Source organism: Andrographis paniculata, unplaced genomic scaffold (assembly GCF_009805555.1).
Source record: "Andrographis paniculata isolate CXL003 unplaced genomic scaffold, ASM980555v1 Contig12END, whole genome shotgun sequence".
NCBI lineage: Eukaryota > Viridiplantae > Streptophyta > Magnoliopsida > Lamiales > Acanthaceae > Andrographis > Andrographis paniculata.
This window is the reverse complement of record NW_026137402.1, coordinates 5,942,272-6,013,308: the sequence shown is the minus strand read 5'-3', so window position 1 is coordinate 6,013,308 and position 71,037 is coordinate 5,942,272. Positions and strand designations below refer to the sequence as shown.

At 31.9% G+C, this 71,037-nt stretch overlaps 10 protein-coding genes and 1 non-coding gene across 15 annotated transcripts; 6 read left to right on the top strand and 5 right to left on the bottom strand.

Moving 5' to 3' along the window:
* Positions 1-12,511: 12,511 nt before the first annotated feature.
* LOC127257173 (nicotianamine synthase) lies at positions 12,512-13,968 on the bottom strand. The gene is made up of 2 exons (XM_051283537.1): positions 13,265-13,968; positions 12,512-13,155 (listed from the first exon to the last, which is right to left on the bottom strand). Exons 1-2 carry the CDS (start codon positions 13,895-13,897, stop codon positions 12,832-12,834), a joined length of 957 nt encoding a protein of 318 aa, XP_051139494.1. The 5' UTR covers positions 13,898-13,968; the 3' UTR covers positions 12,512-12,831.
* Positions 13,969-19,284: 5,316 nt separating this feature from the next.
* LOC127254694 (uncharacterized) lies at positions 19,285-26,555 on the top strand. Of its 5 annotated transcripts, none has more exons than XM_051279957.1 (14): positions 19,285-19,431; positions 19,879-19,977; positions 20,632-20,838; positions 20,929-21,053; positions 21,130-21,251; positions 21,336-21,418; positions 22,704-22,823; positions 23,118-23,222; positions 23,647-23,829; positions 23,956-24,050; positions 24,122-24,219; positions 24,334-24,484; positions 25,730-25,791; positions 25,922-26,328. In XM_051279957.1, the coding sequence occupies exons 1-12, from the start codon at positions 19,390-19,392 to the stop codon at positions 24,429-24,431; spliced, it is 1,377 nt and encodes a 458-aa protein (XP_051135914.1). In that variant the 5' UTR covers positions 19,285-19,389; the 3' UTR covers positions 24,432-24,484; positions 25,730-25,791; positions 25,922-26,328. The 5 variants fall into 5 exon arrangements, with proteins under 5 accessions (XP_051135914.1, XP_051135908.1, XP_051135921.1 ...); XM_051279951.1 differs by having other exon boundaries at positions 25,725-25,791; XM_051279964.1 differs by lacking the exons at positions 25,730-25,791; positions 25,922-26,328 and adding an exon at positions 26,374-26,555.
* Positions 26,556-28,635: 2,080 nt separating this feature from the next.
* LOC127253206 (homeobox protein liguleless 3-like) lies at positions 28,636-29,846 on the top strand. The gene is made up of 2 exons (XM_051277658.1): positions 28,636-28,860; positions 29,649-29,846. Exons 1-2 carry the CDS (start codon positions 28,636-28,638, stop codon positions 29,844-29,846), a joined length of 423 nt encoding a protein of 140 aa, XP_051133615.1.
* Positions 29,847-35,833: 5,987 nt separating this feature from the next.
* Positions 35,834-36,975, top strand: LOC127254507 (transcription factor bHLH149-like). Its single transcript, XM_051279641.1, has 2 exons — positions 35,834-35,981; positions 36,080-36,975. The coding sequence occupies exon 2, from the start codon at positions 36,147-36,149 to the stop codon at positions 36,750-36,752; it is 606 nt and encodes a 201-aa protein (XP_051135598.1). The 5' UTR covers positions 35,834-35,981; positions 36,080-36,146; the 3' UTR covers positions 36,753-36,975.
* Positions 36,976-44,581: 7,606 nt separating this feature from the next.
* Positions 44,582-47,125, bottom strand: LOC127252162 (uncharacterized). Its single transcript, XM_051276225.1, has 3 exons — positions 46,912-47,125; positions 46,639-46,787; positions 44,582-44,836 (listed from the first exon to the last, which is right to left on the bottom strand). The coding sequence occupies exons 1-3, from the start codon at positions 47,015-47,017 to the stop codon at positions 44,759-44,761; spliced, it is 333 nt and encodes a 110-aa protein (XP_051132182.1). The 5' UTR covers positions 47,018-47,125; the 3' UTR covers positions 44,582-44,758.
* Positions 47,126-49,490: 2,365 nt separating this feature from the next.
* LOC127257220 (U1 spliceosomal RNA) lies at positions 49,491-49,652 on the bottom strand. Its single transcript, XR_007839949.1, has one exon. It is a non-coding gene; the product is annotated as a U1 spliceosomal RNA (small nuclear RNA).
* Positions 49,653-49,700: 48 nt separating this feature from the next.
* LOC127255605 (intermediate cleaving peptidase 55, mitochondrial) lies at positions 49,701-57,156 on the top strand. The gene is made up of 14 exons (XM_051281234.1): positions 49,701-49,892; positions 50,273-50,347; positions 50,453-50,716; positions 51,194-51,286; positions 52,354-52,560; positions 52,836-52,939; positions 53,264-53,330; positions 53,405-53,512; positions 53,929-54,021; positions 54,710-54,800; positions 54,922-54,992; positions 55,385-55,440; positions 55,605-55,665; positions 55,792-57,156. The coding sequence occupies exons 1-14, from the start codon at positions 49,833-49,835 to the stop codon at positions 55,906-55,908; spliced, it is 1,467 nt and encodes a 488-aa protein (XP_051137191.1). The 5' UTR covers positions 49,701-49,832; the 3' UTR covers positions 55,909-57,156.
* Positions 57,157-59,306: 2,150 nt separating this feature from the next.
* LOC127254958 (uncharacterized) lies at positions 59,307-60,085 on the top strand. Its single transcript, XM_051280331.1, has one exon. The coding sequence runs from the start codon at positions 59,392-59,394 to the stop codon at positions 59,902-59,904; it is 513 nt and encodes a 170-aa protein (XP_051136288.1). The 5' UTR covers positions 59,307-59,391; the 3' UTR covers positions 59,905-60,085.
* Positions 60,086-60,835: 750 nt separating this feature from the next.
* On the bottom strand, positions 60,836-63,400 carry LOC127253701 (putative pentatricopeptide repeat-containing protein At1g56570). The gene is made up of 3 exons (XM_051278418.1): positions 63,291-63,400; positions 62,585-63,192; positions 60,836-62,496 (listed from the first exon to the last, which is right to left on the bottom strand). Exons 1-3 carry the CDS (start codon positions 63,352-63,354, stop codon positions 61,318-61,320), a joined length of 1,851 nt encoding a protein of 616 aa, XP_051134375.1. The 5' UTR covers positions 63,355-63,400; the 3' UTR covers positions 60,836-61,317.
* LOC127253712 (Golgi apparatus membrane protein-like protein ECHIDNA) lies at positions 63,296-67,018 on the top strand. The gene is made up of 6 exons (XM_051278436.1): positions 63,296-63,442; positions 65,282-65,338; positions 65,432-65,635; positions 65,718-65,777; positions 66,024-66,150; positions 66,653-67,018. Exons 1-6 carry the CDS (start codon positions 63,428-63,430, stop codon positions 66,739-66,741), a joined length of 552 nt encoding a protein of 183 aa, XP_051134393.1. The 5' UTR covers positions 63,296-63,427; the 3' UTR covers positions 66,742-67,018.
* LOC127253708 (galactinol synthase 2-like) lies at positions 66,939-68,861 on the bottom strand. The gene is made up of 3 exons (XM_051278427.1): positions 68,450-68,861; positions 68,009-68,338; positions 66,939-67,615 (listed from the first exon to the last, which is right to left on the bottom strand). Exons 1-3 carry the CDS (start codon positions 68,780-68,782, stop codon positions 67,256-67,258), a joined length of 1,023 nt encoding a protein of 340 aa, XP_051134384.1. The 5' UTR covers positions 68,783-68,861; the 3' UTR covers positions 66,939-67,255.
* Positions 68,862-71,037: the final 2,176 nt, after the last annotated feature.

The following is a 71,037-nucleotide window of genomic DNA, read 5'->3' as shown; positions in this document are numbered from 1 at the left end:
TGTCCGCCTTAGACCGAGCCGTCGTCCAGCCGTATATAGCGAACAAGGATTCACGTATAGGCGCCGACGAACCCGCGTCATCGCGAGAAGTCTAATGAGCCTTATCGTTTAGAGAAAAAAGAACTCGTAATAAAGATTCTGTAGGTGAACCTGCGAAAAGATAATTGTCAATGTCTGCCCCGACAGACAACAGTGAACTCGTGCACGGAGCCAGGAATCGCGAATGACGACCCTGTCATCCACGCACGGAGCCGTCGTCCAGCCGTATTTTTTGAACGGAGATCTGCACATAGGAGCCGGCGAACCTGCATCATCGCGAGAAGTCCAATAAGACCTATCGTTTAGAGAAAAATGAGAACTCGTAATAAGAATTCTATAGGTGAACCTTCGAAAGGAACATTGTTGATGTCTGCCCCGGCAGACAATAGCGAACTCGTGTCCGACGTACGAATACCGCACAGGCTGTCCATCGAGACAGAGTGGGCATCCCAAAAAACTCATGAACGGATTTTTGTGAATATGTAGTCATCAAAAAGGAATTTCCTGCGATGCACATCGCGGCCAAAAATCGCGAACGACGACCATGTCCGCCGTTCACGGACCCGTCGTCCAACCGTATATTCCGAACGAGGATTTGTGCACGGGCGCCGACGGACCCGCGTCATCGCGAGAAGTCCAATAAGCCTTATTATTTAGAGAAAAGAGAACTCGTAACAAGGATTCTATATGTGAATCTGCGAAAAGATCATTGTTGATGTCTGCCCTGGCAAACAACAGCGAACTCGTGACCTCACTTACGAATGCCGCTCAGGCCGTGCACCGAGACAGAGTGGGCTCCATGCGTTTAAAAAAACTCCTGCACGGATTTTCGTGAATATTTAGGCAGCAAAAAGGGATTTCCTCCGATGCACGTCGTGGCCAAAAATTGCGAACAACGACCTTGTCCGCCGTTCACGGACCCGTCGTCCAGCCATATATTGCGAACGAGGATTCTCGCACAGGCGCCGACGAACCCGCATCATTGCAAGAAGTCCAATAAGCCTTATTGTCTAGAGAAAAGAGAACTCGTAACAAGGATTCTATAGGTGAACCTGCGAAAGGATCATTGTCGATGTCTGCCCCTATAAATAAAAGCGAACTCGAGACTCGATGTATGAATGCCGCTCAGGCCGTCCATCGAGACAGAGTTGGCGTCACGCTTCCCAACAAACTCCTACACGGATTTTCAGGAATATGTAGGCAGCAAAAAGGGATTCCCTACGATGCACGTCGTGACCAAAAATCACGAACGACGACCTTGTCCGCCGTTCATGGACCCATCGTCCAGCCGTATATTACGAACAAGGATTCGGGCACGGGCACCAACGAACCCGCGTCATCACTAGAAGTACAATAAGCCTTATCATTTAGAGAAAAGAGAACTTGTAACAAGGATTCTATAGGTGAACCTGCAAAAGGATCATTGTCGATGTCTGCCCCTACAGACAAAAGCGAACTCGTGACTCGATGTACGAATGCCGCTCAGACCGTCCATCGAGACAGAGTTGGCGCCACGCTTCCCAACAAACTCCTACACGGATTTTCGGAAATATGTAGGCAGCAAAAAGGGGATTCCCTGCGATGCACGTCGCGGCCAAAAATCACGAACGACGACCTTGTCTGCCGTTCACGGACCCATCGTCCCGCCGTATATTGCGAACAAGGATTCGGACACGGGCACCGACAAACCCGCGTCATCACGAGAAGTACAATAAGCCTTATCATTTAGAGAAAAGAGAACTCGTAACAAGGATTCTATAGGTGAACTTGCAAAAGGATCATTGTCGATGTCTGCCCCTACAGACAAAAGCGAACTCGTGACTCGATGTACGAATGTCGCTCAGGCCGTCCATCGAGACAGAGTTTGCGCCACGCTTCCCAACAAACTCCTACACGGATTTTTGGGAATATGTAGGTAGCAAAAAGGGATTCCCTGCGATGCACATCGCGGCCAAAAATCGTAAACAACGACCTTGTCCGTTGTTCAAGGACCCGTCGTCCAGCCATATACTGCGAACGAGGATTCGCGCACGGACGCCGACGAACCCGCGTCATTGCGAAAAGTCCAATAAGTCTTATCATTTAGAGAAAAAAGAACTTGTAACTAGGATTCTATAGGTGAACCTGCGAAAGGATCATTGTCGATGTCTGCCCCGGCAGACAACAGCGAACTCGTGACCCGACGTACGAATGCCGCTCAGGCCGTCCATTGAGACAGAGTGGGCGCCACGCATCCCAAAAAAATCTTGCACGGATCTTCACGCACATGTAGGCAGAAATAATGGAATTCTCTGTGATGCACGTTGCAGCAATAAATTGTGAACGACGATCCTATCAGCCGCGCACGGAGCCGTCGTCCAGCCGTATTTTGCGAACGGAAATTCACAAACGGGTGGCGACGATCCCGCGTCATCGCGAGAAGTCCTATAAGCCTTATAATTTAAACAAAGGAGAATGTGTAACATGCATTCTATAGGTGAACCTGCAAAAAGATCATTGTCGATATCTGCTCGGGTAGACAACAGCGAACTCGTGACCTGACGTACGAATGTCGCTCAGGCTGTCCATCGAGACAGAGTGGGTGCCACGCATCCCAACAAACTCCTGCACGGATCTCTGTGTACATGTAGGCAGCAAAAATTTATTCCCTGCGATGCACGTTGCGGCCAGGAATAACGAACGACGACCCTGTTAGCCACGCACAAAACCGTCGTTTGCGAACAGGGATTCGTGCATGGGTGCCGACGAACCTGCGTCATTGCAGGAAATCTAAAAAGACTTATCTTTTAGATAAAAAGAAGAACTCGTAACAAGGTCTATAGGTGAACCTGCGAAAGGATAATTGTCGATGTCTGCTCCGGTAGACAACAACGAACTTGTGACCCGACGTACGAATGCCGCTCAGGCCGTCCATCGAGACAAAGTTGGCACCACACGTCCCAACAAACTTCTGCATGGATCTGTGCACATGTAGACAGCAAAAAATGATTCCATGCGATGCACGTCGCGGCCAAGAATAGCGAACGACGACCCTGTCAGCCGTGCACGGAACTGTCGTCCAGCCGTATATTGCGAACGGAGATTTGCACACGGGCGCCGACGAACCCGCGCGATCAGGAGAAGTTTAATAATTTTATCGTTTATATAAAAAGGAGAACTCGTATCAAGGATTCTATAGGTGAACCTGCGTAAAAGACATTGTCGATAACTGCCCCGGTAGACAACAGCGAACTCGTGACCCGACGTACGAATGCCGCTCAGGCCGTCCATCGACACAGAGTGGGCGCTACGGGTCCCAAAAAACTCTTGCACGGATCTTCGTACACATGTTGGCAGAAAAAATAGGATTCCCTGCGATGCACGTCGCAGCAAGGAATCGCAAACGACACCCCTGTCAGATGCACGGAACCGTCCTCCAGCCATATATTATGAACGGTAATTCGCGCACGGGTGCCGACGAACCCGTGTCATCCTGAGAAGTTTAATAATTTTATCGTTTAGATAAAAAGGAGCACTCGTATCAAGGATTTTATAGGTGAACCTGCGAAAGAATCATTGTCGATGTCTGCCCCGGAAAACAACAGCGAACTCATGATTGGACGTTCGAATGCCGCTCAGGCCGTCCATCAGACAGAGTGGGCACCACGTGTCCCAACAAACTCATGCACGGATCGCCGTGCATATGTAGGCAGCAAAAATAGGATTCCCTGAGATGCACGTCGCGGCCAGGAATCGCGAACCACGACCCTGTCAGCCGCGCACGGAATCGTCGTCCAGCCGTATATTGTGAACGGGGATTTGCGCACGGGTGCCGACGAACCTTCGTCATCGCGAGAATTCTAATAAGTTGGGTTGTTCGCGGTTACTTGGGAAATCCTCGTAAGTTTTGTTTGCTCAGCTTATTGATATGCTTAAACCAGCGTGTGATCCCGCGTTACCTGGGGTCGCGGTCGGAAGCGCCATATTAGATATACACTGGAGTGTGCTTGCAGCTACAATTACTGATGAATGTTGGCTTGTTTCATGGCTGCAGTTGTTTGCTTTCCAATGTTATAGTACTGACAAAGGAAGTTCAGCAACCAAGTTCTTGGGTTGGTGCAGCAACTTTGCCGTATATATTCTGCAGATGCTCAGTTGATGAATGTGGCTAGGCAGGTGTTTATACATAATGTAGTAACTTTTGTTATATCCATTCATTCCTACAATGCTTTTCTGCCACTGCTTTCTTATATTACTAGTGCTCCCAAGATGTCAATAATTTCATACTCCCGACCCGAGCCTAACCCAATCCAGAATCTGGCGATATGCGCCAAAATGAGGCGTATGCTTTTCAACATGACACCAAGTTGCATGCGGATAAGGCCAAATATTTGTGAGCGAGTTGAGCCAACTAGCGCACATTGAAAGCTCGACTTGATTATTAAAGGTACGCAAAAGGAAGGTTTGAGCTTTTCGAATTTCTTTATATTAACTCACCTTCTTATTCACTATAGTATCTTTCACCTTCTTATTCACTGTGGCTGGCTTGGTTTGGTTTGATTCATGACTATATTTTGGTACTCACTGTTTAAAATTTCTTTTACACTTGTTGGCCATCTTCACATTCTTGTCATCCTTTTTCCAAAGGTTGCTTAGCGGTGAGCATTGGTTGGTCGGTTCAAATCGAAAAAATAAAAAAAAATTTAGTTCGAACTGTTTAGTTTTGGATTGTTTGATTAATTGGTTCGGTTCGGTCCAAAACCGAATTTATAAATTTCGGTTTCAATTCGGTTATGATTTTTAATTTTTAATATTGCTTAACAGAAAAAATCAAATTTTTTAAAGTAAAAATAAAGTATATATTAATAAATAATATGTTAGAATATGAAACTGAAATTCTCTATTCAATCGTAAGATTACGTACATATTTATAGTCATATATAAACTATTTAAATAAGACAAGAATCCTACGAATCTCTTAAATAAGATAACTACCATAAATATAATATATTATTCCTAAATATATGTTAACACCCCTCCTCAAACTCAAGACATGATCGAACAAACTTGAGTTTATCAGAAGTGACCGAAAAAGATATAGCTGAGATCTTCCACGTATAAATCTGAATTTGCCAAGATTGATGACGTCCACCGGATCAGAGTCAGAAGCAGAACTCTCAACACCGTTAGAGTTGGAAACAGGACTCGCTCGCTCACAACGGAACTAGAGTCGGAAACAGAACTCGCTCACTCTATAGAGCTAGAGACGGAAACAGGACTCGCTCGCTCACAACAGAGCTAGAGTCGGAAACAGGACTCTCTCGCTCTCAATAGAGTTAGAGTCGAAAACATGACTCTCAACAGTGTTATAGTCGAAAGTAGACTCTGTCAGTGGAGTAGTAGAGACAGAGACGACATAAAAATAACACCATGATCGTGGATATAAACAATTACATTAATAAAAATAAAAATATATACGGAATATAACGGGTCATGGAGGTACCCAGAGAGAATTTGGCTCTGATACCATATTAAAATATGAAACTGAAATTCTCTATTCAATCATAAGATTATGTACATATTTATAGTCATATATAAACTATTTAAATAAGACAAGAATCCTACGAATCTCTTAAATAAGATAACTACCATAAATATAATATATTATTTCTAAATACGTGTTAACATAATATATATTATAATTTTAAATATTTATAATTAATTGTATATTAAAAATATATATTAATAAACAAAATTTCAGTTTATTCAATTTTAAATCGAATTGAACCGAACTAATTTGATTTGATTTATTTAATTTAAAAAATTTTAGTTCGATTTTTATTTCAATTTTTATAAATTAAAAATCCATCAAAATTGAAAGTTTGGTTCAGTTTGAACCACACCTTGTTGCCATATTTTGCTTTTGACAGTTGATTCTTTTGTTTTCAATTAAATATGCATTCTTGCAATGTTTTTAAAACCCGAGTGGATCACGTACAGACAGGAGCAAATCTAACATTGTATTGATTTGATTTTGTTGACATATTTAATTAAAGATAAGCTGTATATGATAATATAATATATATCATGTACATTTTAATAGCACATAATATAATTTAATATATCGTCGTATATTATTGACTTCATTGTAATAATATATTTATAAAAAAATTTATTATTTTTTATGAAATTCATTTTTACAAAATATGGCGTGAAATCATTATACAAACACAAAGTACAAGTAGATAAATTTTAATTTAAATAATATTTTCATATGATATTTTGTGATGTTAATTAATATTGTTTATATCAATAATAATTAGAAATTAAAATCAAACATATTAGGACATAATATATCTTCAGGATATTCCATATTAAAACAAACCAAGAATTGTTATTGGAATAAGCCAAGTTTATATGGATATTTATTCGTTAATTTAATATTATTTCAATTCTATTTGAAATATTAAAAAAATAATAATAATCATTTTAGTAATATTTTATGAAGCATATACAAAAATGAATACAATTGAGAATAAATCCGATGGACTTTGGAAATATCATTGTTGCACTTTGGAAAGCAACAGTAATAAAGACCCCACTTCTATGACTTTTATTTTCTAGTCTCATTATCAATTTTTGTTTTTATTATTACTATTTATATTTTTATAAAGTTATATTCTCAACGGTCTGAAGAGACCAAAGATATAAATTAATTATAAAGTGCGTGCTGTGTCGAGTAGTCGCATTATTTCTCCTTTATTATTTGTATATATGTATATGTACATATATTGCTATCATTATTATTTGTATGTATTATTTGAATAATAACATATTATTTGGTTGTGTTTTGTATCATTATTTTTTTTTAGTAGTTTGAACTGAAATAATTATCTAATATAGAGTGAATTATAATTTTTTTATATAATAGGATTATATTAAATAAAAAATAAGTATTTAAAATTATTATTATTATTATTATTATCATTATTATAATCAATGTAAGCGACTTGACACAAATTAATATATATAGGCTATGTTTCTTTATCCCAAATTAATATATATATTATTATCTTTATGTCTCTATCTTTATACTATATGAACACTTGTTTTTTAACCTTAGAATATAATTTACATTCTTAGTAAATTTAATTTTATTTGTAGTGAGTGAGAAACTAAATTATGGTCGATAGAGGAGAGACAAATGTAAGATAGAAAAATAAAGATGGATGAAGGAAGGAAGGAAGGAAGGAATTAATGATTAAGAAATGGATGAAGAGCACTAGCACAAAAGGGGGAATAATGATCTAACATAGCTTTCTTGCATTGTATCGACCATCCAATTTGCCTAAAGAATACTACAATTATATACCACAAAATTATTTTATTTTATTTTATATCTTACATAATAATTAAATTACACATTTCAAAAAAGGTGTTGTAGTGAAATGTCAACATAGTATGTAGTAGTGTAGTGTGCAATTATGGTTTTATGTAGGTGGCCATTCAAATTACTTAATAGCCAACAATACATATTAATAATAAATTACTTCTTGTTCATCCTATATGGGACCTATTGATTTTATCGATCTCAATTTTAATTTAATATTTAGTAATGTTGAATAAATAGTTATATATATATATATATATTTCAATGATTTTCTTGTAGAATTCAATGCATTTACCTCTTAGTTCAACATTATTTGTTATTCAATATATTATTATTTTGCATGACTCAACATAGTTAAGGAGTGATAGTTCAATACTATGCTGATATTTTTATATGATTTCAGTGTATTTTGTACATTTTTTTTTATTATTATTATATGATATATATATATATACACTTTTAACATAAATTAAACCATTCAAGAATATAGAATTATTAGGGTTTTCTATAATCACGATTGGATTAAAAAAATAATTCAAATGCATAAACCTTAGGCCTTTTCTTCAAATTTAGATACGGCCAAGTTTTCTTTTTTCTTCTATTAATAGATGGAATGAAAGTATGACATAAATTTAAAGGATAACATTATTTTATTTAAAAAAACTAATTGTTCGTAAGATTTTCTTTTTTTATATATATACATATATTTTACACAACTGTGAACAAACAATTTCGATTGTTATAGCAAAAGAGTGGTTTGATTTATATGGTTAGTGTCACCATGTGACACTTAGTACAGAATATACATCCGTGTGGTAATTAAGAAATAAATCGAATTTTTTGTTTTTAACTAATTATTCATGTACAGTATATACATACAAACATATAAAAATAATAATCTTTATACCATGATACATTATTATATTTAATTACTTTAACGTAAAAGTTGGAAATAAATTAATTACGACAAATTAAAATCTTAAGCCTTTCAAATATTGACTCATACAGCAAAGGTAAAAGCAAACTCTAATTAATATATATGAGTGTGTAAATAATGTTGTGAGGATGTCAACATTATAATGAAACCATGCACTGAATAATAAATAGTTTTAATTAATTACAGATAAAATCAAATTACACAAATTAAATTAATTAGTCTAAAGTGCGTGCGTGCCAGAAGTAAATTCAATTTTATATTTATATATTCTTATTCTTCCACTCATTTTATTACAATTAATAATACAACTAATTAATGCAAATTGTAAAAAATATATTATATCTTCACTCCATTTCTATTCCATTTTCTTCCCATTGGTTTGTTTGGTAAAAAGAAATACATTTGCAAGGACAATTAATACTAGAAATTACGAAGAAAAGGGTACACTATTTTTCAAGTATGATATCTTACTTTTTTTTATTATTATTTTACAACTTTAAATAAACTTTGTGCGAAAATAGTTTCGTAAATAAAAAATTTCGCTAAAATAGTCAATTCGGTGTCGGATTCGCTATGTTGATCTGCCGTTGCTGTGATATAAATAAGTGTTGATGTGATGTTTTGAATGTAAAATTGATTTTTAGTATAATATAAAAAATAAAAAATAAGTGTTTGATTTGATGTTTTTAGGGGGAAAAAATAGAATGAATAGTGGAAATCCAAACAAATCCCTCAAACAAACACACCCTAAGAGAACTATTTTTCAGACTTAGTCTATTTAAAATTATAAAATGATAAAAGGTGGTCAAATATTAAACTAAAAAATAATTTACCCTAAACAAAAATTAATTAGTATGGAGTATGATAATTGATTTTTTAGTAGAGCAAAATTTTAATAGATAAATAGAATTATAATTTATTCAAACAAAACATATAGTACAACTTATGTATTTTTATTTTTAAGAAGAAAAAAACATTGTGATACTTATATAATAAAGAGTGATTTCTTTTTTTATTTTATTTAAGAGAATATATATGTATATATATATATATATTTTCACTAATACAAGCAATGATCATTCAAAAAAAATTCATGATGCAAGTTTGAATTATAGATTTAATTTCTAAGAGTTCCTTTCGTTGTACATGTTTTCCACTCTCTATTTTCATTATTTATTTACAGTAATTTAATTTATTTTTCATTCAAAAATATTATGTCATATATATTCTTTGTTTAATATATTAATTAAAAAAAAGTTTATTTCAAATAATCACATAATTATCTATTAATAATGACACGTCAAACAATTGCTATAATTAAAATGTATATTACTCCAAGACAAAACCAAACAAACATATTTCATCTTATCAATCAAAATATGTATATGAGAATTGATATATATATATATACACATATATATAAGACAAAAAATACTATTTCCCCCGCAAATTAGATAGGAATAATATTATTGGAATATTGTCAGTGATATTGATGTGTTTTAAAAATTTTAGATTTTTTTTTTATATCGAGTGAATCTGCAATCGCTATTCGACATGTGCATTTTGGATAAATTTTCAGTCAAATCTGATAGCCTGCAAGCTAGATCAAGTTATACTAGAAGAACCTGGATGCGTTAATAGTTTGAACCTATATATGATAACTTCTTTTTATAAGATATCACATAAAGTATACTCCTTATGTCAACATAAATTGTACGTATTATTGTAGATATAGAAATCTAGATAAAATATAATTATGAATTAATTAATAAATGTATTAGTAAAAATAATTATTTTATAATAAAAATATAAAGATTAATATTAAAATAACTAAATAATTAAATTAAACTTAAAAAATTATAAAATATAAAAATAATTAAATTGTATAAAAAATAAATTATATATGATAGATCGAAATAAAAATATATAGACATTTTATTTGGGCGGAGGAAATATATATTATAAAATATCACATCAAATAATTAGATAGGATTCAATTTTAATTATTTTTCAAAATTTCCAAACCTACAAAACTATATAGGATTTGCTTGTTTGTTGTTTTTTTAAACTAATTTGAAATCATATATTAGATTTAATTTTTTATTTAAATAATTTTAATATGATATTCAATAAGGAAAAAAAAAAGTAACATAATATATTTTTATTAAAAATCATATGAAATAAATAATACTATTTCTGTCCGGCTCTAAGAGTCATATTTACTCTTTGGTGTATTGATTTTTGAATATTAATTATAATATCAAATATAGTATAAATTAAGAAAAAATGACAAAAATACGTGTAAATACAATGAGATAGTATCGAGTTCAACTTAAAAAAAAAAAAAAAAAAAAAAAAAATCCCTTTAAACATAGCCTAACTTTGTACCTCAATCCATTGATGTATTGAACAAGCAACTCATCTTATCCATTCACTTGATCATTTCAATAATTATATTTTTATATATAATATTTAATATATCTATGTGATGAGTATTTTAAAGCACAAATAAATAAAAACCTTTTTTTTTTTTTTTTTTTTTTTTAGAGGTGATATAAGTAAGTTTGCTTGTTTCAGAAATACACTCATCAGATAGACAAGGCATTAAATAAATTAAAAGCACAAATTTATCATCTAGAAGTAACCAAATACGACAATATTAAGGTAAGCTAGGTTTATCATATACTCCTCATTTACTGTCACAAATTATTTCAAATAAAAAATAAATAAAACTTCATATTCTGGATTTGTTTATATGTGTATGTGTTTTATACATGTTATTTTTTCTGCTTTTTTAGGGTAAAAATAATTATTATATTTTATATATTTAAAATGCAAAAATAATGTTAAATGCAGTATTAAAAACAAACAAACAAACAAACCATACACAAATAAGGAGACTCTTATTTTAGTGAACATGAGACATGTATATTATTGTGGAAACTTACTTGGCTTAGAATATAACAACAAATAATTATCCGATCCACTTAAATAAACAAATTTGAATTTGATTGTAACTGAAAATTAATTTAAAATGATAGATATGTTAAAAATATATATATTTTTAAAAAGAACTTCATAGCCTGCAAATTACTTGTTTAATAATCACATAGATATAATTTAACATATTTTTATTTTTTAAAAGATTAATATAAAGTTTTAGATAAAACAAATGGAGTATTAAATAGACTATTTCTTAAATATACATCACATTCAATTACTATCTAATATAAATACAAATGTAGAGTTCAATTAAACAAAGTATAATGAATTAGCAAAATAGACTTTGTTATATCTTCTGTAGCCAAATGTCCTTCTCTAGTAAATACAAAAAAACTCAATTATAATATATATGTGTTTTTAACTATTTGCTATGTAATGTCAATTTATATATTATGTTTTTATTATAATAATATTTATTAAATGTATTTTTATTTTTTTTTTATAATATGAAAATTCGCAACCGCTACTAGAAAGTATGCAATAGTAAACTTCGATCGAATCTAATACCTTACAAATTAGGTCAAACAAGCCAATAAATGTACTTTATTTATACTTTATGTATTTTCAGTATCAACATTGGGTGTATTTATTTTATGTATTGGGTGATTTTTTTATTTTTTATTTTTTATGTTGGATATAGAAAATTATATTGGCAACATATAAAATAATATTTTATATTGAATGGTATCGTAAAAAAAAAAACTGGCTTAAGTATTTCAGATAAATAAATAAAAAATTAAAAAATAAAAAAAAAAAAAAAAAACCATAAAAAATACATCTGCATTGTACTAATAAACGCAACACATACTTTTGTTGGCAGTTAGAGTGATGCTTGGGTCAAATAACCACATATATAATCAAGTGGACAGTAAATACTTCGATATAGTACAATTTATTATTGTATCGTATACAAATATATATTGTGACTGTACAGTGTTGTGTAATTATATGCGTGAAATTAATATATATTGAGTTATATGTACTTATATTATGTGTCATGTATTGTATATTATATTATTTAGTGTTGTAAAACATGTATGTGATGACTTGATCAAATGAACACCGTAATGATCAGATTTGACTGAATTTAAGACACGATGAACGCATATAATTTATAGCATAAACACATTAATTTAAATTACAACTATGATCAAGCCAAAAAATGAAACCAAACAAAAAGATAACTGATATTGAATTAATAGAAACGAAAAATCGTTTAACAATAATGTGGTGGTGATGTTATTTGTTCCAAACACAAGCACTGCATTTTCTTGTACAACAAAGATAAGGCAAAAAAAACAAAAAAAGAAAAAGGCAAACCAAACATCAAACAAACAAACCAGAGAATAATGATTAATTGATTGATTGAAACGACGTCGCATCGCATCGCATCAATCCATCGATTAATAATAATAATAATATTATGGTAAGAACAACAAATGTATCTGGAGGAGAGGATCAATTAATAGTATATGGCAATTAATCAGCAAATATGCTCTTCGGCGGCCGCCAATTCCTCCACCAGACTCATCGGATTACAAGCGAACGGCTGAATCTCGCCGCACTTGCTGCACAGCGCCGCCGCCGCCGCCGATTTCCCGACGGCCGCCGCCAATTTTGCCGCGCACTTCCGCGCCACGACCACCGAATTTATTACCTCGTCCGTCGGATGGTGCACCGACAGGACCTCGAACCCCCGGAGCTGCCGCGGGTCCACCACCGGGTACAGAAACGCCCGGGCGCCGTGGGCGCTGCGCACCACCAGCACGGCGCCGGGCGCCATCGACTTCTCCAGGTGCTCCACCACCTGTGTAAAAAAAAACAATGTCGAAATTATATATTATTAACAATAATATAATCAAATAATAACGATTAAATATTTTAAAATATATATATATATATATATTAACAACAACCTGCATCTTCTCCTCCGCCTCCATCCCCACCAGCGCCGCCAGGAAGACGACGTCGTACTCCCGGAGGACCGCCGGCGGGACGTCCATAACGTCGGCGGTGTGGAAGTTCATCCGCCGCGCCAGATCGGGGTGCGGCGCGACGAGCCGAGCCGCGGCGGCGTTAGCCGCCGGGTTGATGTCGAAGTTGTCGAAAACAGAGGAGGTGAGGTGGCCTGTGGCGAGCACGATGGAGGTGAGCGGCAGGGGGCCGGAGCCGATGAAGGCGAGGCGGCGGGGGTCCGGCGAGTGGGGGAGGAGGAGGTCGAGCTCGAGGCGGCTGAGCTTGAGGTAGTTGGAGTAGTAAGGGAATAGGTGGAGGTGGTCGAGGGGGGAGTCGAAGGCGGCGAGGGCGGCGGCGTGGTGGCTCTCGAGGAGGCCCTCGGCGGCGGAGCAGAGGCCGATGAGTTTTTGGCGGGTTTCTTGAATTTCGGCGCAGAGTTTGGAGACGTCGATGGGATGCGGCGGAATGCAGGCGCGGACAAGCTGTCCGAACAGGGCGTTGACTTCTTCGGAGGGGTCGAGGTTTTCGAGGGCGGCGATTTTGTGGTAGAGGTCCGAGATGGTCTGGACGAGGGGATCCGACAGGCACACCATTTTGACGGCGGCGGTGGCGGCGGCGATTTGGGTCGGGTAAGGGAGTGGTGAGTGAGTTTGTATGTATGTATGAAATGTTTGTTGCGACCGTGGAAGGGTATTTATGGGGAATTGTGGGGCCTACGGGCTCACTATATATATATTAATTTTAAATTATTTATTTATTGTGAAATTATGGTGAGTAGTTTATTTATTTATTTATTAGTATTATTATTGGTGAATTAATTGTTCGCTCTATTTTTAATTATTGATGAATTAATTATTCCTTTAGAAGTAAGAATTGCATCTTTATTGCCGCCTATGATAGGATTGGTTTATTTTATCTTTTGTATTAAAAATGTAAAAAATAATAATAAAAAAAATTGTTTCATAAAAGATGATGAGGTGGTATGAAGAATTAACTCGTAATCATAAGATAATGGTTCAAACCCAAGCAAATTATGTGATGATCGGTCGTTAGAGGAAAAAACAAATCGAAGTAACATATATTTATGCATTCGCAAAAAAAATTCTGATTTTGTGATGTGAATATAAAAGTTAGTGATGTGTTGCATTAGCAAAAAAAATTTCTGATATTGTGATGTGAATATAAAAGTTAGTGATGTGTTCATTTCAATTTATTTTTTGAATTTAAATTTAAATAATATTTTATAAATATAATTCAATAAAAATTGTAATAATAAAAATGCAAAGAAAACCTCAATAAACCCCAACCAAAACTTTCTTCAATTTGTTTATTGTATAACTTTATATTTTTTTTAATAAAATATAATATTTTCAATAAATATTTAACTCAAATATATTAATTACAAAATTTGTTGAAAATTGATTGTATTTATTTTTAAATTTTTGTTAATGTTATTTTAGGTGGACTAAACAAGGCACATACGGCTAAATTTGTCTTGAACCAAATCAAACAGAGTTCAAAAATGAATCAGAGTAATGAAGATCAAGCTGAATTAATTAAAAAATATTTAGTGGAGGTAGGGAAAGACAGTGGAACAAAAAATTACATTCTTAATTAAGTTTGTTAGATAAAATATTGTCTTTTTTTTTTTTTAACTCGCAGCCGCTACCCGAAAATACGCACTGGGTAAACTCCGGTCGAATCTAATATTGTCTTTTGTTAGATAAAATATTGTCTTTGTTTTCTTATTTTAGTTTGATGATAAAATAAAGAGAGGATGTAATGAAACAAAATCAAAACAATAGACTCACCTATGCAATTGTAATTGTATAAAAAGAAAATAATAATAATAAAAAATGCTATATACATTCATTATTAGTATTACTCCCTCCGTCCCACGTATCGTATGTGTCTGCTATACTGTAGACATAGTATTTTAGGAAATATGTAATTAGTAAATAATTAAGAATATATTAGTGAAAATAATTATTCTATAATATAAATAATTATAAATTAAAATTAAGATAACTAATTAGTTTAATTAAAATTTTAAAAAAATAAAATTAAAAAGTTTAAAATGAAATTAAAATGTGTAATTATTTTCTAAAAAAAAAAATGACATGATACGTGGGACGGACAAAAACGACAACATGGACATGATATGTGGGATTGAGGACTATTATTTAGACCCCAACCTGATGAATCCAGATAGCATGTCCTTGTCTACCGTGTCTTTATTAACATCCCTACAAATACTCTCTAAATTTGATCCATTTTTAAAGTAAATAATAAAAAAAATATATTATATCATTGTATTTACTTAGTTTTTTTATTATTCAATTTTTTTTCTTTGAATATATTATATTCAATGTCTATTGTATATATAATATTTTATCCAATAATACTTTAATTTTTTTAAAAAATTATATTATAAATATATAAAAATTATTAGACATAATGTCTATTGTATATATAATATTTTATCCAATAATAGTTTAATTTTTTTTTAAAAATATTATATTATAAATATATAAAAATTAATTAACATAATGATTTATAAATAAATATTCATAAAAAAATTGAAAGATTCATGAATAAATTAATTTAAATAATAAAATACACATCGTATGAACAATTCTACTATCCAAATGCGCACCCCTATGCATTATTTATTATACATCTTTTTATTATTATTATTATTATTATTATTATTATTATTATTATTATTATACATGTTTTGGTTGTATGTATATTGTATAGGTTGTATTTTTTACATATAGAAAATAATAAATAAAAAAATAAATTATGGTTATCCGTTGTTCACAAATTAGTTTGTGATGATTGGAAGAATGAGAGGTGCTTTCACACAAATACCACTAAATAAAATCTTATCTTTAACTTTACCTTTTTATTTATCTACAAAATAAGGCTATGTTAATTCTTTTTTTTAAAAAAAATAAAATAAAATTATTAGTATACAAGTTTGATAATATATATTTTTAGAAAAGATAATGTTTTTTTTCCATAAAAAATAATAATTTTTAAAAAAAAAAAAAAATTCTCGAATAACACATCTTATAACCATGGGGTTGTCATTTCTCTCTCTCTCTTTTTTTTTCTTAAATTATATAAAGTATTGAATATGATATATAAATAAAATTTAATTTTTAATATAATAGTTTAAAACTTAAATAAAATAATAAAGATTATCACTCAGAAAATATCTCACAAATGAAACAAAAAATACTAGTTTTTTTTTTTTTTTAACTATTTTAGAAGTATTGAAATTTTTATTGTTAGTTTGAGTGTTTTTTTTTTTTAAATATAGAGAATTGTATTTGTAATATAAAAAGTAATATTTTAGTTTAAATATTAATATTTTTTTTATAAAAAAACAGAAAAATATAAATATTATATATATTAAAATCGTATCAAATGAAAAATTGGTTGGACAAATAAATATTTTGAGAAATTGTGATATTATTTAGGTTAAATAGTTTTTAATATCTTTTATATGTTTTATGAGAGTAAATAGTATGGATTTGTTTGGTTTTGATTTTAAACTGAGTTTTTATTTAAATTTTGGTTTAAATAGTATTCTAATTTTAATATTTTATAATAAAAAATAATATATATATTTATGAAAGAACTGCACGAGTTAAATAATAATGTTGATAATGTGTTTGAAATACAAATAAAAACATTATGCATTTTTATTCAAAAGTATGATTATTTTTATTTTTAGTTTTATTTATTTATTTATTATTATTATAATTTCTTTAACGAATTGTACGAGTGTAAAATTACAAATTCTGTGCATGTTTTATTTTAGTGGTATGTGATTTTTTATTTTTATTTTTTCAATATTAGTTTAAAGGCAAATTGTTTTTTAGTCATGTAATTGAAATTTTTATCATTTCAATTCCGTAAGTGGACCACGTTGCAAACTACTTTTGTAAATAAAAAGTTTTCGCAATTTGTCCTTTTGCGCCGGAAATACCCGTATTGATCGTTGAATGCCACGTGTCCACCAGGTCAATGATATTTGGCCGATACATTATTTTTTATTTTTTTTAATAAAGATATTAGTTGTCTTTACACGCAGATTTTTATTTTTTATTTTTAAAAATTATTGTCTTTAAATTTTAATTGTCTTTTAAAGAATTAATTTTCTTTTTTAAAAAATTAATAATAAAAATAAAAATCCACGTGTCCCCACGTGTCCCTAATCTGGGGGACACATGGCTCGCCAATCTTATGTGACTAAAATTGTAAAAAATTTACTTACAAAACTAATTTGCGATAGACTCCATTTACGAAACTAAAATAATAAAAGAGTTCAATTACGGAATTAAAAAAACAATTTACTTTAGTATAAATAATAAACTATGTATTTTCATTAATATATGCATAGTGAGAATTGTAAAAATCCAAAACAAACACATCCCTTATATTTTATAAACGAAACATTCACAATTTCATGCAATAATTCTTGTATACATATATATATGAAAATAAATTTGCACTGCTGCGAATCTATTCAACTGTTTGGGTAAACATGTATGAACGTATTTAGTTTGTATTCTATATTTAAATAATTTACGTGAGATTATATATATATATAAAAAAAATGGTTAGAAATGTAATTTATTTTTTTTTAGGAACCTTGAGATTTGTTTTCCTTTTTTTTCTTTATATGTGCGTAAATTTTTATTTTTCTCTTAAAAAATTATTTATGAAGTAAAATTTTCCGTTTTAAACAAATCTTAATAAGTGTAAATAATTCGTGAAATTGCGACAGTATTGTTTATATATTTATTTTTTTTAAATCAACGTCTCAATTTCAAATCAAAATATAAAAATTCTATAGCCTAAATAAGCAAAGATGCATGAAGCATGCATGGCGGGGATGCAAGAATCTTACATCACTGTCAAATCTGCTAAATTTTCACACAGGAGAATTGTATGCCTTTTTAAAAAATAAAAAATAGTAATAATGGGATGACACAAACAAGTGAATGGCACAATTTAATTGTAATTAAATAGGAGATTCTGTATGTGATAATTCTAATTCTTATGACTTCTTAGTATTATGCTTTTCACATTCTACATGTTCACATTTGGAATGTAATTCCAACAATTTTCAGCCACAAATTCGAATTAATTAATTAATTATTTAGGACATATATGCATACATTTATATTAACTAATTGTCACATATACTAATTGAATGTATAAATATTTAAGGTGTGAATGGTTACTATGTGGATCAATCAATATAAAAATTATTATATAAAATTAAATAGACAATACATAATACATATTGTATAGATTGTTTATTTTATTCAGCCGAACCCATAACTTTATGGTTACAAGTCCAACCACTATACTACCAAGTCTATCTCTTACGGGACTAGATTTAAATTATATAAACATATAATTTGTATTGTCAATTTGTACTTCATATTCTACTAATATATATATATATATTATCTGTCTATGCAAAAAGAAATCTCAAATTAAATACTAAACAAACAAAGTCAAAATTTTAAAATATTTATAGAGATAAAAATAAGTATAATTAGAAAAGCCTTTTAAAAATATGAACATATTCTATCATTATATTGATATACTTTCATAATATTATGCACAACAGAAACAATATCACCTTGCAACTATTAGAGATACAAAAACTATTACTATAAAAATATAATCAATAAATAAATCCAAAAACCTTTTTAGTATTGTTTTTTTAACTTATTTAAAAATATAATTAAAATATTTAAGATATATTTTATATTTTAAAAAAATTATAAAGCTTCTATGAAAGGCATTGTGGCCGATAAAAAAGTGTAAAGCAACCTGAAATTAGAATATTTTGGGCCACTAGGTAAGCCCAACTTTCGAAGGCCCATAAAATCTAAAGCGTGTTTTAGTCGTAGAAATAAAATAAAGTCGCTATTTCGAAAACTCTGATTTGACGAGGCTTCTGGAAGAATCGAAGGGGACAGACATAGGACCAAAAACCTCTGCACAACTCTATTCATCAAGCTTTCGGCACCTGCGAATTACGGGAAAGGGGGTAATGGCTAAAGTCCCAACCATGCGCTCTCGTGATCAAACTCAGGTATCATCTTCTATTCGCTGTTCGAATTTGTGTGATTATGTTCATGCTTGAGCCTGTTTTTTTGTCACTGCTTCAATGGACTTATTATCTTATTTTGTTTACTCTCGATGTTCTAGTGACTTTGTTTGCTTTCTTTTTATGGCTCTTGGTGGATGATGGTGGAGTTGTTTTTGATTATCAACATGTCGTGTTGATTTGGGTAGAAAATTGTTGCTTTGATAGAACGGGAATCTCTTCTCCGGGTTCTTTTACTGATTGAATGGACACATTATTTTGTTTCTTTCTCTTCTTATTATGATCTTGTGAGCATTATCTAATAGATTAATTGTTGTAGCTGTAAAGGGATTTTTTGAATGTTCCCGTGGTGCAGATTAGGAATGGTTTGTGTATGACCTTTGTATTGTTTATTTATTTTTCTTTATTCTTTCTGATTGTTTGGATGAGCAGGATTTCCAGGGGCTTTTGAATAACTTACAGGATTGGGAATTGTCGATTAAGGAAAAAGGCAAGAAATTGAAGTCAGATGCTGCCGGAAAGAGCAATTCTGTAAGTGGATCGACTGATTGGTCCAGTTGAATTAAAATCTTGTTCATGACTTTTGCATTGTTGCTGTTACTGTTGGGAATAATCTTTCTGGTTCAATTATGGTATTTTGTTTCATGTTTAGTTAATTGATTCGGGCTAAAGTGTTTACTTTTCTAGAAATTATGAATACCATATAATTGCTGGTTACGGCTATATTTTATGCTTTTTTGGGGGGGGGTGTGTCTTTTAAAGCTTTAGATGTTAAAGTTGGCCTGGAAATAGAGTTCCGGGCTTCATTTTATTGCTTAATTGTCTCTTTCATTATCCAATATCAACTTTTACTCCGTTGCAATTTTTGTGACTGCTCTGATACAAGAGGCTGATAGTAATTTGGTAAGGTCAACAAAGATGGAAATGAAAATATGTTTACACAACCAAGAAAGTTTTTTCTGCTTGGCTTCTACTAGAGGCTCTTTCTCATCAAACCTAATTAGACATTTCAGAAACATTATATATTTTGTTGGAACAAGTAGTCTAGGAATCAGGGCAGACTTAATTATAGCTATCCAACTCTATGTTGAAGTATTGTTTTGCCATCCAGCATTTTTAATATCCATACATGATGTCTGTGTGTACGCTAACCCTCACTTCTGCTCATTGCGTTGCAATTCTCAGATCAATCATCCGAGCCAGACCAGCGGAAATGTTGCAAGCCAAAATAGAGTAAACGGGCAAGGAATGACACAGAGAAATTTTTCTTCTGTCAACACAAGTACTGCCAGACAGTTCGATTATTTGAAGGAATATGAAGCACTAAGTCAATTATCAAGTGGAGTGTCATCTGAAGATAATTTCGTTGATGCTAATTCTGAGAAAGAGTTGGTCTGCTTTGCTCCTTAACAAACTTGATCTCATGTTGTGGCAAGGCATGCCTAAACTCAAGTTGACTTTGATCTTCCTTTTTTATTTTAGGGTAATGAATATTTTAAGCAGAAGAAGTTCAATGAAGCCATAGATTGCTACTCCCGGAGCATTGCATTGTCACCCACAGCAGTTGCCTATGCAAACAGGGCTATGGCATATATCAAAATTAAAAGGTCTTGTCAATTTGCACTGGGCCCGTTTTGATATTTTGTTAGAAACATGACTTCTTATTACTTAATCTCACAACAGATTCCAGGAAGCTGAAAATGATTGTTCGGAAGCCTTGAATTTGGATGATCGCTACATAAAGGCATACTCACGTCGATCTACTGCTAGAAAAGAACTTCGGAAATTCAAAGAATCCCTTGATGGTAGATTTATTATTCTTGACATTGAGGGAATATTCAGTGTCATTCATGTATATGTTGACCAAACTTTTTTGAGGTCAATTGCAGATGCTGAATTTGCTTTGAAATTGGATCCACAGAATCAAGAGCTTAAGAAACAGTTTGCAGAATCCAAATCCCTGATCGAGAAGGTATGCATTTTACTTTACCCACACACATAATTTTAACCATATACATAATGGTATATTGCTATGTCATTTACCTCACTGTTAAACTCTAGGATATGTAATGCAAATGTCTTGGAAATGTTATTTTATAAACGATAAGATAGGAGAAATATGACAATGGGAGACAGAATCTAGAGAAGGGAAGAACGAAGATAACTAACATAGCATTAGGATAGTTGAAAATCTTAAAACCAGAGAAGTAGGGACTCAAACTACACCCAGATTGAAAGTTCTTAATCTCCTCTCACCCCACGCTTTGTGGAAAAATTTGCTGCCATTTGCACTATGAGAGGCTATGAGAGATATGTCAGAAGGTGATTAAGGGGCTTATGGAGATGAAGTGGGTAAGCTTGTCAATACGTGAGACTGCGAGTTAATTTCCAAGGACGTGCTTCCGTGGATCCAACCAAGCTTGTTATATAAAGTTGTCGATCATACTACTTGTCCAATATGATAATATTGCATTTGATACTTTTGAGATGAACTTTTGGGATTTATTAACTCTCATAACATGGGAGCATTTAGTACCTTTAAGGTATGATTACTGCAAGTGATTGGAGTGGATAGATTGAGGCATGTAATTATCCTTAAATCTGTGATTAGTATATTAGTTTATTTGATTATCCTATCCTATCCAAGAGGTGAGATATAGTAATCCCTTAACTTGGAATTATAGATTCTAATCCTATCATGTTAAGTACACCCACTCCCTTAGAGCATGCTCGGGTTGTAGGATAGAATTTAGTTACATATTTTGCCATTAAGTTTACTTTTTCACTTGTAAATAATGCTTTAATGATTTGACTATGCATCCCATTATTGAAATGTGTGAATAAGCTGAAGCTAGAATTTTTCCTATTCGCCTCTGTAGCTTTTCAAGTTAAAGGAGATACACATATCTGTTTTATTCTTTTGAATCCTTCTCTTCTTCACAATTTCTTCACCACATGAACTTCTATCCAAGGCATTTATAAGTTTATTTGTGTTCAACTTGTGTTTTGATATTTCATTAAAAAAAAAACCATCACATCCAACACTTTTTTTTTTTCATTTAAAATATCATATCAAAAATCTATTTTCTTTTCAAAACTTCACATCCACCTATTTTCCATTCAGAATTTTATTACTCCCACTAAACAAACCTGTTCTTATCATATTATTTTGATTTCTAAAGTAGATTTTGAGCAGTAGTTCTATTCTACTTGCTATCTTTTGATTATTATTATTTTGTTTTCTCCTGCATATTTAGGAGGTTTTGAGAAAAGCATCTGGTGCATTGGCAGAAAAGAACAAGCATGTGCAGACACCCCAATCTGTCTCAATGGGTTCTGCTAGAAAAATGGCTACAATTGTCGAAGATGATACCAAGGTCTGATGTACAAACAATTCTATAGTTCTTTCCTTTTTACACCAATTTTAAAGGGAAGAATACAGTTAATCAAAGTAGCATGTTGCTGTTAGGTCCCATATGATTGACTTGTGTTTGCTTAATCTTTTGCTTTGCATTGCATCATATGTCTCATATTGGTATATACTTTATAAGTGAACATTGGGGACGTTTGGTGCACATAAGCTGATCCCATAGAATGGAATGATACATAAGATTACAATGATGACTGATATTATTTTTGAAAGCTTCAAAAGTTGAAATGTTGTTTGGCAGGGTAATAAAATTGCAGAAGCTGCTGCAGCTACATCCATGGAGACCGAAAGAAATCATACGAGAATAAATGACTCTGACGCTGTTGTAAGTTCAAATATGGCAAAGGTATGAAAACAAGATCTTACTTTCTTGACATGATTACTGCTTGTTCTGTCTTGTGAGAGCTAGGACTTTCATTCTTAACTTACATTGTTTTGAATTATAAATTATATATTGTCTGCATCTGAGGAATAGAATCTAAAGCACGACAAGAGAGGAACATGCCAAAAACCTTTCTGATTTAAATGTGACGGTCAGGAAATATCTTATTGCACATAATTTTTCTTTTTCCTTTTTTGTAGTCAAGGTCTGTTATTTGACATATGGTTGGAACCTTCTTTGCCACATTTGTTCCAATATGCTTGCTGCATTCATGGCTATATGATCTATTAGCTTTTCTCAAGTAATGATGGCAAAAGAAAGCCCCGATCATAATACTGCACTATTCTATACTCTATCCATTTTATTCCTTCATTAAAACTGTCTACAGGGGAAAGCCAAAACTAGCAAGCAGGAGCTGAGGGCATCGGTTCTAGAACTTGCTGCAAAAGCAGCTAATCTTGCGAAAGCTGAAGCTGCTAAAAACATTGCTCCACCTAATTCAGCTTATCAATTTGAAGTAACTTGGAGAGGACTTGCTGATGACCGTGAATTGCAGGCTCGCTTTTTAAAGGTTGGAAATCATGCCAATTAATTATTATAGCCGACACTTGTATTGATCGAATTCTCGAGCATTTTAACGCAACGACTCACTAACTGCCTCCCTTCGTACTTTCCTATCAACTCTCTTTTCCAACAGGTAACACCGCCATCTGCATTGCCTGGAATCTTCAAGAATGCATTATCCGCTCCAATACTCGTCGATATCATAAAGTGCATTGCCACATTTTTCAGGTAAGACACAATCTCTCAATCTTAACTTTAATCGAATGAAAAACCATCTGTGGGTTGTCTCTTTTTTTTAGGGAAGAAACAGCCCTAGGCATTGAATACTTGCAAAATTTGACCAGAATCCCAAGATTCGACACCATCATCATGTGCCTCTCATCTGCGGATAAAGCTGGTATGCCATTGCAAACATCTAACTTCCATGTCTAATTTTTTGATAGTTGATTTCAAAAGTGAAAGAGTGAACCCCCAATTCGGACTGACTACAATCTTGTAACGACTGAAACAGATATTTCGATGATCTGGAATGAAACCATAAGCAAGACAAGTGCAGACTACAGCGATATCATTTCCAATTTGCGCCCCAAATATGGAATAAACCCGTGATACCGAAGCCGAAGGAAGGCCATGCCAGTACAGTTTTCAAGCTCAGTCCACAGGTATTTCCAAGATTTCTTTTAAAATCAAACATTTGGGCAAACTTTTACATCATCTTTATGTATATTATTACATTAAGTTATTTTCGTTTTCTCTTATATCTTTTTGGTTTTTATTCAATTATATATATAATTGCTAATTGTCTCATTTTGTTGTTAATCTTAGCATATGTATTGTGATTTGTTTTTCAGTTTTACCAACTTGGATTGATCAGGAATCTTTTAGTTCAAGGAGCATTTATATAGACAAAAAAGACAAATATTATTTGGGCGTGGATGAGAGAGAAAGCCCATTGGAAAACTTGGCCCAAAGTTGTCAATAACAAAGAACCCCACCCAAAGCTTCTTTTAATTTGTTGCAGATATTGAGACAAATTATGTCATTATGAAATTAGTAGAGTATTTAGATAATGCTTTATCTCAAAACAACTGTACCACGATTTATCTTCAAATTTTTCTATAATGAAATTGAAAATAAAATGATAAATTTCTAACAGTAATTTATCATTTTATATCTTGTTTTGGACAAGTTTTTCAACTTTATATCAACACCAACTCTTTTATAAAAAAAGAAAAAGAAAAAGGTCTCATTCATGCATCATTTAGTTACATTATATTCAACATTTAAATGTTTTTTTAATTATATATAAAAAGTAAAATTATTAAAGGTTGGTTCAAATTAGTTTAATGTTGGTTACTTTCTTTTTAATTGTGTCTGATGGCTCATTAGTAATTAACAATTTATTAAAGCCATATTAGTTGGTATGTTATGGCCGCTTTATTAGTTCAATAGAGTTTTCTAATTGTAAGCCTAACAATGTGTTTATTATTATTATTAAATAAAACAAACCAACACTCCAATATATTTTAACCAATTTTTTATTTTCCGATGGACAAAAGAAAATAATAATAATAAAAAATAAAATAAAATCTTGTCGTTTCTCAAGAGAATGAATTTGTTTCTTTTGAGTAGTATATTTTATATTATTATTTGAATTTTACATATAATAAAATATTACATGAAGTGAAGTATTATTTAATTAAAAAAAATCAAATCTTGAGAGTGGAAAGCCATCTAGGCAAGTAGTGTTGAACGTGAGGTTGTCTTAAAATACGAATATGAGTGCATAGTAATAGTAGGAGTGAATTGTAGTTGTAGGGTTAGGTCATAATTGAATTAAATGTAAAAGTAAATATAAATGTAAATGGAAATGATGGATACATGCATGCATGTGGATGACAGCACAGCACACAGAACAAGAAGTGATGAAGTGAACTGTAGAGCAGCAGGATTCGTCTGGTCTGGTCAGGTGTGTTAATTATAGTATCAGTACCAATCCAATTCAATTCCCACAAATTAATTAATCAATTAAAAGGAAGCTATATATATATATATATATATATATAGTACTGAATGTTACTGTTTGTTTGGCATATTAGATTTGATTAGATTTGAGAGATGGATGGATGGATGGATGATCATCAAGAACTTAACGTAACGTGTGCCTGCTATCTAGGTAGCTAGCTATAGCTGCTGCATCGCTGATCACTCAGTGAGTGAGTGACTGTGTGTCGTCGTCGTCGTCGTCGTCGTCTACAGTAGTGCTGTCCTCCTCTAGCTTCTCTTGTATTACTAGTATTATATATGTCGTTCTTTCCCGAAAACCTACAACTTTTAAGTCTAGCTAATTTCCTAACACTAGCTAGCCAGGCCAGCTACTGCTGTTGCTGCATCATTGTTCACTCACTCCCTCACTCACTGTATGAAGTCGTGTGTTTGCTGTTTTTATTTAGTACTGCTACCTGCCCCACAAATTAAAATTGATTGTATTGTATGAACTATGAAGGAATGAGAAGCAATCAATCTAAGGTTCTAAAAATCACTGTTTCAGCTGGAGATGGTCTTTGCTTTGCTTTTCTGCGCTCTGCTGTCGTCGTCGTCTTCAGATGGACATCATGCATATCAGCATATATACGCTACTGTTGTGTTTTGTCATGTCTTTCAAGAATATATATATATGTATGTATGTTGGCAAATGGCATTGGCACTAATGAATGAATTCATGCCGATTAATTGCCAATTCTCTCTTTCATTAAATTACTAGTTTGCATGTGATTCATGAATTGAATTTGATTGATTGACAGAATTGATTGATGTAACCTATACATGCATACATACATACATACATACATACATACCGTGCAGGGAGGGGAGGGGGTAGCTGTTAGATACATTGATATATAGGAGTACATATTATCATCAATTCCTCGTCAAGCATATTTTTCATGCACTGTTCAATCAAATCAAATCAAAATAATATATATCTCCATCCATGAATATCATAATTATATTAGTATAGTAATATGTTAACTAGAGCTAGAGCTAGAGATAGCTACAATTACATTATAAAATAGTAATTCCTCAGCTCCTCGATCTCCATCACTGCTAATTCATCAGCATCATCATCCTGTTCAATTCCTGTGGACATAAATAGATAATGGATCAGCAGATCATCACCATCATGGCTGCAGTAGCAATAGCAACACCAACACCAACAGGAGAAGAAGGAAGGAGATTACTTTTTTAGCAGCAGCAGATAATAATCAATTATACTATATATTAGTGGGAATGCATGGAGAATACTAATATGATAGTGATGATGATGATGATGATGTCAGACGGTGTAATCAAAGCTCGGATTGCTAATCACCCTTTCTATCCCAAATTGCTCTCTGCCTACATCCAATGCCAAAAGGTACTTCTCTTTCTTGATTCATTCATTAATCAATCCACCAATGAATAATCTATGTATGTATGTATGTATATTATACCACTTCTTGTTATTTCTCACTCCCCCACCACATGATTTTCATGTTTTGCTCTCTAACACAGTACTCCATTGTTGATCAATGATTGTTCATCTGTTACTTATTGTTTCCACACACAAACACATACACTATATATGTATGTGGAATTAATCTAGGTTGGAGCTCCACCAGAAATGGCGTCACTCCTTGAAGAAATCAGCAAAGAAAACCACCCCACAGCCACCCCCACCGACCTTGGCACTGATCCTGAACTTGATGAATTTATGGTGACACCTCCACCTCCACCTCCACCTCAATCTCAATTTCTTAACATTATTACCCTAATATCCTCAATCTCCATCTCCATCTCTTCCATGATCTTCCCCAAAATATATCAATTGAAATGATCAATTAATTTGTTTATTAATTCATTGCATTGCATGCGTTGAATATGGAAGAAATCATACTGTGAGGTTCTGATAAAGTACAAAGAGGAGCTGTCAAAGCCATTCGACGAGGCCACAAATTTCTTGACCACCATTGAATCACAGCTATCTCATCTCTGCAAACAAACCCTACCTCCTACCACCGCAGCTGGTGGTACGTACCTCTGCAGCTTCCATCTCCATTTCATTTCTCACAAACTTCTTTTTTCTGTTTTTGGAATTGTTTATGCTTTGCTTTTATTTATTCATTTTTAATTTATTTCTGCTGGAATAAAACATAATTTATTCTTGTACAAAGAAAAAAAAATGCATGATATTGCTCATTATATTGCTAAGTTGAATAATTTGCAATTAGGGTTTGCTTGATGTGCTGCTACATTTTAATGCTAACTAACCCTCGTTAAATTTGAATTTTATCCATTTTAGGTTTAGGGAATCATAGAAATTGGGTGGTTAATTTTTTATTTCTTAAAAGTAAAATAACTTCTATCGTTTTTATCATGGCATTATTTATTTTTGTTATTATTTTTTCTTACAAGATCACAAAACAAATTGTAAGACCAGGGTTGTTCTTTGAGCATATATATTTAAAAGAAACAAAAATTATAGAATTTTTTATATTATTAATAATTAATTACCAAAGTATTAGGAAGGATATATCCAGTTTCCAACCTAAAATCATGTCATGAATGGAAGGACCGTTCACCTTATAAGCTAAGGGAATCTTGGCATCATAACCTAAAACCAATTGGTCATAAAATAGTGTAATTTATTGCGAACAGTCAGTAATTTTATTGTGTAGGAAGTGATTTAGTTTCTTACATTTATGATCATTCCATTCGATAAAATTAACCTTAACTGTGCCATTACTCGGACAATGCAGTTTCCGGTCCATCGGAAATGGAAGAAGCACTGGCCAGAAGCCAAGATTCGAGCAGTAGTAATCCTCGCCAGGTGGCCGGCGATCAAGAGCTAAAAGAAATGCTGATGGAGAAATACTGCGGATATTTGAGCAGTCTGAGGAAAGAATTTGTCAAGAAAAGGAAGAAAGGAAAGCTTCCGAACAATGCTCGACTCGCCTTATTACAGTGGTGGAACTTACACTACCGATGGCCTTATCCAACGGTAACATTTTTTTAAGTCCTATACAATTGTTGTAGTAAAAATTACGTCGTGCCGCGCCCTATCTTGATTTTAAATTTTAATTGAATCCGCGCTTATATTGATAGATTAAAGAGTACAAAATAATAAGTTTAGAAACACTAGACCCTTTTAGGAATTCAATAATTTTTGAAAAAGTTAATATTAATGAATAATAATTTCTCCATCATGTTTTGATGGTCACGTTTACCTTTTGCGTCATTATATTTAATATTAAAAATATCATTATATTTGTATAATTTTTTATACAAATGTTATTTTATTAGTACTATAAGACACTGATAAAAGTATTTTTGCAATTTTTTTTTTAATTTATACTATATTTTGATATAATAATTAATATTAAATATACATCCAAAATAGTAAATGAGATCCTTAGTAGTAATTAAATCTTTGGAAAGTATGTATATATAAAATAGAGTTTAATAGATCCATTGAATAGTGTGAAAATAAGTTTAAAACACTAGACTCTCTTTAGATTATAGTTTTGAAAAGTATTTTAACAGGTATCTAATTTGATATTTTTTTAAAAAAATTACTATTAATAAATATGTATACAAAATAGAGTTTAAAGAATAAGTGCTACCTTTTATCAATTTGGTAATATTCCATATATGAATAAGATCGAAACTTTGGCGCCCGTTGCGCTATAGTCCCGTGCCAAAACCATGCTCGATTTTATCGTAATAAATTATTTCCCAACAATATACCTAAATACATACATATAAATATATATATTCGATGCGATGTAGGAAGAGGAGAAAGGAATGCTTGCGGAGATGACGGGGTTGGATCATAAGCAGATAAACAATTGGTTCATTAACCAAAGGAAGCGCCACTGGCGGCCGTCGGAGGAGATGAGATCAGCTCTAATGGAAGGAATGACCGGAGCCGGTGGCGGCGGCGGCGGCGGTGGAGGATCTATCTATTTTGGAGGTGGTGCAACTTAACTAATAATTGACTCCAACTCTTACCAGCATATAATTAATTGATTGGGCTACAAATTAATATACAATTACTATTTATAAGTATTGAAAATTAATTTTATTATTTGAAGCTTTTGTTTAATATTGAAATGGGCTTCAGCCTCACTGCCTACGGGCTTTCATGCATTAATTCATTATAAAGAATTATTGTCAATTACTAATATTTTGAAATATATTTTTTTTTACAAAAGATCGTATCAAACTAATTACACTAACTTAAACCAATTGTTTATTTTTTGGACGACATGGAAACCGCGGCCACAGGTGACTTGAGGTGTCAGGGATTCGAACTCCCTGCACTACCAGGCCATCCTTGGGAGACATCTAATCTAATAAGGAATACATATTCAAAGGATTTTTTGATATTTTTATATGAAATAATAAATACTTATATTAATATTGTCAATATATAAGGACAATTATAGATCATATGATATGCTTTTAATAGTAGTATAAAATAAGAAATTTAAGTAATATGATAATTATCTTATAAATATATAATATTAATTTTTATTATTGTTGATTTAAACGGATTCGGGATGAAATTCGATTTAGAATTTATTTTATTTATCAAATATAAAGTCTACTTTGTGTATGTGTGTGTGCTTAGATGGATAACACATGTAATATCAATTTAATTTGTCTTAGGTAATAACATAATTGTTGTGAGAAATGAGACAAATGGATATATATGTATTTAATTTATATGTGGTTCGATTTGTCTGACAATTAGGGTTCACTATATCCGTATAAGATTACTTTAGGAAGTCAGTCTGGTTGGTTAAGCACCTCTGATTAATTACACATATATATATATATATATATATTAATTTAAATTAATTTCTAAAGCATGTTAGTTTGTACTTTACATGCTATATAATAAAAATACTATTTACATACGTGCTGCTGTATGCAACATTATTAATTAATTGAATATCAACTCCTTCAAGATTAGATTTGAATTTATATTTGAAAATAGTGAAAACTTGAATTAAATCAAATTTGATGTAAGATAGATAATATTTTTAACGAAAAATTATTATTTTTATATAATATATTAAATAAAAAAAATAAGTACTTTAAATTTATTACATAATTTTAAAGAAAATTTTGAAGGATAATGCATGGTTGATTATGCAATGTTAAATAAAAGTATGTAATTGTATTATATGAGCGTACTATTTATACCGAATTCAACTATAGACACATTCTTTGACTATGACATAAGCTAACTATTATTCCCTCCGTCCTAGGTAATTTGAGCGTGTTATTGTAAATACGAGAATTTAGGTAAAATATAATTAGTAAGAAATTAAAAAGTATATTAGTAAAAATTTAATATGAATTTGTATATTTAGTTTTCAAATTTATATTCTAAAAAAGTATGTATAGTATTCTATAAAATATATATATTGTGATCTATAGTATTTGGGTGCAAATCAAGTAATTAAAACATTAGAAGAAAAATTCATACTTTATAAGTCTCATGTAAACTACATCATAATTTATAGAAATATGTTTTGTGATTTATACAAGTATTTGAATCATACATTTAAATCTCAATAAATTAAATGTTTATATTAGATTCATATATATGTGTGTGTATAAGGGTGTAAATGAAGCATATTAAAGAATCCTCTCTTAATTATCATATGTTTTTTAATATAATTAATTATTCATATTTTAATAGGAAATATTGAATAGAATAGTGTCCAAAAATTAAAGATTTAATAATAATAATAATAATAATAATCTATACATAATATAGGACGAAAACAGCCAATCCAATAATTATTTTAAAACAAAGTCTAAATACAGAATCATTTCCTGTGAACCAATTACTCATATAATTAGAAAATTTAAAAATATATATATATTTTCCCCCAACAAAATTTATTCTACATCCTTATCAAAAAAAAAAAAGAATAATATAATTAGAAAACAAAAATACATCCAAGAAAAGTGGATCCACGACACTGCAAAACCCTGCAATAATTTATTTTATTTTATTTATTTATTTATGATAATAATTAATAAATAAAAACAAAGGAAAGGCCAGAAGTGATGGAAAGTGCCATGAAAACAACCACATGCATTCGTTTTCTTTACAACCCCTTTTATTTTTATTTTATTTTATTTTGATGACCACCCACACTAATCATTGCTTTCTCTCTCTACCCAAACAATTTTATTTATTTATTTATTTATTTTTCAATTGGCCCCATCACTTAGCCAATTAGTGCTGCCAAAACCCACTTTATTTTTTTTTCAACTTTTTTTCCTTTTTGGGGATTTGTTATTAATAATTAATTTTCTTATAATATTTTATTTAACATCAACTTGTTTGTGGGCTTTATTTATTATTTTTGTTGAAAAACAATTATCAAGAAATACATTTGAATGGACTGAGTAGTATTTAATTTTAATTTATCTTTTGTTTAATTTTTAATATATCTTTTTTGTTTTGGGATGTTGGCCTTGCAAGACAAGATAAGGGGACATGCAGCAGCTCATGCCATTTTTTTATTTTGACTCTAATTTGTTTAAATAATTTAATATGTTGTGGAATAATTTTTGTTTCATTTAAACTTGAAGTTTTGAATTTCTTTTTTGAAAATAATAGAAATTTAATATTGAATGTAATGCTTTATGAAATAATATAATTATTTGATATAATATATATTTTTTAAAAAAGAAAATTACGGTAAAAAATAGTATAAAAAGGTTATTTGAAAAATGTATATAAATAGAGTGTTTATGTGTGGTGTAGTTAAAGATAGATATTTTGGGTTGGTTTCAAATTTCAGTGTGAGAGTACATGAATACATAAATAACACGTGCTGGTAAAAATAAAATATATTAGTACTATTCACTTGTCTTAGTTTGAGGTTGAATTTTCAATTTGTATTTTGAATAAATTGTAATGGTTGTTTAGTGTTATATAAATAAATATTGATATAAAATTAATTTTTAGTATAATATATAAAATAAAAGTATATGTTTTGATTTTTTTATAAATAGTAAAAAAAGTTTCGAAAAAATAAAAAATATCCAAACAAACAATTTGAAGGAAATTTTTTTTATATAAAATACTTGAAATTGTGTAAAGAAAATAAAAATAATAAATGTGTATAATATATTAATAATTTTTTTTTAAAAGAACACATTAATTAATATGCCGAAATAGTTTGATTTATGTGTTGAAAATTGTACGGTTTCCTTTATTAATCTTTTAATTTATTTTTTGTAGTATTATTCATATTTATATTTTTAAACAAAGTATTATTATATCATTTCATCTGTCTCACTCAAAATTATATTTTTTTTAGTAAAAATAATTATATATTAATACTAAAATATTTTTAATTTTTATTTAAATTACAAACATATCCTTATATATACAATTACTTTATAAAATCAAAGGGTAAAAATATCAAAATTTCTTACACACTTTAATTAACCAATAAAATACTATTATTTTTTAATCTATTACAAAACTTAAAAAAGTCCATTTAAAATGGGGCAGATGGAGTATACATCTTTAGCAATTTTTAGTTTATTTGAATTATTTTTAGCATTAGTATATAGTAAAATACAACAAATGAGACAACCGATCTTAGCAAAAGAGATACGTTAACACGACAGTACTATGAATTGGTGGTATATATAGGCAACAGTTAGGTCAAGTATGTACCATTGATTTTATCAAATTAATACATTAATTAAAAATAAATAAAATTAGAGAGACTTTTACCTATATTTTTTACCGACTGTCAATATAATATCAATATTCTTTAAATCTCGTGCCCAACACAACCAAGACTATAGTTCCGGACGAAGGGAGTATATTATATTGTGTTGAAATTACAATGTATTTGGATAAATGAATTCATCGTCACATTTTGGATGTAGAGATTAAAAACACATGCATGCTTTAGCCATCATCCCACCCACCCACCCACCCATGTATGTAATAATAATAATAATAATAATAATATAAGATTAAAGATTAAGAAAATAAAAATAAAGAAGGAATCTATAACAAGAGTTTAGGTTGACATTTTGCTTAACCATTCATTTCTTGTTCCCTTTATAAGCAAGACATGTTAATGTGTCCTTCCTCTCTCTCCCTCAACTAATTATTATTCTCTTCTTAATTTAATCTATTTAATTAATTAATTATTTGATTAATTATATCATCCTTTTGCAAACGGATAACGCCGAACTCCTAAATACAATCTCAACCGTCAATTAAACATGATCCATCCAACTCTTATTTGTTAGATCATATTGAAGATTTATGTTGATTTAAGTGAACCATATTCTTTACTAATACTTGAATTTTCATTTTTCATACATACTAGGGCATTTTTACACCTACTTGGTGGTTTTTTTTTTTTTTAGTGTGTGACTTGAATATAGTATTTTGTTAGATAAAATAATATATATAATAAAAAATTAAAAATAATCACCAAGGATGTGTTTACTTGCAATTTTTATTTTGATTTTACTAATTCAATAATTTTTTTTTCTCCAAAAATATCAAATCAATCACCTAATTTTTATTTATTATATTATACTAAAATTAAATTTTACATTCAAAATACCACGTTAACACATATTTATATCACATCAAACAACAATTTCAATTCAAAATTTTACTATTCAATACCAAAACTCAAAATCGAAATCTCACAAATAAATACACCCTTGATTTTATTGCAAAAGTATACATGTTTTGTATCAGATCATTTTACATTTCTTTTTATATAAATATGACGAAATATATTAAAATTTAATTAAATTATGTGTTTGTTTAGTGTTTTAATTTAAATTTTAAATTATTATTTTTTATATATAAAGTATAAAGAATTGTGTCGATAAGATAAAAAATAATATTTTGTATCAAATTATTGATATTTTGTAAGAGAATGAAATATATATTATTTATTTTATATAAATGTATGTATTCATTGTATTTCTTATTATTATTCATCGGGAATCATATATAAAAAAATTTTGAGTGAACAAATCATTTATCTTATAATTTTGAAGTTTGATTCTTTTATTATTCTTTTTTACTATGCAATGATTTTTTATAAAAATATAAATTTATTTCTCACAAAAAAAATTATTGGTACGTTTCTTTTTTGTTTTGAATTAGATTTGAGGTTTTGAATTTTTTATTCAAATAATATTAAATGTAATATTTATAATAACTTTTTTTCTTTCAAAAAATATAAAATTTAAATAATAAAAACTAAAACTAGAAATGAACAAACCCTATATTCAAACCACTTAAAAAAATATATTTTCAAAATAATAGACTATATATTAGAGATTTGTGTGTTGTTTTTGCTCCATTTATAGTATTAATATTATATTTTGCGAAGAAAATATATTTAACTTGATTCTTTTTTAAAAAATTATTATTAACAATTAATAATATGGAACTTTTATGTTTGATAATTATGTGTGTTTGTTTTTCATTTAAACATACCATAGACTTTATTTATACAATAAAGTTTGGAATTTTAATACTACTTTTTTTTTCTTAGAAAATATCTACTCAATACTAATTTTTATTATTTCTAAATTTTCAGAAAAATAAAAACTTTTTTATTTAAGTAAAGCCTCTGGATTTAAATATAATAATTGTTATTTTAATATTTTGTATATGTAATTTATAGTATATGAAAAAGTTCAAAATAAATCACTTTTGTAATTACCTCGGCACATGAAAACGAGAGAGAGAGAGGCAAATAGGGCATTATTATTATTATTATTATTATTATTATTATTATTATTTATTTATTTATTTGTCCCGAGCGTAATTAATTTGCTGAATAGCAACCACATGACGCGTGTTGTCGTTTCTTCCGGGCGCCCCCCCCAGACCCCCTCCACCCTACCCCCACCCCCACCCCCACCCCCACTAGTGCTCCACTACCTTCCCATTTTCTCGTTTCTATTTCATTTGCAGCTCTTCATCACATCCTGCCCTAAATACCTCTGCCTTTTCACTTCCCTCCCCCTCCAATCCCAAATCGTCTGTTTTCAATCTTTCTTACGTGATTTCTGACTCGAATTATTGATCAGGTATTGATTCGATCGCTTTTTGTGTTTGTTTGTTTGTTTATTTTTATGTCTCTGCGTTTTGTGGTTGCTCGTCGATTATTGATTTTGGATTTGTGTAGGTGAGATTTCTGAATCTGGAATTTGAAAATTCGGAAGGAAGGAAGGAAGGAAGTTTGATTTCTGGTTATGGCGGATTTGCTGAATCCTGATGCGAATTCTAACCCTACCCGCAAGCGGAGAAAAATTGGGTCCGAATACCCGCCCCGAACCACCGCCGAATCGGGTCCGCCGCGGTGGCGGACGGAAGCCGAGCGACAGATCTACTCCTCGAAGCTCGTCGACGCCATCCGCCACCTCCGCCGCCCCGACTCCGTCGACTCCACCGGCCGCGCCATCCGCGACGCCGCCGATAAAGTGCTGGCCGTCTCCGCCCGGGGTAAGACCCGCTGGAGTCGGGCCATTCTCACGGGCCGCCTCCGCCTCCGCCTCGCTCACATCAATAAGCGCCACCGGAAAGCCGCTAAACCGGCCGCCGCCGATTCAAGGACTAAAAAACCGGCGCCTCAGAAGAAACTCCCGCCGCTGCAGAGGAAAGTTAAAGTCCTGAGCCGATTAGTTCCCGGCTGCCGGAAACTCTCGCTCCCGAATCTTCTAGAAGAGACGACCGATTACATCGCCGCTTTGGAAATGCAGGTCAAAGCTATGACTTACCTAACCGGCCTACTAAATGGCGGCGCCTCCGCCTCCACCACCGCCGCCGCCGCCGGCACCTCGGTAGCCGATCGCGACTAGCTCGGCTTAGTTTTTTTATTTTTTTTTGGGAATTATATATATTTTTTATGTGAAATTTTTTAATTAAAAGCTTATATTAATAATTGCGAAGGTTTATTTCAATATTATTATTATATAATAGCATCTTAATATTATAATGTAATTTTTTCGCCGCCGCTCTCTCATTTATTTTATTCTTAAATGAGTAATTATTCTCACTTTTGTATGTCTTCATTTTACATTTATATTTATACATGATGGATTATTTTATTCATTATTTTATTATATATTTAAAATTGCCAAGCAATAATAATGTAACCATTTCATGTGATTCCCACTAACTATGCTTTTTCGTTTCCCTAATTTAGTTTAATGTCAGCTTCTTATATGTTAGATTGACTTTTAAGATTTGTGTAAACTAATGTTTAATTATATGGTGATAATAATGCTGTTTTAAGTCATGATAATCACGGCTTTCATATTTGATATTTTAAGTTGTTTTAGAATAATTAAATTCAATACTGTATTTTAATTTAAATAATACTATAAAAATATAAATAACAGAACAAGGGGATTTTTTATCCTAATAGATTAAGGCGTGCATTTTTTGTATTTTATTTTTTCAACGATTCAATTTTTATTTTTTATTTTTTAAAATATTAAATTGTATATTTTTTTATTTAAAAAATAAAACCAAAGCACAAAATGCACGCCTTTAAATAGAATTTTATATTATTTATAGATCGATATATTTTGTCTGGTTGTTAATTATGAGGTCTTTTAACATCCACATTCATTATGTAGCACTCATTTGGTTTTACTTCTTTTCTATGTTTTAGTTCTGATTTAGGCTCAGGTATATAGAAATCTGAAGTTTTGAAAAATAAAATAAAATAAAAAAATTGATATTTAAATTTGATGTTAGAATAAAAATATACTCACTTCGTCCCGCCACACATGACTCATTTTTCTTTTCTGTATGTTCCACAAAAGATGATTTCTTTTCATTTTTTGTAATTTTATCAATTTTAAATATATTTAACAAATATAAATCAATTTAATTAAATTTGTAACGTCTTGTACGTAGGACGCACTCAAAACTCATTTATTTCTATTTCTCAACTCAATTAACATAATTTTTTATCTATCTTTAAAACTCCTTATTTATTTATTTATTTATTTATATTATATAAAATTTTATTATCTATAAAATAATAGTCATATTGCATGTATTTTTTTGAGATATAATTATAAATTTTTTTAAAATACCAACAATATTATTCATATAAAAAATAATAAATTAATATCGTAATTTATTATTAATAACTTGCTAATTTACGCTATCTAAAAAACTGTCCCTAATAAAAGGGTTCATCCCTCGCAACGGAGGGAGTATTTAATATGATGTATTTTGAAAATATGAATATTTTAAAAAGTGACTAAGTTAGCATAGTTTTAAGTAGTAGTATATATTTTTGAATAATTTTATTCTTATATTTTTTTAAAAAATATTTTTGTAAAGTAAAAATAAATTATATTTATAACGGTAAGATGTTAATATCTAAATAAAGAAAAGTAATAAAAAAACATGAGACATTCAAAATAGCAAATTATCACCAAAAAGATATTTTTTTTACCGATTTGATTTAAATAATATTTGAATATAATATTTTGTTATAAAGATAATATATTTTTCTAAAAAAATGTATTGTATACGAACTACAATGAAGTACAAAGTAACATATAGAGGTAATATATTGCTTGGAAAATATCTTATTGGATTTTTTTCTCATTAAAATTTAATACTAAAATTTTATTAGTATTGAGATGAAATAAAATGTAAACATTTATTTATTTATTCTCACTTATTTTTTCTTGAAAAATAGGTTTTATATCTATTAATCTTTAATTTTTTATATTATATTTACTGAAAATAAAAATGATAATAACAATAATAATAATATGTGCAAAATGCATAGGCATGATCACCATTACAATTAGGTGTGACACTGTCATGCATCCCATTAATTACACTGCCAAATCATATGTTTTGTGACAAAATCTCTCTCTCTCTCTCTCTCTCTATATATATATATATATATTATAATTACTTATATAAATATATATATATATATATACATATAGAAAAATATACAAAGGGAGGCATCACATGGAAGAGAACATGGAAAACAATCAAGAAAGAAGAAAGGGGGATGAACCCTCTCTTCCCCTTTTTCATCAATACATAATCACTATACAATATACTAATCAATACATGTTATGTTTGTATATTGGTGAGAGACAAGAAGACAAGTAAAATTTAGGTGATCCAAAATTTGGCATCAAGAAATAATAAAAAGTAGAAAGTAGTGAGTGAATGAGTACTTAGGATTTAGGATAGTACTTAGGGAAGCCCACATCATTAAAATTAAAAAGACTAAAACCAAAGTTATTATTATTATTATTATTTTGGGGGGTGGGGGGGAAGGGTAGGGTGTGGCCAACCAATGACTAATGGCACATGTGGGATGGCTGCTAAAGATTCATACATTTCCTCTTTTCATAATCAGATATGCTTTAGCTTTTCCATACCACTCATTTGTTTGCATCCCTAAAATATAAATAAATATTACAGAAATGGCTCTAATTCAAGAAAATGCCCTTTTCCTTTTTCCTTTTTATGTAATTATTTATTGGCTTCCCAAAAACTTCCCTTTGCTACCATTCTTGGAATTAGAATGACTTAGATCTCATTCCACATCACATGTGATTGTTGCTTCTTTTGAATTTTTCATCTCTTTTTTACAAGCAAAGCTCTTCCCATTTCTTCTTATTATTTTTTTCTTGATGTATAAATCAAGAAAAATGTAAACTAATAGTTGCTTGAGGATCATTTCATTTACTTTGGGGCTTCTACATACAACTTTGTAATTGGATTGTTTGTCATCAAACAATTTTACAAAATGGGGATTTTGTTTTTTTTTTTTTTTTTTTTTTTTTTTTTTCCCATAGGGCTCAAGATTTCGATTAGTATTGCAAACTTATATCGTCATTATTATCGTTGTTGTTGTTGTTATTATCATTATGTTTTTGAATGAGTGAAAGGGAGAGATGAGTAGAATGAGGAACACGTGTGGCGATCCGATTCCAAGTGAGGCGGGGGGGCATCGTCATCACCGTCCGAGTGTCGATCTCTTGTAGATAGCGACAGCGCGAGCGAGGTCGCCGTCGTCGTTTATCGGGGCAGCCCCACAAGACACCACCTGCCCTGCCCTAGTTGGGGCATTGTGGCTAAGGCAAGTTATAAGTATTTATGCATATATATGTATATATGATCAAATTAAAGGACCACTCTAACAAATGTAAACAACATGTGTGTGTTCTTGTCTTGTCTACCAATGCCAATGCCAATGGCAATCCCAATGTGTGTCTTTGATATGTTAAAATGGCTAATATTGATTAGGGGTTTGTAATAATATATATATATATATATATATATAATGTAAGGGGGTGGGTGGGGTGAGGGGGAGGGGGGGTTGGGATCACATGCCATTTATGTGTAATAGGGCATATAGAGACAAATGAGTGTATTAATTGGGCACATGCATTCATGTGAGCATGATGGATGGTGATGAATGATGAGTTTGCACCAAGGGAAAGAAAAGCCCACCTCACCCCCTCTACCCTACGCCCGCTACCCCCCCCCCCCCCCCCCCCCAACAATAATCTTGGGGTGTTTGTTTTTGTATTTTTTTTTGTGAATTTTTGGTGGGTTGGAATGTTATTTAATTTTTTATATAATAACATTTTTCAATTTTATAAATGGATTTGTTTAAGGGTATATTTCTTATGGTTGAGTTTAGGAAAAATTGGTTTGAATTTGATATTAAAATAATATTTGATTGGATGTTTTGTGAAATTTTTTTTTTTTAGAAAATACAAAATTCAAATAGTAAAATTTGAAAAAATTTGTTTAAGGGAACAGACCCTAAATATATTTCGATTTGGATTTACAATTTTTTTTTTTTTTTTACCTAAATTAAAATCTATAGCAGTCAAATACTTTTAGATTGCATTTAGTTGATTTAAGATGTAAATTATTTACTATATCATTTCAAGGTTGTTTGGTCGTGCTTTGAAATGAAAAAAAAAAAAAATCACATTCAAAGTAAAACTTAAAGCCAAAATCAATATACAAAATCAAACTCCATGTAAGAAAGTGTGTTCTTTTCCTGTATTATTATTTCTTAAATAAAGTAATCTCCAATTCAAAATTTTGTTATCACCAAAACACATCTAAATAAATCATAGGTTTTGAATGTAGTATTTGAATTAAAAATAAATATTAATGTAATATCCTTATATATATAATATTGTAAATTGGTTACTGCAAAAAAATAGTGTAAAAACACAAGCAAACAACACATTAGTTTTTGCACTGTCTAATTTTATAAAATTCTCTCTTTAAAAAAAAAAAAAACATATAATTTCAATAAATATTTCATGTGTATATAACTTAAATTATCAAAAAAAAAATAAAAATAAAAATTGAAGATAAGAAGTTGGATAAGACATTTAGGTGTAATGTTAAATATTATTGTAGTAAATATTATTGTAGTGTAGTTGGCATGTGTGGGATGTTTGTCCAAATATTTTATGGCCTCTTTCATTCCATTTTCGGAACGAATCTAAATTAGTGAGCTTTCAAATCACTTCCAATTTTTATTTTTATATTTTTTTCATGTAATATCAGATGTTAATCAAAACTACATATTAAAATTAATTTAACAGCAATTAAATTAGTATTCCATTGATCAATCATATAAGAAACTTATCAAATATAACCCACTCAATTTATATAAAAATATATCGCCGTCCCTTAACAATTTATTCATTTTTCATTTTAGTCTGTCTTATAACAAAAATATTCATTTCATTTTTTAAAGTAATTGTACTATTTACCTAACATTATAAATACCTTTTTAATTTACAATTACCTTTATATTATACAATATTAATAGGGTTAATTTAATTTTTTTACATTTATTTCTACTTTATCCCAATATAATACTAATATTTCTAAAACTCTGTGCAAAAAGTAAATTGTTATATAGATATGGGACGGAGGGAGTATACTAGTATTATTTTTTTCTTACAAAATCTTATAATCCATATCTATTTTAACATAAAATACAAATTAATTAAAGACACTCAAAATTATTGAATTGATTTCTATATTGGCGAAGATATTTTGTATATTGCACTATACAAATATATATATTTATATATATAAATGTAAATAATAAATTATTAATCTATATAAATGTTGTATCGAAGGGTTTGTTTGGTTTTAAGTTTAAACCAAGAATTTCATTTTTCTGTCGCATAATCTTCAATAGAATTTTTCTATTTCACAAAATATCGTTATCAAAATATTATCTATATATATATAACCTCAAACTCAAACACAAACAACCCAAACAATCGATTATGGTTTACTTTGACTTTATTTAGATAGAGATTTTTAAAATTTTAAAAGTAAAAAAATAATAAAAGAAAAATAAAAAAATAGATATTTGATATGTTATTTTATGAGAATAATATAATAATTTGATATGATATTGAAAAAAAAAAAAAAAAAAACATCTATAAACCTTTTTATTTTAATAAAATAAAGATTGAAAGAATGAAATTGGAGGCATGTTCCTAAAACCATACCCATTCATTTATTTATAGCTCGACTTTTAAGTATTTATTTATTTTTAAGTATTTTCTTTCTTGTTCAGATATCACTAAGTATATATCCATTTGTGCTTTTATAGGAAATACCATAAATAAATAAACAAAGAGACATGTGGTTAATATTGTAAGAAAAGATCAAATGGTATATTAATATCTAAAGAATTGAATGATTAAATGGTATAACATTATTGTAGATATAGTGTGTTTGATTTGTAGTTTAATTGTAGTTAAAATCGTAATTCAATGTGATATTTTATGAGATAAAATATTACTTTTTACACTAACACACTCAAAATAGCATAAGAAATTTTTACTCATATTTTTATCCACTACCAATATAATACAAATATTTTTTAAATTTCGTGTCCAACAAAAATAATATAGTTCCGAGACAAAGAAAATATTATATTCGTCTGTAGTAAAAATGATAAAAATACCCTATTTAATATTGTATAATATAACAGTAATGATATTTATATAATAGTAATATATTGTAAATTGTAACATAAATGAAAAAAAAAAAAAAAAAAAAAAAAAAAAAAAACAACAACACTTCTTGTAAGATGGGGAGAGTACATTGAGTTAGGACTCGAATAGTAATATATTTTTTTAATTATTTGTAATATAAGAAATATGCTGAGTCACAGTGGCATTTGTGTACATAAATTAAAATAGTTGGTACATTTTTTTTTTTTTTCGAAAAAAAAAAACTATTATACTAAATATACGAAAATATTTTTAACAGACGGTCTAAAATAATAAAATGTTTAACATATTTTTTGATAATGAGATGAAAAGAATATCAAATTTTACAAAAATATAGTTATAGGCTATAGCTATACTTATTGAGCGAGATATTGAAGACAAAAGAATCCACAGCACGAAATTATGTCCCAGACGGCATTCAAAATTGTGGGCCCCACTTTTAATTCTGGGTGTACGCACGTCCACGTCACCACGTGTGCCTTAATTTCTCCCAATATTATTTACTATTATCTATTTATTTATTATTTTATTTTATTTTATCAACACACAAACTACCATTTTATGTAATTTATAGCAATTGTAAAATTAACATAGATTGGCTGCTTTCATCAAAGATTATATTAATGAACCTACAGTATTGTTTGTTTAGTTTAGGTTAATGTAATATACAAACTAGTAATAAGCATCAAATTAGTATTCCCTCAGTCTCACATAATTTGTCTGTCCCATATAATTTGTCAATTATTTTTTTAAATATAATTATACACTTTAATTTTATTTTAAATTTTTAATTTTTTTAATCTTAATTAAACTATTTAGTTATCTTAATGGTAATCAACAATTATTTTTATTATACAATAATAATTTTTATCAATACACTTTTTTTTACTTACTAGTTACGCTTTACCCCATAATACATAGACGGAGGGAGTAATATACAAACTTAAACTACTTATGGTGTGTTTGTTCGGGAGTTTAGATTTTGAATTTTAGATTTGAACTATAAAAATTTTGAATTTGAATAATAATAATAATAATATACGATATAAATAAATATTCATGTAATATTTTAAATATAAAATTAGATTTTTAAGAATAATAGAAAGATTTGTACTAAAAACAACAATTTGGAATATGATTCTTGGACAATGAAGAATGCCCAAAAAACTCTATGAAATCAACAATGGCCCCAAAAAATTGCACTTCATTGCAAGAACAAAACTTAAGAGGAAAAAAAAAGAAGTCATTGATTTCTTCCAAAAAAACTATCTCGTTAAATACATATTTGCTATTTATAACATTTTCTATATATATGGAGATCTCCTTTACTAATGGTTTCAAATTTATTCTCACTGTTCATCAAACATTCTCTTTCTAAAAAGGCATTATATCGAAAATTTCAAAATGTATTTTCTATTTATAATATCATATCCATCGCATCAAACACCTATTTCCTATGTATGTTTACTTACCATTAGGGAACATCAAGTAGTCATCATTTTCTAAAGAAAACTAATCACTACTAAAGCTGAAAATTGCCATAAAAGTGTCAGTTTTTAAAATTCACTCTGGCAAAATTATGCAGAAGTAAAAATTAATGCTATCTATTTTTGCATGCGACGTAGATTAACCGGTAGAAGCTAGGAAAATGGCAACAAGTACTTAATCTAGTGTCATCGCATAAGTTCTAACAAAGATGCAGATGCCAGAATACACAAACCAGGATTCGTAGTGCATCATTCGCAAGAGATGGATGGCTTCGATCAGAACCTTATCTGTATCACCTCGCCAAGTTGAAGTCAAGATTTTTTGGGCAATGCCCGAGGTCTCCATAACCCGAGCCGGTACTTGTGGGCATACTTCAGAATGAGTTTCCGCTGTAGAAATGAAAATATAATAATTAAAGAACTTAAGTATGCCATCACCCTGCAAGGCTAAACAGATCCAAGTTGTTGTATGAGGTAACATGTGATAAAATTACATTTAAAAACTTCACTTATGGAAAACCAGAGTTCATTTTCTACATTGGTTCAATCTCCAACATTTCTTTCCCGGTATTCATTCCAAACCAACCCTTCTGCGAAAAAGTTAAGCATTTTGTGCAAGTAGGAAAGGGGCATGATATGTAAACTGAAAATTCAGAAACTTGGTAACATCTATAACCTATAACCATATCATAAACATGGAGAAATTAGGAAAGACTCTACACTAATTCCTAGGGGTGTCAATCAACAAACATAGCATAATGTTTTGATAGCAAAATGCTTGTCAATATTTGTGTTTGTGTTATTATAGGGCTTTATGTGTTAAGCATCTATGAATAATAACACAAGTAGGTTGATCTACAAGGCTAATGTTAATAAGCAAGCTTTTCTTATAATCGACTAGTATTTGCTACAATAAGTTGATAAGATTTTACTATTGAAAATTTAAACTATATGGCAATGTCTTAAAAAAAGAGTGAATCAAAATATTCCCTTTCACTTAATCAAGATCAATTCAGTGAACAATTGTTGGCTTAGTTGGAGTTAAGTAATTTATATCTAATATACAAACACAAATGAATTTTCAAGAAATTATTGAACAATTCATTCATTGACACCCTTATGGAAACGTGTGAGATGTTAGAACTGATTTTAAGCTAAAGCGCATAGGGCTAAAATGAGCATTACACCTTCCATGACACATTCTATTGCCAATTCATATATTCGGTGTTCAAAATGCAAAAGCATCACCCTACTTGATTCTAGTTGCATTTTCAGAAACACTAAATTAATCAAAGATGTTATGAAAAAATAATACAGTATCATCTGCATAAAAACCAGTGGAGGAGAACTCAAGTCAATGAGCTTACTAACTCCTTATTGATCTTTTGTTTCTTTAAGGTCTGATTTTGGACTCTTATCTATTCATCAAATATTTTCTTCCGAAGACTATCAAATCAAACATCTAATACTTTTAATATATTAAAAGGGGGAAAAAAATTCAAATTTTCATTCAAAACATAACATCTAACATCTATGTATATCACATGAAAACACTAGTTCGATTCAAATGTTTACTATTCCTAAACTCAAATCTCTTATTTGGAATTTTGGGTTGCGGAATGATGAGGGTAAAGCAATAACCACTAACACAATCACTTAGAAAGTCTAAAACCACATTGGTCAGATGTCATTTCTCACACAACCTTGGTTTTGGGCGTAACTTCTCATGCGGTAATTTCAACAAATTCAAAAATAATGCCAAGAAACACAAGGAATTCACCATCTGAATGAACAATAAATCAAACTTTCCAAACACAAGCACTTGCCCTCCACCATTCACCAAACACAATGAAAAGGACATGGCATAAATCGACAGGGTAACTGCAAAGAAACATCAGCTAGACAGAACAAATCATCATTCATGATGCAATTTACTCAGACAGAGAAACAAGAATGAGGCAGAAAATCACACACTATTCCAATTAAACCTATGAAATCCAAATTAAATAACACAATCTCTTCCCTTGCCTATGAAAATCACACACTTTTTGATTTTCTTTTCAGAAAGTAAATCAATGCATATCTACATGTACATAGCTCCAAACCAACAACTGCAACTCATTGTCACAAAAGAAAAGAAAATCAATTTAAAAAATTTGCGAATTCAATCAACAGTTCACACAGATTCTTACATCTTTGCAGGGTATGCCGAGTCTCTTCAGCTTCAAAGTTCTAGTTACCAGAAGCTTCTGGATGTCACCAATTTCAGATTCCAGCTTCTCCACATGACTCTCCAATCCTTTCCCGACTCCATTCAAAAACTCGGGTATTCCAACCTTCACTGTCACCATTAAAACATTCATTCACACGCATTTCATCACTTCCCCCCAAAATAACCCCTCGAATGCATAAAGCAATAAGCAATCAGGAAATCATACAGACGAAAAAGCGATCAAAAACCTTACCCAGATAAGAATTAGCTTTGGAGGAGAAACTCGCAGACTGGGATACATAAACAGAAGTTGCAGACAACGACCTCCTGCACAACGACTGCAGCTGCCTCCAAGCCATCCGAAGATCCAGCACAAATCAATCTAGGGATTCCTTTTTGCTGCTGAACTGAATTCATCCAAATCCAAATCTTGTTGAGGGTTTGGGCTCTTCCAATCAACACAAACCCCTATCGGAAATGGGTTTGGAGTAGAAAGATCCATGTAACCCGAATTTTGATACCCGACCCATCAAGACCGGACCCAATTAAGCCATCTCATCGGACTAAACCCAAATATTTATGAGCATTTTTAGACATTTAATTATTATTTACGTTGTATTTGAAGTTAAATTTTTATTATTGAATGTGATTTTAATAATATTAATTTTTTAATAAAATATTAAATTAAAATATTATTAATTTAAAATCAAACACAAACCTAACAAAATTGATTCTTTTATTTCGATTCATTTTTACAAAGTAATTGTAAAAATACCAAAAATAATTATAAAAATTAAAGTTACTTTGTTGTTAATATACAATTATTTTTATTAAAATAAAAAATTAATAATATTGAATAAAATAGACAAAAATAATAAGAAAAATACTTTGAATTAAAACAAAAGATGTATTATATATAATTTTTTTTATTTATAAGTAATATTTATAGTCGACTTGTTTTGCTTTAAAAGAATAAATAATTTATTTTATTTTTTAAAATCGTAACCCACTAATCCACCAACCAGTTGATTACAAATTTGAGCGAACACTTTATATAAACTCAATAAATATAAGTTACTAAAAAAACAAATACCATTATGTATTCCTTGATCTGTGGTGTCGAAGCATATGTCATCCTTTATATCACCAATTTATTATATTAGTAGAATTTAATAAATTCCAAATTATTAAAAAAAAAAAGTTTAATTAGCTTGTTGATTCCAATTATATATTTTAAAAAATAATGTATTCTGACTATAATTTGAAATTTAAAATGGAAATGACATAGAGGGAAATTTCAAATTGCCTGACGGAATATTTTTTAATTTTCCCAGAAATGACAAACCGCGTCACAATCGGGCCGGGCCAAGTCGAAAAAGACCGTTCCTAAAAATCACTAAGGATGTGTTTGTTTTGGGGTTTGGATTTTGAGTTGGGATTTGAATTTGAATAATTACATGATGTGATATAAATGAATGTTGATGTGATATTTTGAATGTAAAATTAATTTTTAGTATAATATAAAAAATAAAAAATAGATTTTTGATTTGATATTTTTAGAGGAAAAAAATTGAATGAATTTTATAATCTCCAAACAAACACACCCTAAAAAAATTCAAAATTGAGTATTTTTTAAGATTTATTTATTTTTTGAAATAATTTCAATAAGATGAAAAATATTTAAATCACATAAATGCCGATTATTTATTTAACTTCTTCTTGAATAATAATTGCCGTTGTGTCCTTGTTTTAATTAAATACTCTATTTAAGGCATAAAATTATTATTTACCCTTAATTACGGCGGTTCCTCGGGCAGTTCAAATCTCATCCAACGGTCCAGATTGAGCAATTATAATCATGATGAGATGAACGGTCCAGATGAATCCGTGGTCCTTTATATTCATTTTCACTATCGTCTCCAGCTGTTAGGTCATTCGCAGCACCGACCTAATCGACGGAGCCTCTCAATTCTGATATGGCTTTCCGGTGGCTCGACGCCGGAATATCCTTCCCGACGTCATTTTTCCGGTGGCCTAGGTACTTCTTCGCCTCGAATTTGACGCCGGCGAGCTGGATTTGGAGCTGGCGCCAGAGCGTGCGGCTTCCAGGAATCGATGACGTCGTGTGGTCCGTCGTATCCGCCGTCGAATCTGTGGCGCTCGTCTCCTTCATTTGCTTCTTCTTCGTCTCCTTCGGCTGCACAATATGAGGTTTTTTAATTGTTGACTGTTGATGGTGTTAGTTGAGGTGGTTTAGACGGTCCCTGGCGGCGCGTGGGGGTTTGTAGTCCGGAATTTGAAATTTCCGGCGGTGTTGCAAGTAATTGCTTGCTGTGGCTGAGGGCGTTTTTGTCAATTTATTCATTTGTCTCAATCACTGTCTCTTTCAATCTCCTTCTTGTTAAATAACATATTATTGTTATTAATTTGTTGTTAAATTGTAAGGTTTTGGCTGCATCTTCGGTTCTATTTACGTATATTTTTGAAATTGTCATAATTCACTAACAGTTTTTTTTAAGAAAATTTTATTATGATATCACATTTATAGTATTATATTTCGAAACTCCTTAAGAACATCCGTCTAAACTTAATTATATAAAAGCTCTTTAAATTTGAATTTTTTGTAATGGAACACAAATTTGTTTGAAATATATAACAAGTATATTTTGAGAATAAGAGCAGTAAACTTTTTTAAAAGCCCAAACTAAACCCAAAGAGGCCCACCAATAAGCCGGAAGTATTACTCCCCACAAATGATTATTTAATTGGGCCGTATAACAAACCCAATCTAATTCAAAAAAGCCCATCAATAAAAATGTAAGACTAAAATTGGTAGGGGCCGCGCGAACGCAGGCCCCCGCTACCACAAATTATGACGTAGGCTCGACCACTTTGGGCCGACCTTAGGCGGGCGCCCCTCCGGCGTGCAATGGAGGTCGCCAGCCTAGGCCATGGACCTTATTGATCGCCCATCGACCCCGTCCAGGTAAGTATGGAGCCTCATCCCACTCCTTCTCCTTTTATAGCCACTCCTCCCACCATTCCTCTACTATCTTCCGATGTGGGATGCACTCAGACTGTTCTAATTCTTTCTCCTTCATAGAGTAGTGGCCTTCCAAGTTCCATCCTTAAACCCTAAAATAAATCTTCTTGTTGCAGTGCAGAACAAATTCGATGATGCAAGTTCTTGGTAGAAATTTCCTGCGTAGATTCTCCTCCCGGTTCGTCCGTCAGGTTCTCCAACACTTCTTCTGCTGTTGGAATTGATTTTGCTTTTTTTTTTAATGCTGCTGTGTTCTGTTATTTGTGTCGATGTCACTTTTTGTTCGTCCGGTTGTAATTTGGGTACTGGAGTCGAAATTGGTTGATTTGTTATCTGATTGTTTAAGATTCTGGAGAAATGTGCTGTTCGTGTCGTATTGTGTTTAAGCATCTTTGTGTAGAGCTTGTTGTCGATGCGTGATAGTTTTTTCTGCCATGGAAAAGCTGCTGAATTTGACCTATTTTGTATCTGTTTGCTTCATCTATGGCCTTATGAGAGATAGTTTTTCATTGATAAAATATAGAGGCTGGACTTCATTTGTGGGTTTTGTACTTACTGTTTGATTGGACAGGTTGATAAGGCCAGAAAATTTTCTAGTAGGATAGTGGGTGATGTGGGGCAGCCATCTGCGAGCACTCATCCTCAGGTGCGTCGCCATGCTCAACAATTGTGTATCCTGTTTCAGCATCTTTGTTGTCTTTTGTTTGGCAAGAATACTTAAAACTTTTTTTCTGTTTTCATCTCCCTATAGCTAATGAAGAAAGGAGAGATTACTCCTGGCATAAGTTGTGATGAGTATATCTCAAGGAGAAAGAAGTTGTTAGAACTTCTTCCCGAGAATGCCTTGGCAATTGTTGCATCGGCCCCAGTGAAGATGATGAATGATGTTGTTCCGTACACCTTTCGACAAGATGCTGACTATCTCTATGTGACTGGCTGCCAACAGCCAGGTGGGATTGCAATTTTAGGTCATAATTGTGGTTTATGCATGTTCATGCCCGAAGCAAGGCCTGATGTAAGCTAAATATTGTCTATCATGATTTCATGCATTGTATTGTTTTATATGTTGTGCTTAGGTAAGCTACTGTTGCTAACTCTTTATTTGAAGTGCGTAGATTCCATGAATGTTAATTATGCACATGAATTGCAACTATGCACATTTACAAAAGATAATTTAATTTTTTTTCCCTTGAAGACCATTGAAATAAATTTTTTATATTCCAAAGTTTACAAATTGGTTAAGAATTGGATTTGCTGTGATAACTCAATTTTCATATGGTCATCGAGCAACTATTATAATCATAATAAAAACTGCATGGACACAGTGGTTTGAATGAACATGCTCAACTGTAGTGTTCTTCAGTACTGACCCCTTCCCACTTCCAAAACTCATAGCATTCTTTGTACCAGCCAAATCAAGATAGAACTATGTTGATTTAGCACTGAAAATAGTATGAATGTGTGCTAATAGTGTGCATGAAATTCATTGCAGGATGTTACTTGGCAAGGTGAAATTGCGGGAGTTGATGCAGCTCTGGACACATTTAAGGCTGATGAAGCCTACCCAATTAGTGCATTGGAGAAGGTGAATTGAACTCTGTTATAAGTTTATTTTAGAAGAAATAATCTAGCTATATTAGAAGCTTATTGGAATTTAACTTAAAATTGATTCTCCTTTCAAATAGAAGTTAGCCGTGTTGCAATTAATCTGCATTCTCCTTTATGCCTTTAGGTTTGTATATGACATTTGTTGTTAGGGTTTAATTTCTTCTGTATCACATCTTCTTGGGTTTGAAGGATAAACCAGAAAATTGTACTTGTAGTGTTAATGTCAGATAGCTAAGCATGGTGCAAAGGCTTTCTAGGGCCATGGCCATATGCATATGCCATAAAGAAGTATAGTGCGAATATTCATAAAATAAGATATGAATTTATGCGGCCATTATTAAGCATAACGAATGTCAGCACTCACATATAATAGTAAACTCACATCGGCCCAGCTATTAATGTAAATATTAATCACATGCACTTCCTAATATAAATATTTCTAAACTTTAGTTAAAAAATCATGAGCAAGGACAGTGAAAAGAAGTGCTTGGGCAATCTCATAAAAGTGCATGATCGTGCACCTAAATTAAAGGCATTCACCATGCTGTGTTGAAAGGCATTTCAGCCATGGAACACACCATTGAAAACTATGTAGAGGTGTGGAAATAGCTTTTTTATATCTCGAGGGTAAAATCAATCCATGATCGCACAATCATCTTAATTAACCATGCTTTTACTGGTAGACTATCTTAATAACAAAAATGAGACATTGATATTCCTATGACTATATGGTAAATTATGATTGATGGAAAATAACCAGTTGTCAAATCCATATACACATTCTGAACTTAACCTGAAGTTGATGGCACTGGCCTGTTTGATGTAAGTGTGTATGCTGCTTGTGCTACAAGGTTAACAAAAATGTCGATTTTAGAATCAAAAGTTATATATTTTTTGCTGCCTCAATGTTGTCAATGTTCCTGTATGCGGAACCTTAGGAGTTCTCCAGTTGCAGCTTCATTGTTTGTATCATTGTCAATACTTGACTTTCCAAACAGAAGTTGATTTTCTAGCTTTACATGCATGTCTTAACTATTTTTGCAGATCCTCTCAAGGATGATAGGAAGCTCATCCCTATTGTTTCATAATGTGAATACAGCTAATCCTACTTATATGAACTTGGAGGCTTTCCAAAAGGCAGTTTACAATGTCAAGGTGAAAGATTTTTCATTCTATAGTCATGAAGCACGATGGGTAAAATCAGAAGCTGAGCTTTCTTTGATGAGACATTCTGCATCCATAGCTTGCCAGGTATGCTCACCTGAACAAACTTTCTGTCGTTTTGGAATATTCTTAAAGCTGAATTATTCGTGATAGATACGTTGTTTGTTTGGGTGCCTCTGTTAATTTACTGCCTTCTACTTTTGCTAGCTTTCTGTGGCATCTTAGTGGAAACTTAGCAAACCTATTAAGTATGTATAGATAGATGATTTGCTTTGTAAATGTCCCCGTTTTCTTTTGAGGTATGGGCTACGCGTAATCTTTTCCATGCCCATAATTCTTATTTTCCTTTTTATGCCTGACAGGCTCTTTTGCAAACTATGTTGCATTCAAAATCATTCCCTAACGAGGGTCAGCTGGCAGCTAAGGTGGAGTATGAATGCAGAATGAGGGGTGCTCAGAGAATGGCGTAAGTGTTTCCACTCTTTATATATACATGGATTCGTATAATATTTGTGAGAGTTTGTATATAAATATATTATGTTCAATGATGGTTGTAACACTCTAATAGTTAATTTATAGGCTGATTAGCATCTTAAACACTAATCCTTTTCAAGCCCTATTCAGTTGTGTACGAAATATTGTGTTTGAAAGAAATAAAAAGTAAAAAAGATTAAGCATTTTAAATTGTCATTAAAAAGATGTTACTGTCCCATATTCCATACAGTGCAAGGTTTACTGATCTATATCAAGCCTTTGATTTTCTGATAGAAGATTTTATTGTCTTTTGCAGGTTCAACCCAGTGGTTGGTGGAGGGCCAAATGGAAGTGTCATTCATTATGCTCGAAATGATCAGATGGTGAATAATCTGTCTCTCATGATCTCCTCCGGCATTCCTGTTCCAATTGTTTATCTTGTGTGATTTGCTTACAGATTCAGAATGGAGACCTTGTCCTTATGGATGTGGGATGTGAACTTCATGGTTATGTTAGTGATCTTACTCGTACATGGCCGCCTTGTGGTAGATTTTCTTCACTTCAGGTATGCAGTCCTTGTTGTCTCCTGGCATTTTGCCTGTATGGTATAGTTGTTTTAATTTCCTTCATGTTGATAAATGATGCAGAGTTTGGGGGGGGGGGAAGGTGACAGTAGCATTTTTTTTTCTTAATTTTTGGCTTGTGACATTATCTTTATGGATCAGAGAAGCACATCTCCGTCCTTCTTGTGTATTGTATCCTATTGTTAATTCTAATGTATCTTAGGAAGGCTATTGGCTTACTCTTTTGGGTTTTGCTCCAAAATCAAAAGTAGTCTCTTACCACTTTGCAAATTGCAATATACTTGATTCATCCACATTTCATTCCTGGAATATACAACTGCTCAAATGATTTCTAATGTAACATTTGGAAACTGGCTTTTGCATAGATCTGAGATGCTTCTGTTTCCTAAAATTTCAGAAAGAACTTTATGACCTTATATTGGAGACTAGTGAAGAGTGCGTGAGATTGTGCAAACCAGGCACAAGTATTCGGGAGATACACAATTATTCGGTAAAACTCGACCTCCTTCATCCTTACATTCTTCTATTCAATTAGGCACTCTTAGATAAATGCTGTAATCATCACATGCATACAGTTTAATTCTTTTGTGATTTCAAACTACAGTTTCCAATAAAAATATAGTATTTCCTCTCGCAAAACATCACATCAAAATACTATTTAAATAAAAATTCAGAACACCCCATTTCAAATCAATTTCAAACCACAACCAAACAAACCCATAGTAAAATGAATGCTTTATGCGGTTAAAAGACCTAAAATTTTATGTATCCCTTAGTCTGACAATTTTTTTGAGGGACAAACGCATTAATTTTGAGATTTTGTCCAATTTACAGATCCTGTTTGAAGTTTGGTAGTTATGCTGATATTCATAGGTGCTTCTGTTAATTTACATATCCTCTTTTTGGCATTAATACATCTATAGCTTATAAGAAACTCAAAGAATCCAGGTATTCTATTCAATGTGCATTGCTTGGGAAATGTACAGTAAGAACTTGACAGACACAAATATATTTTTTCCCTGAACTTAATACCGAGCCTCAGATTCATCCATTTACTTTGAAATCTCGTGGTATTATTTCTTTTCAAACTTAATATATGGATTGATGTATATTGAAATTTTGTTCATTACCTGGGAAGAGTCTTATGTTTATAATTTTGTTATTCTGCTTTTGAGTAGGTTACTAAGCTGCGAAAAGGATTCAAAGAAATCGGGATACTGAAAAGAGAGAACCCTCATAATTACCATATGCTGAACCCAACCAATATAGGTTATTATGTACTCTTTCATCCACTTATCTGCTCTAAGCTCTAAGATATTGGGGCTGCTTCATAATCATCGATATCAAGTCCAATTGATTCATATGATTTGATGAATTTAATACTTTGCAGGCCACTATCTTGGAATGGATGTCCATGATTGCGCTAAAATCGGCTATGACCGACCTCTCAAGCCTGGTGTTGTAAGTTTCTTTCTCACCAATAGGCGCTTGATACATAATGATTGGCTGCAATAATGTGTTGTCTCTGGTTTTCTTTTCTGAGTGGATGGGCTTTTATAGTACATAGTTCATATTGCTTCTTGTCTATGCTTTTCAAAGATGCTGGCATATACGTCTGAAACCCATCCTTGGTCTTAAATCCACTAAAATTCAATGCAAGAATTCATCAGACAATGCAATTGTAGTTTCTATTATTTCATGAATCAAGAAGGGGCTGATGTAGCCTTCATTTGTCTAGTCATAGGAAGGTTAATTTGATACTTGACAATGTGAAATCCTGTTATTTTGTCCGAAGTGTACTTTCCGCTACTTTTATTGTAAATATAATTCTTTCAACTCCTGTAAATGAGCAGGTAATTACTATTGAACCAGGCGTGTACATCCCTTCAAACTTTGATGGTCCAGAGAGGTACTTAAACGCTCCAAGAAATTTATTTTCTTTATTTGCTTTCAAGGCTTACTCGTTCTACAATCCGCCTAAGCTGTCAGTTCCAAGACTTGTGCATGGAAGTTTTTTGTTTTTTTTTTTTTTTTTTTTCTGTGGTATCACTATAGTTGAGCACATGTTGGCAGGTACCAAGGCATCGGAATAAGAATAGAGGATGATGTTCTTATTACCGAATCAGGATGCGAGGTAAGCTTCAAGTGGATTTCTAGACAGTTATATTTACTTATGCGCATTTTATAGGCAGATACTCCATTAAAACAGTAGCTAGCCCCACTAACCTCACCGTTTTTATAACATTTGGTGATCGAGTAGGTGCTTACTGGTTCGATTCCAAAAGAAATAAACCAACTGGAATCATTGCTTAACAATTTCAGCAATGGGGCCATGACAGATGCTAATAATGCTGCACAACGTTTCGCATTCAGTTGAGAGCTCCCTTGATTCCATTTACATTTCTACTTCTGTTTGACCACATTCAGCATCAACTCAAGAAGGTACGTCCATTCATGCTCCTAGGATTAACATTTTACCTTTTAGCAAAATTCTTTAAACCATTATTTGTTATGGATTCTGGTTACATTTATGTAAATTATTAAAATGTCTGAAAAACAGTGCATTCAATAAATAAATAAAAGCACTCCAATTGCCTCAACAATCTTGATGTGTTTTCCTAGAATTTTTTTACACAGCACATAGACAATGTAGCAGGATAATTTTGCTTCAATCATAAACTTTTGTGGGCTCCTTAGAATCGAGCTGCTTCGATCGGGTTTAGGTCATCACCAAAAAACCACAAAATCAAAAATTCTGCTTGATGGGCCAGAAACCCTAGGTTATTAATATATCCGGTAAACTACTAGGAGCTACAGAGCTCATGTAGCACGTGCTATGATTAATGGTAACCTCTGCCTGAGCTTCTTTTTTAAAATTCATATCTAAATTTGTTTCGCTTTCGCCTATTTTCTTATATACACTGTATCACATTACTTGAAAGCTCCATCATCAATTCTGATAAAGTTCCCTAGTTTTTGGACGGCTATAAATTTTGTCAAAAAATGTGACTCAGAATTCGTAGGCTGGATTGAGATTTATTGTGTAGGTTAGGTAAAGTGAATCTGATTTAAAGAATTAGCTGTTTGTTAAATTCAGATGGTGGTGGCAAGTGCCAACCCATTCATACACAAATTAATTACAGCCCCAGAGGTAGGATGTAATAACATCTTTTTACATTACTTGTTTGGACCCCAATTTATTACTCAGTGTGATAGTAGTGTGTGTGTACTGTTGGGTTGGGATTAGTAGGCACTGAATTTTGAAAGGATTGGCAGGCAGGCCAAGAAATGGTGCTGTTAGATGGTTATATATATATATATATATATCATTTACTTCTCTAGAGGTTTCTTCTTTCTTCTTCTTCGATTTCCAACCTCCCAACAATTATTGGTGTTGTTGCCATATTTATTAACCTATTTCTGAGTTATTATGACTGCTACTCATCCTACTATCTTCATTTATGGGGCGCCATGCTTGGAATGGGAGCGGATTATGTGTTGGCCTTGAAAAATGTTTAGTACTGTGTTTGTTTGTAATTATTTTTCCTAATATAATTATTTATTAAATTTACTTTTTTTAATTGTCTTGTCTACTGTAACTTGCGATAAGGTAGTGAGACTGAGGTAATATTTAATATGTATTGATCCGATGTTTTTGATTTTAAATGAACTTTTAGTGTATATAAAAATTGAAAATATGATGTTTCATTTGCTATTTTTAGAGGTTGTTTTTACTCTTTTTTTCATAAAGTAAAAACTTGGGTGAGGAGTGGCAAAAATGAGCCCAGCCCTAAAGTCTGGATCGAGCAAACAAAAAATCCTTGCTTAGGTTTCCAAAAGTAAGTTCGAAAATTTATCAACTGCGCTGTGTCCGGGCCCATGAAGGTCGGGTTCTGTGTGACCTGGCCCGATTTATTAGAAAATAATTTTTAAAATTAAATTATTTTATATGTATATTAATCAATAAAATAATAATAAAAATTAAAGAATGATTTAATGGTACAAATCTTGACTTATTTCTGTTTATTAAGCCGGATAAGAATTGTATTGAATCATAAAGTGATATGCATATAAGAATCATAGTATACTAAAAAAATATGTTAATATAAGTTTACAGCACAACATATAAAATAAAAATGATGTGTTGATATAGTATCTATTGAATTTTTATACGCTGAAAATATAATTCAAGCGGTTGGGCAGTCTTATTACAAACCCACCCTTACTTATGTCAAATTACAATTACACCCATGCACATGCACATGCAACTTTATTCTTTTATTCATTACGTACAACATTCAACGCCACCCCCAATTTTTATCCATAATAATAATACTCTTTCCGTCATTTAAATTTATATTCACTTTTTTTTTTATTGTCATTGAAATATATTTTCATTACCTTTTTAAATAAAAAATTATTATATTTTTTTATTATAAAATGAAAAAGTAACTATTATTATTTACTTTCATTAAAATTCGTCCCCAGTCAAATAAGCACACATTTGCACGACAGATTGAGTAATAATTTTATGATATAATTGTCACAACTACACACAATACATACAATTTATTTTACTACCGCTCCTACCAGATTTCCTCCCAACTACTCACTCCCTAATTAAATACTACTATTTCCATTTTAATCATTTTGCTAGCTACTTTTCTTTATTATTTTACTGATATGTTTTTAATGAATTGTTATTACTTAATTTTAAAATTTTATTTTATAAACTATATTTATAAGAATAAAAAGAAAATTGTAAAAGTTTTCGAACATCTCAAAATAAATCAATAAATAAATGGTAGAAGAGACTTACATTCCAACTTCTTGTATTTTATTTTATTTAAAATAATGACATGGAGATGGAGATTTAAAATATAATGTTTTAATTTTAAAAAAAAAGAGATAAAAATATATAAATAAAATTGGAGTATTATGAAAAAATCATTGAGAAGTTGGCAAAAAAATATATAATTATTAAGTATGAGTTATAAAATTGTGAATGAATAAATTATTATTGTTATTAGTATTATTAAATTTCTTACCTATTTTAGATGAGTGATGCGTGTAATTATTTCAGGACCATACCCATACCCATGAGTTATAATAGATGCAACGGTCACGTGCATGTCACGGGAGAGTTTAATGCTTTTGATTAGTGTAAACTATAATTTCAGTGTTGTTTCGAAATTATAGAAACATTTTGATCATTGTTGTGGAATTACCTTTGCATCGCGATTTTGAAGAAATTAATTTAGTTGTATCAATAAATACATATATTTATAAATGTGTGCGTGATCCAAAAAAATAAAAATAAAAATAAAAAAATAAATTAAAGTAAATTAAATTTCAATAATTAACAACCGACTTTCGACACCAAGTCAAATATCAACCTCAATTCGGTAACCGCAGGATTTGGGTACGTGGCGAATTAAATGTGTTTGGTTGTGTTTTACCTTTTTAAAAGAAAAAAATAAATCTAATTTTAAAGTGATATCTTAACTACTAAACATAGCATTTTGAAAGTATTTTAAATTAAATTAAATATTAAATTATAGTATTATATATCTACAATGTAAAATAAATTAGTAATATTTTTTTTTAAATAAAAAAATAAATAGCAGGTACGCATCCAAACAGACCTTTAATCCTCACCGTTGATTAGGTTACCGAATTCCGCACATAAAACAGAAGTACTCTCGGTGGCATTATCGTAAATATCTCAAAAAGCAAGGTCGAATCCAAAAGCTCCAAACTATATAAATCGCCCTAACTCCGCCTCCTCCTTCCACCACAGCACTGCAAATCAATTCCGACGTCCGCCGGCGACCGAATCAAACCAAATTCCGATCCAAAAATGTCTCTGGTGACCAAAGAGATCCGCGCCGCTGCTTCCGAGACGTACCGCGGCGACGCTATGTGCCAGGAGAAGTCGAAGTTCCTACTGACGGAGGTAGGCCTGCCGAACGGACTCCTGCCTTTGAAGGATATGGAGGAGTGCGGTTACGTCAAGGAAACCGGATTCGTGTGGCTCCGACAGAAGAAGAAGAGCGAGCACAAGTTCCAGAAGATCGGAAGGACTGTCAAATACGCCGAGGAAGTCACGGCGTACGTCGAGCCGAACCGGATTCGGAAGCTCACCGGCGTAACCACCAAGGAGCTCCTCGTTTGGGTAAATATCTCCGAGATCTACGTCGACGATCCGCCGACCGGAAAAATCACTTTTAAGACTCCGACAGGACTCTCCCGCACTTTTCCTACCGACGCTTTCCAGATTCCGGAGACGGAGAAGGAGAAGGCGCCGGCGGTCAAGGAGGATGCGAAAACCGCCGCCTCGGCGGCGGCTCCGGTGGAGGTGAAGGAGGTGTGAGTGTAACCGTCGGTTACGTTGATTTCAATTAAGGTGCTGTTTAATGCTAATTATTTACTTAAATTTGGCATTAAGGTTATTAAATTAATTAAGGCAAGGCAATGTACTATTATTAAATATTAATTTATGGTGATATTTTACCCTATGGATATATGATATAATTCCTATAAATCAGTTTTAACAATTTAATTATTTTACGCTTATGCATTTGCTCTGCTGTTCAGTAACCGATCCAAAAATAAATTAGTTGCTGAATAATCATCACTTATTCTTAAATTTTGGTTATTGATTTTAACTCAAAATTTTATGCCTTTTTTAAATTTTTGTAATGAATTTTTGAAGTTTTTTTTTTTTTTAATTTTGTAAAATAAAAATTGTATTATTTACTATTATTTTTTGAAATCGTAATTAAAAATTTGTGTTAAAGAAAACATAGTGTTTGATTCATTATTAAAAAAAAAAAAAAAAAAAGATGAATTTTTTGTTAAAGAAAACTCAAGACAATGCATTAAATACGTTTATATCATATCAATTATTATTTTAATTAAAATTATAAAATTTTGGTACGTAATAAACACATTAATCTCAAGCCCAAAAGGTTGGAGAAGACTCTTTTATTACATGATCAAGAGAATTACAACTTACAAATAGGGTTGGCATTAGTAGCATTCTAGAAGTCAATATTTTATAGAATATAAATTAATTTATGCAAATAATATTGTTAAAAAAATAGTGTTTATCGAATATATATTGTTGAGACATTAATTATTTTAAAAAAATACAATACATATACCATCCATTTACAAAAGTTAATATTGAATATAAAATATTTAATAATTCAATACAAATTATTATACTTCTCCGTCTGCAAATTTATTCGTTAAATTTATTACGTTACTGATTTTAGCAAAGTCAACAAATTAATATTTAATTATTATCCTTCGTTCAATACTTATTTACAACAAATATCACTAATTTTATTACATTCTCCACTTCGTTTACTTTCATTTTTAACTAAATTTCAAAAAATACCCCAAATTACTTATCATTTTTTCAATAAAATGTTCATTTTTTTAAAGCTCGTGCCGGACTCAAATAGACTATTTTTAATGGAGGGAGGCGGTATTTATTTAATATTTGTGACAATACACTATTCTTTTTTTAAAAAAATATTTGTGGAATATTAAATAAATACTCCTATGTACCTTACACCATATCAGCCGTCGATTGACACAAGACCAGATCCTGCCCGTCCAAATCCAATCCTACAGAACGGTGTCGTTCCACTCCCGCCAAAACAATCAAACCAAACCAAACCATTCCCTCCTTCATCACCATATTCCATGGAAACTCTCAATCAACATATACATACAAACATATATACCTACCATTCATCTTCAACCTCCAAACCACCTACCAACAAGCCTCCCATCCATCATCTCTCATATGCACAACCAGCACCTCCACAGCTTCATAAACACATTCAACTCCGGCCACGCTGGACTTATCTCCGGCGGCAAAGCTCCTCACCTCATCCCTCACCTCGATCCAGCTCCTCCCCGCCTCCTTCCGCCCCATCCCTTTCAGCAACTTTCTCATCCTTGCGAACTCGTCCCACTTCCCGTCCACCGCAAAAATGTTCGACAGCACCATATACGTCCCTGCCATGCTCGGTCGGAGCTCCAACACCCTCCCCGCCGCCATCTTTCCCAAATCCACGAACTTATAAGCTTTGCACGCTCCGAGAAACGCCACCCAAACCGACTCGTCGGGCGCGAATGGCATCCCCTGTATCACGTCGTACGCCTCCTTAACCCTCCCGGCCCGGCCGAGCAAATCCACGACGCAACCGTATATTTCTTGATCGGGTGCGATACCGTAGTCGTCGATCATTGACTCGAAGTACCTCACGCCCTTTTCGACTATCCCGTTATGGCTGCAAGCGTTTATCACCGCGACGAATGCAGTTCGATCCGGCCTCACTCCCGACTCGATCATCTTATCGAACAATTCCACTGCTCGTTTCCCGTATCCATGGCTGCCGTACCCGATCATCATAGCTGTCCAAGAAATAACGTTCTTGGACTCCATTTCGTCGAAGATTTTGCACGAATTCAGTATGCCTCCGCATTTCGCGTACATATCGATCAAGGAGTTCGCCACTCCTAATACGTCTCCGTGACCCCTTTTTATTATTCGGCCATGGACTTGCTCGCCGACCCCCAAAACAGCCATGTTTGTTATCGAAGCTGTAACAGAGGTTAATGTGAAGCAATCCGGCGTAACACCTTCAAACTCCATGCTCGAGTAAAGGCGAAGGGCCTCGAACGGGTCTGGTTTTTCGTATCCTGCAATCATGGTGTTCCAAGATATTATATTTCTTTCCGGCATGCCTTTAAAACATCGGTATGCTCTGCTCAAAACACCACACCTGCAATACATGTCTAGAATCGAATTCATTACAGGAATGCTCAATTCGAGCTTGTTCCTATACGCCGCTGCGTGCATCTCCTTCCCATTCGACATCGATCCAATCGCCGAGCATGCTCGAATTGCAATGGAAAGGTTGAATGGAGATAGTTCAAAACCATCCTGTCAAGACAGATAGATGCAGAATTGCAGATAACCTTACGTAGAGCTCAAACCTCACAAGCAATTTGTTGTATCCGACATTACTTACCAGCAGCATTCGCCGGAAAGCTCCGAGCGCGCCGTTTCCATCTCCGGCGTGCGTATAACCGGCGATCAGAGTAGTCCATGTCACTAAGCTCCTAACCGTAGTCTCCTCGAAAATCTTGCACACTCTGTCCATGTCGCCGCAGCAAGACGCGTACATATCCATGAGCGCATTATCGACGAAAACGAAACCTAGAACGCCGCGCTTAACCGCCACACCGTGAACCGCCGCGCCGGAGCAGACCGAGTGCATTCCTCTACACGCCTTGAGCACGCTGGAAACTGTGAACTCATTCGGACGGGCGCCGCCGCCATCCCAATCACGCAGCATTTCGCAGAACGTCCGCCACGCCGCCGTGTGGTGGCTGCAGGCGGCGTATCCGCTGATCATGGCCGTCCAAGCGACCACATCCTTCTCAGGCATTTCGTCGAACAGGACGCGGGCTTCCGTTACAAGACCTATTTCGAAGTACGATTTGATGACGTTTGTGGCGAGGACTGACGGAGATTTCGGCAAAAATGGTGCATTGGCGACCTCCATCGAAGAGCTTATTCGCCGGCGATGGAGAGAGCGGCGGAGGAAATGGAGCAGTGGTTGTCTCGATGTCATTTCTAAAGCAAGCGAGGAGAAGACAGTCATATGGGCTATAAAAATACAGCTGTGGTCGTTTTGTAAATAGTCTAAAACGACGGGGTCAATCTATAATTACCCAAAAGAGAATCGTCCCCGTCGAGGCCATAAATGTTCAGAAATTCTTCCCACGGCTTTGGCATCGATTTACGGCCGAATTATCTCTTTATATAATCGGAACTTTTCAATTGGAATACTCGAATTGGATTCCCCAAAATGGATCTGAATCCGGTAATTTTTTTGTTGATCATTTCTGCCGACGTTTTCGTTATCATTTTTTGTTATCTCCGAAGCATGTATTGACCTGTATCGGAATCATGGATGTTGATAGTGTTTTTTTTTTTTTGGTGAAGTTTGTATTTGTGTAGCTCGAATGGGTTATTTGTATGATTGTTATTACAATAGGTTTGATTGAGGATAGACATCTGACGTCCTAGGGTTTTTTTTTTTTTTTTTATGCTCCGGATGCTAATTAACTAGCTGATGATGCGTTGATGAGTTGCTGGCATATGCTCCATTTTCGTCTGTTAAGATTGGTGCTTTCATGTTAGATATAGTTAAGCAGAAGGGATAAGATAGTTGAGATATGAATCTGCAATGAGATTATGATAAAGAGAATGCTGTGTATCCCCAGTTGACACTTTTTTTCACGTCTAATACTTCATTTGATTTGGTAAGAACACTTTCCTTAAGGTTCTGGTTTTCTTAGTTTCTGAAACATTCTTACTGTGAGTGGTTCACTTTCTTTAGAACAATTTCATATTCATGGACAAATAATCTATCTTGGATTCTGAGAACGAAACATATCTTTCTGAAAGAGTTCTTTGTAACTTAATTCTTACAAGCTGCAGACCTTGATATAATCAAACACTTTAACTTTCATTTAATATATTATTCAAATACCAAATTTTTACTCAAAATTATTACATTATACACCTATTTCAAAATCCCAAGCCCAAAATCCAACCCTTGAAAGAAATAGACCTGAACCTGTCTTATTTAAAATATTTGAGTGAATTTTAGCCACACTTAAACTTGGGCTGGAAATGCTCTTCTTGATGTTCGATCAGTTTCAAGCAGCAGATTGTTAGAAGTAATTAATCATTTGACAACATTTGTGTAATTCTTTCACATAAATGTCACAGTATCTTTATAGGATGCCCTGTATCTATATCTTTATTTTAATTGTTTGTGTATCTTTATATGTCAGTTTATGTAATGTGGATTTGTTGCAAAATTCAGTGAGATTGTTGGGATTTTGCAGAGTTTGTGGAATTTTCTTACGTTTAAGTTGTATAAAGGTAGTGACTTGCATGCATGCAACCAAATCCCATGTAAGGTCAGGTGGTACCGTAAACATGAAATTCCTTGCAAACTGTCTAGAAGAAAGTAGTCTTGGAGAAATGGTTGTTTGCTGTAGATATTTTTGTGCGCGCGTATATTGGCTTAAGGCTTTTCAATAAGTTTTTAGATGTGTTACGAGTGGGTTAGCTGGGAGAGATCAGCCTCTTGGATGTTCTGGACATATGGAGTGAACTGATAGACTCGGTCTTCAGGTCTTTGATAAAAAGACATGAAAGAACATGAGTCAGCTTGCTAGTTTGCCCATTTACGCAACTGTTCAAAAAGGATCGAGTTGACTTTTTCATGGGGTTTGGAGGATGAAGCTTCATTAAAGCTCAAAGGTTTACCTTTCGATAGCCCATATGTTTTCCTATCCCTCAGGGATAGGCTGCAGCATAGTATTGCAAGCAATTTACAATGAGGCACTAGCCAACTTCACTCTTGAAGTCGTCATACAAGTGGGATTTAGTGTCTTAACTATTCTTTGTACGACATTGCTGCGGATACTTGAAATATGTAGTGTTCTTTGTTCAGTAGAGTTAGTTATTATCAATTTGATTTCTATTAACCCCCAAAGCATTCCTTTGTAGATACTTGAAATATTTAGATGCATCATATGTGAAATTTATGAAAGAAGAAAATTATAACAGATTTTCATCCCCTCCCCACCGAGTTCTTAGAGAAACCTCACTTTTTTTCTTTTTCTTTTTTTCTGTGTGGATGCAGCCTGCAGGGGAGAATTATGCTCATCCAAAGATATGCTTTTTCCATGTGCTTTTCAAGGTTAATTTCGTGCTACCTTTTTTTTTCATGATTTTTATTTTATTCTATTATTATTATTTTTTGTAACACCATAAAATTGCTTTCTTTTGTCAGGGTGCAGCCCTGGCATTTTATATCCTTTCAGCTCTGTTTATTGACAATTTTGTCATCATATTTGTGGTCACTGTACTTCTAGCGGCGCTTGACTTTTGGGTGGTTAAGAATGTAAGCGGACGCATCTTAGTAGGCCTAAGGTGGTGGAACGAAATAAATGATGATGGTGAAAGTGTGTGGAGATTTGAATGCCTCGACCAAGAGGCAAGGATATTCATGTTCTTCCATCCAATTGGTGTCTCTAATATATCTTTTCACAAACATACCTTTCTTTCCCATTTCTCAGTCAATGGCTAGGATGAACAAGAAGGATTCATGGCTTTTCTGGTGGACATTATACCTTACAGTAAGCATTTAAATTATATAAATTTACACTCATCTTGTGTTACATTGACCTGAAAAATTAGAGAATTGGAATATCGCAAACAGATTAAGAAAACACTTGATATGCATGTACATGATGAGAATCAAGAACATAACTACTGGTTAGCACGATAATGAACATCGAGGCATATTTATGGCGTGTGAAGTCTATTCGAATTGGTGTCATCAATGTTTACTGAGCTCTTTCCTCCCTTTTCCTCATTGGTAGGCGGTTGTGTGGATCATTTTTGCTATATTCTCTCTGATCAGGCTTCAAGCTGACTATCTTCTTGTTGTTGGTGTATGCTTGACCCTTAGTATTGCCAATATTGTCGGCTTTACTAAATGCCGAAAAGGTTAGTACAATAACTAATGCACATCTCTAGCTCCATGGTATTCTACTTGCATAATATGGATATCTATTATCCGTTGTCTGGTTTATATGAATCATTGCCGGGAGGTATAACATTCACCGAAGATTAAAATTACATTGTTGAAGGTTTTGGACCAATTTCTTTTCTTCCAAAAGTCTTCACGATATCGTGTTTACTTTGTGTTATCAAATTAATGTGACATGATTATTATGTTTCGGTGTTCTTTGATATAATAAATGTACATTCTCTTCTGGGGTCGAGTATTCTGCATCAAGAGGCTTGTGTTTTGAATTGATTCACATATATCCTTCTTTAGGTTGTGTACAGTTAGTTATCAATGCGACCAAATTTATGTTTACTATACTTTGCCATTGCTTGCTGTCCGAGCCTCCTTTGGCTTGTGTTCATGTCGTTATCGTTTCTTCTTTTAAATAGAGAATGTTGTGATTGAAGCATAATTCTGTTGTTTGTTCTCTGCTTCCAGATGCTAAGAAGCAGCTTCAGGCATTTGCTACACAGACACTGGCTTCGCGCGTCTCGTCGACGATTCAGTCGGCATTTAACGCTGTCTGAACAGTGAATTTGTAGAGAGAGAGAGAGAGATGCATGGAAATATATCCATATGAGGAAGGAGAAAGGGTAGACGAGAAGGAATCATAGTTGTAATTTTGAAGCATCATTCCTTTTTTGGCAATGTAGAGTAGAGATGATAGCAGTGGTGATGTTATTTGTATAAATGAAAAGTAGACAGGACAGAGAGGAATTTGACCTTTTGTTTTGTTTTTTTTTTTTTTTTTTTTCTTTTTTTCTTCCCTAACTTTGTTTTAACACATTCCTATCTTTGTGGATTCATTCTCTCTTTAACCTTCAATATAATGATGCATGGTGGTGTGAGCAACTGAATTTGGAGGTTTGGGTATCAACAAGGTAATATTTCTCATACTCTCAAGTAACTAGCGACTTCATATTATATATATATATAATACTCTCCACATACAAAAAAAAAAAAAAAAAAAAGAGAGAAGCACGCTTTATAGTAGTAGCATTTATTATTCTCCACACTGACGATCCGATAATCTGACACGAACTAGGCTGCAGAAGGGGCCGGGATATAGCAGATGCCGGGTTCGACTAGGGCTACTTTAGGCGGCATCTCGGGCTCGGCAAGAGCCACCTTAGTTGTCTCTCCACCACTGTTGTTGTAGTCTAATGTTTTGTCGTTATACACGTCCCACCACTTGTTTACGAGCATTTTAATGTCGTCTCTATCCATATTCTCTTCCTTGCCGGTGTAGCGCCATGGCTTGGCACCCGCGGCGCAGTAGTGAACGACCTTGACCTCGTGGAGGTCGACGTTGTCGGGATGGCGCCACAGCATGGCTAGCACCAAGTTGTAGGCATTGGGGATTGGCTTGTACACATTCTTGAAGTACATGTTCAAGAAATCCTACATGCACAATTCAAATCAATCACATACTTACACTAATACTTCTCATGTGTACTTACTTGTCCCGTATATTAGTAGCGGCGGCGGTTTAAGGTGTTAATTTGAAATTCAACTAATATTAGTGACAAAGCATAATTTATATTAATATAATACAAATTTAAATAGGAATTTACGATGATATTAATAAATTATTATTTTGTTCGTCCACCATAATTTAATTATAATAATATATATTTTTTTAATTTTATTACTTTTATTTTATAAATAATCAAAATTTTGTTTTTAATTTTCTATTTATTTAATTAATTTTTAATGATTTTTTTATAATATTCTATTTTATTTTTATTTTATATTGAAATAGGGAATGTAAGTTGTCAATGTGCGAGTACCTACCTGCTCAGCAAAGGCAGTAGGGGGGGTGGCGGCGAGGGTGTGGAGGAGGTGGTGGTAAGTGGAGAGAGATGGCCGGAAGAGGAACATTCCGGCATTGAAGTAAGGCGGGGGAGGGGGCTTGGAGTAGGCCCAGGGCACTCTGTCGGGACATTGCTGGCAGTAGCCGATGTTGTACTGAGGAGTGTGGCTCCATGTCTTCTCGCAGAAACAATCCATCACTGCGTACAGATATTCCTCTCCATCTCCCATTTCCAGTTCGAACAGATGATCTATGTTGTCGTAAACCTGAATGTCTCCATCCAGGTATATCATCCTGCTGTACTCCACAAACTGATATATGCACAAATCAAATTACAATCATATATATATATATATATTTGGGATTGTGCATGCTTTCAACGAAGAGAATAATTTGGGGGAAAAATTAGGGATTTGAATTACCTCCCAAATACGGAGCTTAGAATAGTTAATGACGTAATAAGGCATGGCGAATTTGGTGTGGTTTTCCGGCGGGTGAATCGGCTGGATCTCTCTCACCGTGCATCCTTGCTCCACCAGCATGCGGCGGTGCTCCGCCGGCACGTCTGGCAGCACCGCCACGACGAGCGGGTAAGCAGCTCTGACCTTCCTTAACCCCTTGGCCAGCCCGATTACACCTTTCACATAGTCGCCGGATCCTGCCAGAAACGTGACGTAAGCCATGCTCCGGTGGCCGCCGGCGGCCGATTTCGCTGGCTCGACGGCGGCGGTCCGGCTCAGAATAGGCGGTGCCATTTATCGCAAGTGAAATACGGACAAGTAAGGATAAGAAAGAAGACAAAAACAGGAGTCTTGTGTTTTTGGGGGATATGTAAGAGTGAACGAAGGGGCTGGGCTGCTCTCTCTATATATAGAGAAGTTAATTGGCTAATATTTTATTAATTTTATTTTTTGAAAAAAAATATTTTATTAAATTAGTTTAATAGGGATATATATCAATATTTTCAGCATTGTGAATACAATTTATATAAGAAGTGATATCACATAATAGTATACCCAATATATGTTATAAACAAAGACTTTTGCGGTTTTGTAATAAATTAAAAAATAATAGTATTTTATTAATTAATAAAAATATGTAAGAAAATTTGATATTTTTGTACTTTGTGTAAAAAGTAATTGTATGTGTAATATGTTTGTAATTTAGGTAAAAGTTAATAATATTTTAATATTGATGTATAATTACTTTTACGATAAAATATGAAATGAATATTTTGAAATGGAATGATACAGACAAAAATGATAAAAAAAAAATATTTTAAATTTGGATAGAATAAGTATATATATTACTACAATATAATTCAACAAAATTTTGAAATGTATACAGATTAATATTTCAAAATATATACTCCTATACATATTTAAACAATATATATAATAATATGTTCTATTCATTTATAAAAAATAAGTAATTTAAAATAAAATATTATTTTTTATATTACTTATATTTTTTAATATTAAGTATAAAAAATAATCAAAACTAAAAGTACTGGATTTATTTTTTATATTACCTGGATTATTTATTTATTTTTTATTTTTTATGTCGGTTTATTGATGAATAATCAACTTAATTAATAATCTAGATCAATGGATTTATTACTTGATAAATGTCTATGATATTTGTATAGAAACATTAAGATGATTGATATTTTTTTTTATACAGCTCAATAGTAAATTTATGAAATTACACTATTATCCTCACATCTAATTATTATTATATTAAAATTTTAATTAACTGATTGTTAAAATTATATTAGAAATTTGTTATAGCATCAACATTTTGTTCATTGAAGTGTGTTCATTTTGTAATTTTTTTTTTTATACTATATAACACTCACAATTCTTTAAAAAAATTATACTTCATTCGTCTCCGCTGTCGTAATTTAGATAAAATATAATTAGTAAATAATTAAAAATTATTAGTAAAAGTAATTACGGTATAAAATAAAAGTAATTATATATTAAAATTAATATAATTAAGTCATCTAATTAAAATTTTAAAAATTCAAATGTATAATTCTTTTTAAAAAAATGATAACACGTGGAACATACAAAAAATAGTACTCCCTCCGTCACACATACCATATCCACGTTGCTGTTTCTGTCCGTCCCACATACCATGTCACTTTCCTTTTTTTAAAAAAAAAATGATTATACATTTTAATCTCATTTTAAACTTTTTAATTTATTTTTTTTAAAATTTTATTTAAACTAATTAGTTATCTTAATCTTAATTTATAATTATTTATATTATCGGATAATTATTTTCACTAATACATTCTTAATCATCTACTAATTACACCCCTCCTAAAATACCGTGTCTACAGTATATCAGACACGGTATGTGAGATGGAGGAGTAATACTTTTATTTTACAATATTATATATAAACCATTATTCAAAATAAAAAAAAAAAAGCGTAAAATAAAAATCACAAATTAAACATATCAATAAAAAAAGATAGATAATAAAGGTGCATTTGTTGGAACCAATAATGATAAATTATGTATTATCAAACTTTAAAGTTAACTTATCAAATTACATTGCATGTATTATTTTATACTCCATTATCTCAAATTTACTTTCAATTTTCCTTTTAATTTGCCCATTAAATTTACTTTACTATTAATTTTAGCAAATTTAATAAATTAATATTTAACTAAAATTTCAAAATATCCCTAATTTCATTTTTACTTTTATTACTTTTTTAATAAACTATTTATTTTTGAATTTTTGTATCCGACTCAAATATTCTAAATTTAATGAACATAGAGACTATAATTTTTATACTCATTTTTGGTATATTACAAAAAACTAAATATTTTATTGAAAATGATCAAATATTATTTTTAATTTAAGGTTTTTATTATTTCAAATTCTAAAGCCAAGGCCATATCTTAAAATAAAACATCAAATTTGTTTCACCCATTTTAAAATAATAGTCCAATTTTATTATTTTTGTCCATCTCAAAACAATAATCTTATTTTCTT

Coding starts and splice junctions, on each gene's coding strand:
- LOC127257173 (XM_051283537.1), bottom strand. CDS start 13,897: ATGGTGTGCCTGTCGGATCCCCTCGTCCAGACCATCTCGGACCTCTAC. Junction 13,156..13,264: donor AGGCGGAGGAGAAGATGCAG/GTTGTTGTTAAT, acceptor TTTTTTACACAG/GTGGTGGAGCACCTGGAGAA.
- LOC127254694 (XM_051279964.1), top strand. CDS start 19,390: ATGGCTAAAGTCCCAACCATGCGCTCTCGTGATCAAACTCAG. Junction 19,978..20,631: donor CTGCCGGAAAGAGCAATTCT/GTAAGTGGATCG, acceptor TGCAATTCTCAG/ATCAATCATCCGAGCCAGAC. Junction 22,824..23,117: donor TTGTCGAAGATGATACCAAG/GTCTGATGTACA, acceptor GTTGTTTGGCAG/GGTAATAAAATTGCAGAAGC.
- LOC127253206 (XM_051277658.1), top strand. CDS start 28,636: ATGGAAGAAGCACTGGCCAGAAGCCAAGATTCGAGCAGTAGTAATCCT. Junction 28,861..29,648: donor ACCGATGGCCTTATCCAACG/GTAACATTTTTT, acceptor GATGCGATGTAG/GAAGAGGAGAAAGGAATGCT.
- LOC127254507 (XM_051279641.1), top strand. CDS start 36,147: ATGGCGGATTTGCTGAATCCTGATGCGAATTCTAACCCTACCCGCAAG.
- LOC127252162 (XM_051276225.1), bottom strand. CDS start 47,017: ATGGCTTGGAGGCAGCTGCAGTCGTTGTGCAGGAGGTCGTTGTCTGCA. Junction 46,788..46,911: donor CAAAGCTAATTCTTATCTGG/GTAAGGTTTTTG, acceptor TAATGGTGACAG/TGAAGGTTGGAATACCCGAG. Junction 44,837..46,638: donor TCGGCATACCCTGCAAAGAT/GTAAGAATCTGT, acceptor TCATTTCTACAG/CGGAAACTCATTCTGAAGTA.
- LOC127255605 (XM_051281234.1), top strand. CDS start 49,833: ATGATGCAAGTTCTTGGTAGAAATTTCCTGCGTAGATTCTCCTCCCGG. Junction 50,348..50,452: donor CTGCGAGCACTCATCCTCAG/GTGCGTCGCCAT, acceptor ATCTCCCTATAG/CTAATGAAGAAAGGAGAGAT. Junction 54,022..54,709: donor GGGAGATACACAATTATTCG/GTAAAACTCGAC, acceptor GCTTTTGAGTAG/GTTACTAAGCTGCGAAAAGG.
- LOC127254958 (XM_051280331.1), top strand. CDS start 59,392: ATGTCTCTGGTGACCAAAGAGATCCGCGCCGCTGCTTCCGAGACGTAC.
- LOC127253701 (XM_051278418.1), bottom strand. CDS start 63,354: ATGCCAAAGCCGTGGGAAGAATTTCTGAACATTTATGGCCTCGACGGG. Junction 63,193..63,290: donor CGGGGACGATTCTCTTTTGG/GTAATTATAGAT, acceptor CGCTTGCTTTAG/AAATGACATCGAGACAACCA. Junction 62,497..62,584: donor CTTTCCGGCGAATGCTGCTG/GTAAGTAATGTC, acceptor CTGTCTTGACAG/GATGGTTTTGAACTATCTCC.
- LOC127253712 (XM_051278436.1), top strand. Junction 65,339..65,431: donor TTTTCCATGTGCTTTTCAAG/GTTAATTTCGTG, acceptor TTCTTTTGTCAG/GGTGCAGCCCTGGCATTTTA. Junction 65,636..65,717: donor TTGAATGCCTCGACCAAGAG/GCAAGGATATTC, acceptor CCCATTTCTCAG/TCAATGGCTAGGATGAACAA.
- LOC127253708 (XM_051278427.1), bottom strand. CDS start 68,782: ATGGCACCGCCTATTCTGAGCCGGACCGCCGCCGTCGAGCCAGCGAAA. Junction 68,339..68,449: donor CTAAGCTCCGTATTTGGGAG/GTAATTCAAATC, acceptor TGCATATATCAG/TTTGTGGAGTACAGCAGGAT. Junction 67,616..68,008: donor CTACTGCCTTTGCTGAGCAG/GTAGGTACTCGC, acceptor TTGTGCATGTAG/GATTTCTTGAACATGTACTT.